The following is a 72,089-nucleotide window of genomic DNA, read 5'->3' on the forward strand; positions in this document are numbered from 1 at the left end:
TGATGCAACTAAAATTATCGAAATATTTTCTGTTCAAAATCATTAAAAGCAAAAAGAATTTTCATAAAGAACTTTTTTTGATAGAAACTTTAATAGGAAAAAGAATTATCATAAAGTAAAATAAATAAGTAATTAGAAACAAAACAAAATAAAATAAATAAGTTTTTGTTGTAAGTAGAAACAAAACAAAATAAATATAGCAAAAAAGAAAACAAAAAAACTAAATACAGCAAAAAGAATTTTCATAAAGAACTAATGGCACTAATAGAAAGTTTATATTTTTTCTAAAACTAATGGCACTAACAGACAGTTTATAATTTTGCTGACCTAAAAGCAAAAAGAATTAAAAAATAAAGCAAAAAACAAAATAAAATAAATAATGCAAAAAACAAAACAAAAAATTGAAAAAAACTATTTTTATAGTAAAGTTAATCACAAACTTGTGATTCACACAAATTTCATAGAATTCAAATTTTAACTATTTAAATTTGAAAACTAATGGCACTAACAGAAAGTTTATAAATTTTCTGACCTAAAAGCACAAATAATTAAAAAATAAAGCAATAAACAAAAGAAAATAAATAATGCAAAAAACAGAACCAAAAAACTGGAAAAAAATTAAAAAAACTGCCACCTATTGGGCCACCACGGCCTGAATACGACTAGAAACCCAACCTGGGCCAGGATTCAGGCCCGCGGAAGGCCCAATAGGCCCACAGACAGCACAGTGTGACATTAGGCCCGTAAGCCTGCATTTGAGAGGAGCTCGAGAGGGCAGCCGCAGTGGGGCTTATAAACCACTCCGAGCCCCTCTCAACTAGCGAGGTGGGACTAAACTTTTGGCCGCGGGCAGCGCAAGGCCTTTGGTCCCGGTTGGTGGCACCAACCGGGACTAAAGGGGGCATTGGTACCGGTTCGTGGCACCAACCGGGACCAATGCCCCCCCTTTAGTCCCGGTTGGTGCCACCAACCGGGACCAAAGGCCGCCGCTTCCCGCCCTTTGCGCTACTGAAAAGGGACCTTTGGTCCCGGTTGGTGGCACCAACCGGGACTAAAGGGTGGCATTGGTCCCGGTTGGTGCCACGAACCGGGACCAATGCCCTTGCTATCTAACCAGGACTTGTGAAAATTTCACATCATCCTCGCCTCCCTCGCCAGTTGCCCCCGTCGCCAGGCTGCCCAAATCGCTCGCGCGCTCCTCGTCGCCGTTGCCGCCGCCGGCCGCCATCCCCGTCTCCCCGTGCCCCTGTCCCGCGCCCGAGCCCACGCCGGCCGCCGCCCCGTGCCCCTGCCCCGTCCCCGAGCACGCACGGCCGCGCCCCGGCCCGTCCCCACCATTGTCGTCTTCGCCGGCGCCCGCCCCCACTGCCGCCCCTGCCTCGACGCCGCCCCTCCTCCCCGTTTGGTCCGGCTCCGGCGACCCCCTTTCCTCCCTGTCCCCTCGATCCTCTTCATATAATTTTTTCATATATATTTTTTTCATATAATTTTTTCATATATATTTTTTTCATATAATTTTTTTCATATGCATATGTTGATTATATGGATGGATGGATGATGTATATGTTCATTATATGGATGGATGGATGATGTATGCTTTTTTTTTCATATAATTTTTTTAGGCAGATTTTTAGAATTTTTTAGGCAGATTTTTAGAATTTTTTGTGTATGTATGTTATGTTTATATGTATGTATGTATGTTCATATGTATGTATGTTTATATGCAAAGCATATGCAAAGAAAATGTATGAATGGTCATATGCAAAGAAAAATGTATGTATGGTCATATGCAAAGAAAATGTATGTATGTATGTTCATATGAAAGAAAAATGTATGTATGTTCATATGCATATGCAAAGAAAATGTATGTTCATATGCATATGCAAAGAAAATGCATGTTCATATATATGATGATATGTTCATATAAAAAGGAAAATAAGAAGAGGAAGAAAGGAGAAGAAGAGGAGAGGAAGAAGAGGAGAAATAAATAAGAAGAGGAAAAAAGAAGAAAAAGAAGAGGAGAAGAAGAAAGGAATAGAAGAGAAGAAGAACAAAATAGAAAAAATTCTATTTTTTCTTCTTCTCTCCTCTATTCCTTTCTTCTTCTCCTCTTTTTTTTTTCTTCTTTTTTTCTTCGATCTTCTCCTCTATTCCTTTTCTTCTTCTCCTCTCTTTTATTTCTTCTTCGTTTTCTTATGTTTTATCGGGTCTGCCGTCGTCGATATACCCCTCTCCCGATAACTTCAACACGAGGGGGGGTCGATATACCCCCTCCCCGCCGATAATATTATTTTCCCATGTACCTATGTCGTCGTTGTCGATATAACCCCCTCCCGATAACTTCAACACATGGGGGGGGGTCGATATACCCCCTCCCCGATAACATTATTTTCCCATGTATGTATGTCGTCGTTGTCGATATATATAACTCCCTCCCAGATAACTTCGACATGATGGACGGTCGATATTTATACCCCCTCTTGACCGTGATAACTTATACCACGGGAGCACCCCCCGGCCCTCTCGCTCGACCAAAACTCTCGAGGACACCCAAACCCTAGAAAAAAACGATGTCGGTCTCCTACCCCCTCCCGCCGCACCCCTACCCTTGAAGCGTTGCCTAGGCCACCCCAAACCCGGAATAAGCTAGGTCTACGTTTGCACTAATATATCCACCTGCTGTCATGTTTGTGTAATAATTGCCATGTTGTAATATTTGCAGAAACAATGGAGCACGGACGAGATGAGCAAGCAGAAGAAGTGTTGGGGGACATAATCTTAGCCGGAGGTGATATCTTGTCGTATCTTAACGACAATGATGGTCTGGAAGAACAGGGTGAAGAAGCAGGCTACGGTGATCAAAGAGTGGAGGAGGAAAGACATGATTATGATGGCTCCGGTGACCCAATGCTGGTGCAAGAAGGAGCCCGTGGTGACGGCTCCGGTGACCGAACGGAGTCCGGCCAGGTAAATATATTAGTTAAGCCTGTGCTGACTAGCTAATTGATGCATTCATTGTTTTGGTATGTACACATATTAATTAACACTCGTCTTTCTTCTTTTTTCTAGCCCTCCGGATCGAGCACAACTTCGGTAAAGAGACGAGGCCCGAAGAGAAAGTTGCGCTCGGATGAAAGGTTTGAGATCACAGCAATCGCGCGCGACGGCCAACCGATTGAACCCCTCCGGACAAAGGATGCATTTGCTGCTCAGTGCGGGGTTCTAGTTAGGGACAAGATCCCGATCAGCATCCACCAATGGTATAAGCCTAAGAAGGAAGACCCTGAGGTGTCTTATGTCAATGATATGCAGAAAGATGATCTTTGGACTGAGCTGAAGGCAAATTTCACCCTACCGCCAGAGGAGGATCCGGAGAAGCCAGTTATAGAGCAATTAATCAAGTCTCATGCTCTTAAGAAGATGGCAGACCTATTCAGGAGGTGGAAGAATGAGCTGAAAACGTTTGTCGACAAAGAAGAGACACCAGAATTCATCGGCCGGTATGAGAAGATCAGAGATCACTGGCCCACATTTGTGGCCCACAAGACATCGGAAAAGAGTAAGAGGATGTCAGCGACAAACAAGAAGAATGCTGCGAAGAAGAAGCTTCACCATCGCACGGGGTCAGGTGGCTACCTCAAAGCCCGACCTAAGTCGGCCAAGGCTGAGAATGATCTGCTTGAAAAAGGGATCGAACCACAGACAATGAACTGGACAGACCGTTGCCGGACTTGGTTCTTCGGGGCTGGCGGAACCTTGGACCCTGTATCAGGGAGGTGCATTTGGATGAACGAGCTTTTGAGAATACCAGTCAAGAAGATTCAGCAATATATCGATAGAGCGCAGGAAGGGACGTTCGTTCCAGACAGAGAGAACGATGAGCTCACAATGGCCCTCGGGAATCCTGAGCACCCTGGACGGACACGAGGCACGCCAGGCTCCGTTCCATGGAAGGCTGGTTTTCCGAACGCGGGCGGTTACAAAAGCCAGGAGAGGAGGAAAAAAGTGGAGCAGATCCAAATTCAGAAGCTGCACGAAAGGGTTCAAGCGCTAGAGGAACGAGACGGCAATCGACATGCCGAAACTGCCCCCGAAGCTACACCGCCATCTCAGCGGAGAAGCAGCATGGCTTCCACCGAGCTGCTTCAGCTGGAGCATGCGGCTCCTGCTAGCTACCCCGTGGATGCTATCACGGAGTCTCAACATTGCCACCTTATGGCGGAATGGCAGAACTTCAAAGTCAAGGCGACTGTTGGCTCTGTTTTACCTCCTGAACCCGGCGCAACCTACCACTGCCGGCCGATTCCAAAAGGATATGCTAGGGTGATGGTGGATGAAATAACGGAGGGATTTGAGGAGCTCCAGCTTGACCACCCTACCGGTGAAGGGGAGACTTGGCTGGGTTCTGCTCTGAAGACTCCATGCCTATGGCGGAAGGAGCTCATCAAGCTTCCGAACTGGACGGCTCCGGCGAGTAAAGGCACTCCGCCTCCTCCTCCGGCGAGTGATCAGGGCACTCAGCCTCCTTCTCCGGCACGTGGCGGCACTCCGCCTCCTTCTCTGCCAGCGCCGGCGCGCCAGAGCAGCCAGCCTCCTCCTTCTCTGCCTCGTCAGCAAGGGCGGAAGAGACCCGCTGCCGCTGCGGCTGCTTCGGCGCGTTGTAGTCCTTCTCCTCCGCCTCGTAAGCAAGGAAAGAAGACAGCCGCAGCCGCTCCGTCTGCTCTGCCGGCGTCTAGCAGTACAGCTGCCAGAGGCGGGAGGCAATACAGATCCGGTCCTTCTCTGAAGACTCCAGAGAAGTTACCATACGAGAGGACCGAGGAGGAAACCAGGAAGATCGTGCGAGCCGAAGTGACAAACTTCTTTGAAGGGGTGAAAGCAAAGAAACATCCACCTCCAGAGGAGAAGGTAGATCCGGTGAAAGCAAAGCGCACTCTGGCTGCCCTGACAAAACCACCAAAGTCTCCGCCGAGAGGCAACTATGAGCGCATTCTTGCAAAGACATATGCCGAAGCGGAGCGGTCGGGAAGTACTGTCAGTGATAAAAGGTTAAAAGAACAACGAGCTGGGAAAAAAATTGCCCAGCTCGGCGAACAAGCGAACCAATCGTGCCCCCCGCTCAAGGTGTCAAAAGACATCGTCGCTAATGATCCGAGTATGGTGCCCGGTTATAGCAATCTTGGAGATTACCTGCCCGACGATGTACATTATGAAATCATGGAGGTGGACGAACAAAAATACCATTACGAGAAGCCTCTCGTCAAAGATGAAAGATCTCTAAGCACGATGATGCGAAGACTACATGATTGGTACATGAAAACCTGCAGAGAGTCTGATGGGATGGATACTTTGACGCTGAGAGTTAAACCAGAGCATGACCTCGTTGGAATTGATCTGCTGAATGTTCCATTTGAGGATTTCTTCCAGTTTTACAATCAAAAGGCCCTCGATAAAACAATGATCACTTGCTACTGTCTGTAAGTAGTACTACTTCTGTCATTAAGTCTCTCTATATAGGTCAGCTCTTTCATTGCATGTATTTATACTTATCCTCACTATATTATGCAGATTGAAGATCGCCGAATTGAAGAAAAGACAAATCGGTGATATTGGGTTCATTAACACAAATCTCATAGATGCATATACGGTTGAAAAACATCCCAAAGAAGCCGAGGCCAACTTACTACAATCGTTGGTATTAAATCAAAACAAAGATATAATACTCTTTCCTTACAACTTCAAGTGAGTGTTACTGTCTTGTGCATATTCGGTTTCCCTTATTAGTCCAGGTTATGGTAATGTAATTGATGACTTATGCATGCATGCGCAGCTTCCACTATATTCTCCTAGAGATTAAGCTTGAGGAGGGAGTAGTAACCGTCTTAGACTCGAGACGAAAAGATCCCCAGGACTATGCGAACATGACTCAAATGCTCGAGAAGTAAGTTAAATCGATCATTATCCACCATATCAGCAACTTTGTTCATTTCCTGATATCAAGTAATTGTTTTCTTTTTCTGGCAGGGTTTGGAGAAAATTCACCTCAAAAGCTCTAGGACTGCCGAAGAAGCTGCAATTTAATCACCCGAAAGTAAGTACTATAGTAGCATGTTCCGCGCATCTCCTAGTGATTCAAGCGCTAGTTTCATCAATACCATTTAGCATGCTTGCTTATCAGTTTGACTGACCTCTATTTCTTGTAAAGTGGTTGTGGCAGGAACCCGGGAATAATTACTGTGGATACTACGTTTGCGAGTCCATCCGCTACACGACCTGTGAGCGGGGCTACACTGAAGAACAATATGAAGTGCGTAAGCAATAATATTCACAATTTTATTTTATTACCATCATTTGTGTTGAGTTTCATTTATTCATATATATATGTATTGACCCCCTTCTTCAAATTAGATGTTTCGGAAGCGGGATGAACTCCTAGCACCAGATCGTATGCGAGGAATTCAAGAGGAATTGGCGGCATTCTTCCTTGACCACGTGATCGCTGAAAACGGAGAATACTATGTGGACCCTGTGTTCCTACAATTTAATTAGGAGATTGTATTGTAAGAGATAATTATTGTATATATGTAGCCGGTAGTGTCGGATAGATATACGAGAACTTGTTGTTCGACCAATATCTCGGAGAAGGAGAGGTGGTCGATATCACTTCTCTCTGTATGCATATGTTCATGACGATCTTCTGTTTCCTTCATTTGATTACTAGCTAGCGTGTCTACTCCTCTCCATACGTATATAGTACGTAGCGTCGACCAAGCACGGAGATAAGAGAGGACACTTCTCTCTATTAATTAGCTAGCTAACAGAATATATGAAACACCTAAATTAACCCCCCAAAACCCCTAAACCACCCCCTTTAAAAAAACAAAAACCTCAGCTCCTGCCAGCTGCTGACACGTGGATGCCTATTGGTCCCGGTTGGTGACACCAACCGGGACAAAAGGCCCTGCCTATTGGTCCCGGTTGGTGGCACCAACCGGGACCAAAGGCCCTCCTGCCTGGGCTCCCCGCACCGGCCACGTGGACGCCTTTAGTCCCGGTTCGTGTAAGGGCATTAGTAACGACCCTTTAGTCCCGGTTCCAGAACCGGGACTAAAGGCCCTTATGAACCGGGGTAAAAGCCCCTTTTCCTACTAGTGAAAGTGACTAGATGAAATTCCCATGTACCCTCAAGAACGCTTTGCTTATCATAAGAGACCGTTTTGGCCTGTCCTTTGCCTCAAAAGGATTGGGCTACCTTGCTGCATATTTGTTACTACTATCGTTACTTACTCGTTACAAATTATCTTGCTATCAAACTACTCCGCTACTTACAATTTCAGCACTTGCAGACATTACCTTACTGAAAACTACTTGTCATTTTCTTCTGCTCCTCGTTGGGTTCGACACTCTTACTTATTGAAAATAGCTACAATTGATCCCCTATACTTGTGGGTCATCAAGGATATTTTCTGGCGCCATTGCTGGGGAGTGAAGCGCCTTTGGTAAGTGAAATTTGGTAAGGAAACCTTTATATAGTGTGCTGAAATTTATTGTCACTTGTTACTATGGAAAACAATCCTTTGAGGGGTTTGTTCGGGGTATCTTCACCAAGTCTGGGACCACAATTAGCTACCCCTCAATCTACTGCACCTACTGAAAATATTGAATATGAAATTCCTTGGGGTATGATAGAACAACTCCTAGCTAATCCTTATGCAGGAGATGGAAACGAACATCCTGATGTGCATTTGATATATGTAGAACAAATTTGTGGATTGTTCAAGCTTGCAGTTTTACCTGGAAATGAAGTTATGAAAAAGGTTTTCCCTTTATCTCTGAAGGGAAAATCATTGGCATGGTATAGGCTATGTGATGATATTGGATCATGGAATTGGAATCGTTTTAAATTGGAATTCCACCAAAAAATTTATCCTATGCATCTAGTTCATCATGATCGGAATTATATATATAATTTTTGGCCTCGTGAAGGAGAAAGTATCGCTCTAGCTAGGGGGAGGCTTAAGTCAATGTTATATTCATGCCCCAATCATGGGCTCTCAAGAGAAATTATTATCCAGAACTTTTATGCTTGGCTTTCTCGTAATGATCAAACCATGCTCGATACTTCTTGTGCTGGTTCTTTTATGAAGAAGACTATTGAATTCCGGTGGCATCTTTTGGAAAGAATTAAACACAACTCTCTGAAGATTGGGAACTCGAGAAGGTAAAGAGTCAGGTATTAAACTTAAGTATGATTGTGTTAAATCTTTTATGAATACCGATGCTTTTCAAAAGTTTAGCACTAAATATGGACTTGACTCTAAGATAGTAGCCTCCTTTTGTGAACCATTTGCTACTCATGTTGAACTCCCTAAGGAGAAGTGGTTTAAATATCACCCACCTATTAAAGAAGAAATTAAAGAACCGGTACCAGTTAAAGAAGAAACTATACTTTATAATGTTGATCCAGTTGTTCCTTCTGCTTATATTGAGAAACCACCTTTCCCTGTTAGGATAAAGGAGCATGCTAAAGTTTCAACTGTGGTTAACAAAAACTATATTAGAACACCTAAACCTGATGAACAAATTAAAGTAGAACCTTGCATTTCTATGGTTAAAGATCTCTTGGAAAAAGATATTGCTGGGCATGTTATTTACTTCGGTGAAGAAGCTGCTAGAATTGCCAAACCTGATAAAAAGGATAAACATAGACCTGTTGTTGGCATGCCTGTCATCTCAGTTAAAATAGGAGATCATTGTTATCATGGTTTATGTGACATGGGTGCTAGTGTGAGTGCTATTCCTTACACCTTATATCAAGAAATTATGAAAGGCATAGCACCTGCTGAGTTAGAAGAAATAGATGTTACTATTAAACTTGCTAATAGAGACACCATATCACCATTTGGGATTGTTAGAGATGTTGAAGTCTTGTGTGGGAAAATAAAATACCCTACTGATTTTCTTGTTCTTGGTTCCCCACAAGATGACTTCTGTCCCATTATCTTTGGTAGACCTTTCTGGAACACAGTTAATGCTAAGATAGATTGTAAGAAACAAACTGTGGGTGTTAGTTTTGGTGATGAGTCTCGTGAATTTAATTTTTCCAAGTTTAGTAGAATTCTTCATGAAAAAGAATTGCCTAGTAAAGATGAATTAATTGGTCTTGCTTCTATTGCTGTGCCTCCTACTGATCCTTTAGAACAATATTTGCTAGACCATGAAAATGATTTACATATGCATGAAAGAAATGAAATAGATAAGATTTTCTTTTAACAACGTCCTCTACTTAAACACAATCTGCTTATTGAAACTCTGGGAGGTCCTCCTCCACCTAAAGGTGATCTTGTGTTTGAATTAAAACAATTGCCAGACACTCTGAATTATGCTTATCTTGATGAAAATAAGATATATCATGTTATTACTAGTGCTAATCTTTCAGAACATGAAGAAGAAAGATTATTGAAAGTTCTAAGGAAGCACCGAGCTGCTATTGGATATACTCTTGATGATTTAAAAGGCATTAGTCCCACTCTATGTCAGCACAAAATTAATATGGAACCTGATGCTAAACCCGTTGTTGATCACCAACGTCGGTTAAATCAGAGATGAAAGAGGTGGTAAGAACGGAAATATTAAAACTTCTGGAAGCAGGTATAATTTACCCCATAGCTGATAGTAGATGGGTAAGCCCTGTTCATTGTGTCCCTAAGAAAGGAGGTATAACTATTGTTCCTAATGATAAGAATGAGCTTATTCCACAAAGAATTGTTACAGGCTATAGAATGGTAATTGATTTTAGAAAATTAAATAAAGCAACTAGAAAAGATCATTACCCTTTGTCTTTTATTGATCAAATGCTTGAAAGATTATCTAAGCACACACACTTTTGCTTCCTTGATGGATATTCTGGCTTTTCACAAATACCTGTTTCTCAACCTGATCAAGAAAAGACCACTTTTACTTGTCCTTTTGGAACCTATGCTTATAGACGTATGCCTTTTGGTTTATGTAATGCACCTGCTACCTTTCAAAGATGTATGACTGCTATATTCTCTGACTTTTGTGAAAATATTGTTGAGGTTTTCATGGATGACTTTTCTGTTTATGGGAAGTCTTTTGATGATTGTTTAAGCAATCTTGATCGAGTTTTGTAGAGATGTGAACAAAAAAAATCTTGTCTTGAATTGGGAGAAGTGCCACTTTATGGTGAATGAAGGCATTGTCTTGGGTCATAAAATTTCTGAAAGAGGCATTGAAGTGGACCAAGATAAGGTTGATGCCATTGAGAAAATGCCATGTCCTAAGGATATCAAAGGTATTCGTTGTTTCCTAGGTCATGCTGGTTTCTATAGGAGATTTATCAAAGACTTTTCTAAAATTTCTAGGCCTCTTACTAATCTTTTGCAAAAGGATATTCCTTTTGTTTTTTATGATGATTGTTTAGAAGCCTTTGAAACACTCAAGAAAGCCTTAGTTTCTGCACCTATTGTTCAACCACCTGATTGGAACTTCCCTTTTGAAATTATGTGTGATGCTACTGATTATGCTGTTGGTGCTGTTCTAGGACAAAGAATTGATAAGAAATTGAATGTTATTCATTATGCTAGTAAAACTCTAGACAATGCTCAAAAAAATTACGCTACTACTAAAAAAGAATTCTTAGCAGTGGTGTTTGCTTGTGATAAATTTAGATTTTATATTGTTGATTCCAAAGTAACTGTTCACACAGACCATGCTGCTATTTAATATCTTATGGAAAATAAAGATGCTAAACCTAGACTTATTCGTTGGGTTCTCTTGTTGCAAGAATTTGATTTACATATCATTGATAGAAAAGGAGCTGAGAACCTAGTAGCTGATAACTTGTCTAGGCTTGAAAATGTGCTTGATGACCCACTGCCTATTGATGATAGTTTTCCTGATGAGCAGTTAGCTGCAATAAATGTTGCTAATAGTACTCCTTGGTATGATGACTATGCTAATTACATTGTTGCTAAATATTTGCCACCTAGCTTTACATACCAACAAAGAAAAAAAATCTTCTATGATTTAAGACATTACTTTTGGGATGACCCACATCTTTATAAAGAAGGAGTAGATGGTATTATTAGACGTTGTGTACCTATGCATGAATGGGGACAAATCCTACAGAAATGTCACGCTGAAGCTTATGGATGGCATCATGCTGGAGATAGAAATGCTCATAAAGTATTGCAGTCTGGAATTGGCCTACTCTCTTCAAGGATGCCTGAAAGTACGTCTCATCTTGCGATGAATGTCAAAGAATAGGTAATATCGGTAAGCGTCAAGGAATGCCTATGAATTATTCACTTGCTGTTGAACCATTTGATGTTTGGGGATTTGATTACATGGGACCTTTTCCTTCCTCTAATGGGTATACACATATTTTGGTTGCTGTTGACTATGTTACTAAATGGCTAGAAGCTATTCCAACCAGTAGTGCTGATCACAACACCTCTATTAAAATGCTTAAGGAAGTTATTTTCCCAAGGTTTGGAGTCCCTATATATTTAATGATGATGGTGGTTCACACTTTATTCATGGTGCTTTTCGTAAAATGCTTGCCAAGTATGATGTTAACCATAGAATTGCATCGCCTTATCATCCTCAGTCTAGTGGTCAAGTTGAACTTAGCAATAGAGAAATAAAATTAATTTTCCAAAAGACTATCAATAGGTACAGGAAGAATTGGTCTAAGAAATTAGATGACGCACTATGGGCTTATAGAACAGGAAATAAAAATCCTATGGGTATGTCTCCTTATAAAATGGTTTATGGAAAAGCTTGTCATTTGCCTCTTGAGTTAGAACATAAAGCATTTTGGGCAATCAAAGAACTCAACTATGATTTCAAACTTGCTGGGGAAAAGAGGTTATTTGATATCAGCTCTTTAGATGAATGGAGAACCCAAGCTTATGAAAATGCAAAATTATTCAAAGAGAAAGTTAAAAGATGGCATGACAAAAGAATACAAAAGCGTGAGTTTAAAGTCGGAGAATATGTTCTTTTGTACAACTCTCGTTTTAGATTCTTTGCAAGAAAGCTACTCTCAAAATGGGAAGGCCCCTATGTCATCGAGGAAGTTTACCGGTCTGGAGCCATCAAAATAAATAATTCCGAAGGTACTAACCCGAAGGTTGTCAATGGGCAACGAATAAAGCATTATATCTCATGTACGCCTATTAATGTTGAAAGTAATATTATCCAAACTTTGACACCGGAAGAACACATAAAAGAGTCCTTTCGGAACACTCCAGAATCATGAAAATAAGGAGGTACGTGATACGGTAAGTAAACGGACTCCGAAAAATCCGCAAAAATATTTTTTTGTTATTTTTGGAATATTTTAGAATTTTGGAAATAAAGAAACTCCCAGGAAGCGTCCCCTGGTGGGCACAAGACACTAGGGCGCGCCAGGCATGCCTGGCGCACCCAGGTGGGTTGTGCCCACCTGGGACACCTTCCACTCCGTTTTTCTTCCGTATGCTTGTCCCCCAAGATAAAAAATCTATATATACTTCCCGAACCTGTTAACCACTGTATCGCAAAGTAATCCTCTGTCCTCTTTTCTTGCTGTTTCCGATCAGATTTATCAAGCCCGGCATCATGTCTTCCTGCTCCTCCAACAACATGGAAGAAGATGCTTGGCTGATGAAGATAGAGACGAAGAGGGAGAAGCCTACGGATGCCATCAAGGGAGACAAGGGCAAGGAAGCTACCATAGATCCATCCCCGGCACAAGCACTGCTGGCCGAGGAGGAGGAAGAAGATATCCTTAAGCCCTACCTTACTCATCTTACTCCCGCTGAGATTGAAGCTTTTTGCGTCATTGAAATAGTTTGCATACAAAATAAGTATCTCACTTGCGAAAATATTCTGCATCAAGAACATATCATCAATCTCCGGAGCGTCATCCGTCGGTTGGAGAATCTCTTGATCCTTAAGGATAGGATCGCTTCTTCACCACCACCATCTTCTTCACCACCAAAGGAGAATTGAGTATCGGGTATGGGCACTCCCCTTGGCGTCCTCCAAGCTTGGGGGAGGTGCCCCGGTATTGTATCATCCCACTATCTTTTTTCTTTTACTTATCTTAGTTCGATCTTTTTGCTTTAGATGAAACAAAACTTAGTTCGATCCTTTCTTCTTTGATAGTTTGCTTAGTGATCTATCATTGTAATCGTGTGCCAGTTATATAATAAAGTTTATTTTGAGTTTTTGCTTTCTTTACTTTCATGTTGAAAATAAAGAAAATAAATAAGAAAGAAAGAAAAAGAGAAAGGAAATAAATAAAAGAAAGGAAATGAATCAATAAGATCATATACTAATCCTATGGTAGGTGATGGCACCACATAAGGAATAGTATAAGTAGAAAATTTTATTAGAGATTGACAAACATAGTATTAGTCAATGATGCAACTCATGAAAGAATTAATAAGGGAAGAGAAGATTCACATATAAATATACTATCCTAGAAATCTTTTGTGATTGTGAGCCCTCCTCAAAATATTATATGCCAGAGTTGTTGAATTTGGACAAGGAAGACAACTTAATGGTTTATGTTTGTTTATATTCACATAGAAGTCATATTGTCATAGATCCTTTAACATGTGGTGCTTGCCCCTATCTTTGCTAGCCAAAAATTCTGCACTAAGTAGAGATACTACTTGTGCATCCAAAAACCCTTAAACCCAAATATTTTTCAAGTGTCCACCATACCTACTTAGGGATTGAGCAAGATCCTTCAAGTAAGTTGTCATCGGTGCAAAAAGGCAATAAAAATTGCTTCTAAATGTGTGAGATCATTTAGTGTAAGAGAAAATTGAGCGTTGTACGAACTTGGATGACAAAGAATAAAAGCGTCAGACTACATAATAAAGGTTGTCATCTTAAGGGGCAATGCAACGTGACATTCTTTTGCACCAAGGGATTGAGCATACAAAAAAAATAAGCGCATGGCAACCTCTGCTTCCCTCTGCGAAGGGCCTATCTTTTATGTTTATGTATTTACTTTTATGCAAAGAGTCAAAGTTTTCCTTCTATTCCTTTTTATTTTTCTCCTTTGGCAAGCATCATGTGGTGAGGAAAGATCTAGGAACATATGTCCTGTTGAATATAGATAGCATGAGTTATTATTGTTGACATCACCCTTGAGGTGAGTATGTTGGGAGGCGAAACTATAAGCCCCTATCTTTCTATGTGTCCGGTTGAAACGTTTTGCTCATGTGTACGCGGTGAGTGTTAGCAATCATAGAAGACTATATGATGGTTGAGTATGTGGACTTGCCTAAAGGCTCCGACACGTGACCCTTCCTGAAAAGATGATGGATCGTAGTTGCAAAGTTGACTGAGAACATAGTTTGTTGGTTTCTATTAGAGTTTTTGCCTTATACTTCGATTGTGTGATGAACTGTTACTTATTCATGGGAAGTGTATGATAAAAGTTCTATGATAAAAGTCTTATGTTTAAATTTGTTTCTATTATAATAATCAACATGATGCTTCTATGTCCGTATTTTATTTATAGACACCTCTCTCTCAAAGCATGTGGACATGTTTTTCGATTTCGGTTTTCGCTTGAGGACAAGCGAGGTCTAAGCTTGGGGGGGTTGATACGTCCATTTTGCATCATGTTTTCTTATTGTTATTTATAATGTTTTTATCCATAATAATGCTTTTTGGAGAATTCCGGTAGCTGGAAATCTGGACCTGGAAAAGCTACGCCAGGCCACCTATTCTGCACAACTCCAAACAAGCTGAAACTTCACGGAGATTTTTTTTATGGAATATATAAGAATTATTGGAGCAAATAACTACCAGAGAGGGCCAACCAGGTGGGCACAACCCACCTGGGCGCGCCAGGGAGCCCAGGCATGCCCTGGTGGGTTGTGCCCTTTGAGGGAGTCCTGGACTAAGGGGTCCTCGGGCGTCCGGCCTGTTATCCATGGGCCGGACTGGTGGGCTGTGAAGACACGAAGGCCGAAGACAATACCCATGTCCGGATTGGAGTCAACTTGGCGTGGTAGCCAAGCTAGGCGATCTATTATGAAGATTTCCTCCTATGTAACCGACCTCATGTAACCCTAGATCTCTCCGGTGTCTATATAAACCGGAGAGCATAGTCCGGATAGGACAAACTCATTACCATATACTCATAGGCTAGACTTTTAGGGTTTAGCCATTACGATCTTGTGGTAGATCAACTCTTGTAACACTCATATTCATCAAGATCAATCAAGCAGGAAGTAGGGTATTACCTCCATAGAGAGGGCCCGAACCTGGGTAAACATTGTGTCCCCTGTCTCCTGTTACCATCGATCCTAGACGCACAGTTCGGGACCCCCTACCCGAGATCCGCCGATTTTGACACCGATATTGGTGCTTTCATTGAGAGTTCCACTGTGCCATCGACGAAAGGTTCAATGGCCCCTTCAATCGTCAGTAATGACGTGGTCCAGGGAGAGACCTTCCTCCCCGGATAGATCTTTGTATTTGGCAGCTCTGTACTACGAGCCAACTCACTCGGCCATTTGGAGCAGGTCGATAGCTACGCCCCTGGCCATCAGGTCGGATTTGGAAGCTTGAACTACGTCGCGGATATCCATGGAGACTTGATCTTCGATGGATTTGAGACCGTGGCGATCACTCCCCCTCTCTCGGATGAACTTGACTTAAATCTGTCATCGGATCACATCCAGAAGATGGATCCTATTGCTACAACGGCCTTAGAGCCAAAGCAGATCGCGCCCTCCGAGGCCATAAAGTCCGCGGCGTTGGAGCCGCACACGGACTCGACATCCTGCAATGCTTGCGTCAACGGAACCCCAGACTCATCTCCGGCCGCACGTTCCGGACCGGATACACCTGCGGACACCGAGCTGGATCGGTTGTCGATTTTCGAATTTAGCGCCGCAGACATCTTCCAGCATCGCCTTTGGGTGACGTACTAAATTCTTTGAAGAACTTGACCCTAGAGGAAGACTCACAGCCGAATTATATTCGGTTTGAGCTAGAGGTGGACGACGAGGAATTTTGCTTCCCACCCGCCACCCACTTCATAGCCACCGTCGATGACTTAACCGACGTGCTCGACTACAGCTCCGAAGACATCACAGGTATGGACGACGATGCCGAAAATGAGAAGGCCAAGACCCACCATTCACTGGACGTTGGACGGCCACCTCCTCGTACGACGTGTACATGGTTGATACACCCAAAGGATTTGGCGACGACAAAGAAGAGCTGGATATGAACAAACCCTCTGAAATGCAGTCCAAGCGTCGGCGTCCCAAATGCCGTTCTAAGCCTTGTCGCTCAAAGGATGGCAACACTGACACCGGAGAAAATAGTACTCCGGGCGACGCCGAAAACAATGAAGACCCTGTCAGCGCTGCATCCGAACAGAAGGAACATGACAACACGCAAGACAACCCTGATGAATAGGTCATAGAAGATAACTCGGAGGACGATAGTTATCATCCACCCTCCGAGGTGGAGACAAGCCTCGGCAACGAAGACTTCATCGTGCCGGAGGACCCTCGGGAGCAGGAGCGCTTTAAGCTTCAGCTCATAGCCACCGCAAGGAGCCCGAAAAAGAAACAGCAACAGCTTCAAGCTGAACAAGACCTGCTCGTCGACAGATGGACCGACGTCCTGACAGCCGAAGAATACGGCCTCAAGCGCCCAGCCAAGAGCTACCCGAAACACAGACTGCTACCTCAATTCGACGAGGAGGCACCGGAACACATATCTCCCTCGCGTAATGCGGAACGACCACCGCATGGTCGAGACAGGGCGGCCGACCGGGCACCCCGCGGTCGGGATAAAGCGGCAACTCAAGCCGAACAGCAGCCTGCCCCACCACCCCGCAAAAATAAAGACGAAAGAGTTCGGGGTCACATGTATGGCCTTCGGCAGACCCTGGACAGTAGAGCAGGACAAACAAGATCAATCTACGGATCGCGCGGACGTACCTCAAGGAACGACGATGGCTACCTATTCGGACGTGACAAACCTAACCACGCCCGGACCGAATGTCGCAGACGAACTCCATCAGAGCTACGCCACGATGCGGCTCGATACAGAGGTGCCGCACACCCTCTCTGCTTCATGGACGAGGTACTGGATCATGAATTCCCCGAGGGATTCAAGCCCGTCAATATCGAATCATACGACGGCACAACCGATCCCGCAGTGTGGATCGAGGATTTCATCCTCCACATCCACATGGCTCGAGGAGATGACCTCCACGCCATTAAATACCTCCCACTCAAGCTCAAAGGGCCAGCTCGGCACTGGCTTAACAACCTGCCTAAAAATTCCATCGGCAGCTGGGAGGACTTGGAAGAAGCTTTCCTAGGCAACTTCCAGGGAACATATGTCCGGCCACCAGATGCCGACGATCTAAGCCACATAGTTCAACAACCTGGAGAATCAGCAAGAAAATTCTGGACTAGGTTCCGAACCAAAAAGAACCAGATCGTTGACTGTCCGGATGCCCAGGCCTTGGCAGCCTTCAAACACAGCATCCGTGACGAATGGCTAGCACGCCACCTCGGCCAAGAAAAGCCGAAGTCCATGGCAGCCCTCACGGCACTCATGACCCGCTTTTGCGTGGGAGAGGACAGTTGGCTGGCCTGTAGTAACAACACAGCCAGCGAGACAGGCCCCTCGGAGGCCAATAATAGCACTGGCAAGCCCCGGCGCAACAGACACAAACGCCGAAGCAATGACAACAACACCGATGACATCACAGTCAACGCAGGATTCACTGGCTCCAAGTCCGGCCAGCGGAAGAAGCCCTATAAAATAAACAATGAAGGACCTTCCAGCCTGGACCGCATACTCGACCGTCCGTTGCCAGATACACGGCACCCCGGACAAGCAAGCCAATCATACCAACAGGGATTGTTGGGTTTTCAAGCAGGCTGGCAAGTTAAATGCCGAAAACAAAGAAAAGGGATCACAAAGTGAGGACGAGGACAAAGAGCCCCGGCAGCCGAACACTGGGGGGGCAGAAGAAATTCCCCCCTCAAGTCAAAACGGTGAACATGATATACGTTACACACATCCCCAAAAGGGAGCGTAAGCGTGCACTCAGGGACGTCTACGCGGTAGAGCCAGTCGCCCCCAAATTCAATCCATGGTCGTTGTCACGACCGGTTTTTCAATAAAATAATTATTGAGAGACCAATCCCTTTTACGGACCAGCGAGGAAGAATTCCTTCTCACTGGTAGACAATATCTTGGTCACAGAAGAAAAATACCAGGAGTACTAAATATAATACAGGGTTGAGCAGAGACTGCCCAACAATTTATTACATGCACGCCGCTAAAACAATACGGCGGATAGGGTGGCAACTACTAACTCACGATAATAACGGTGGTGGAAATATCACCGCGAAGCGAGTGATATGATTCCAGAAGACTACAGCTCTTCGAGCGTCGGAGTGAGGCTCGAGGAGACTTATTGCGGGTGGCGGAAGCGTATACAATACAAGTGACCAATATCCGGGATCGCGCAGGACTGACTGGGACTCCTCTAGGCATCGGACGCGCTATCAAACTCTTCATCCAAGAGATCGCCTTCGTCAACATCTGGCCAAATCAACAAGCCAGGTGAGTACTATGAAAGTACTCGCAAGACAGTTCGGACATAAGGTATAACAAATGTAAACATGAAGCACATGAACAAGTTAACCGGTGCGATCAGACATAGAGGTAATAAATACTGGGTGCCAAGCGAGGGTCTGAATGACGCCTCGAGCGGAAACTGCAGAATAGTAATACTGGTGCCAAACGAGTGTCTGAAAGACTCCTCGAGCGGAAAATGCAAAATAGTAATACTGTTGCCAAACGAGTGTCTGAAAGACTCCTCGAGCGGAAAATGCGGAATAATAATGCCACAGTCGGGCGTGGGGGCGACTCCACATAAAGGGCTTATAACAGAAAATAAATACAGTGCATGCCACAGTCGGACGTCTGAGCGACATCACAAAAAGGGCTTATATTTAAAGTAAGGAACAAGAACACGCCACAGTCGGACGTCTGCGCGACGTCACATAAAGGGCTTATATCACAACTCAATAATACAATAGTTCGGGAACATAAATTATCACAAGCATGAGACAAAAATAAAGTTAGTCCATCCACAGGAATAACAATAAATCTGGATTTACCACCTGAGATTGTTCACCGGGGACAAGTTTTTTCGCACGGATAGATATGGATATAATGTTTACACTACTTGATCATGGATACGATGATTTGGAAAGAATTGACTCTGCAGAGTTTGTACTTAACCACAGCCAACGGATTTCAGTAGTCACGGGGACTAGTTCCGTCTACGGTGTTTTGGGAGAAACACGTCTAACCAGTACACACCCAATTCAACCATCCGAAGCCAGGGATCACCCTCGGCAATGTTCAAGAAAAACCTTGAGACGGGGAGGCTACAACCTCGCGTAGCATGGGATCAAATTTCTATACGCGCGCTCTAAGGGGGTGCCCCCCTCTCGGTCCCAACCGGAAACACCCATGCCCCCTGACCGGATGACTGGCTTTAATCCTGGGCCAAGGTACCATCATCCCGGCCTCTCTGTTTGGTGTGTACACGGAAAGAGGTTACCAACTTACTAAACCACATCCTGGCAATGAGACATGTGGTAGCACGGAAGGGGGAAAGAACGATAACGTGGCTCTAACCACGTTAACGTCGGAGAAAGTCGGATGACGCAAGGCTGGTATGCTACAACAGTACCTCCTTGCTGCCCTTCATGTCACCACATGATTAGGCCATCTCTCATCAGAGATCATCGCAACTTTGGAACATGCGGGAAAAGAACGATAACGTGGCTCCAACCACGTTAACGTCGAAGAAAGTCGGATGACGCAAGGCTGGTATGCTACAACAGTACCACCCTGCTGCCCTTCATGTCACCACATGATTAGGCCATCTCTCATCAGAGATCATCGCGACTTTGGAACAACCGGGTCGTTGCCTTACAAGCAACGAGGTATTTACCGACACTCATATGCCACGCACAAACTTTCACGCAAACATGCAAAGCACCTGTCATATCAAATGTTCAAAACATGCTTGCCTGGTTCGGAGAAGTCGAAGTCTAGCTCGGCGAAGTTCGCGGCTCCGTCACCTCTTCCGGAACCTACGACAATCACGAAACGGGTACTAACGTGAAAACCAATGGGTGCACAGAAACTTTTCCAAATATTTTTCAAATAAATCCCATAAAAACTAGACAAAATTTGAAGATTGACAGAAAAAGAATCACTCAAAAATTCCTTTTTATTAAAAAGTTATAAAGGTTTCTGTCCAGGGACTTATCTGTAACGAAACAGAAAAGTTCCAGGGTTTTAACTGAGAAAACAGAAAACGGTTCGATTGGGAATGCGCAAGCGCAAAGGAGAAAGCGTATTTGCCCGAAGGCGTCAACAGAAAACGGTTCGAGGTGGAATAAAACAGAGGCTGACACGCGGGGTCCACATGTCAGGTTTGAAAAGCTCGCCGGCGCCCGAAGACTGCGGTGGACGCCGGCGTCGAACCACGGCGAGTTAGGAGAAACGGAGGGTACCAAGAGCTTCAGCGTCTTCTTCCGCGTCGATGGGTGGTGGACTCGTCCAACGGGGAGCACCACATCGACGGCGACACTTTCTCTGGCGGACGGCGGCTCGGGTGAGGATGGGGAACTCCGGTGGAGGGCTGCAAGCTTCAAATTGAAGTGCGGGTCAGAAAGAGGGATGCATGGTGAAGCTACTGGTAAGAGAATGGAGGCGGAGGAGCACACACGGGGGCGAATCGGGCTGGATCCGGTGGCGGGTCGCGGCGGCCGGAGTCGAGGAAGGAGACCTCCTCGGGGCTCTTCTAGTGGCTAGGCGTGCTCTAGGGGGAGTGCAGGGCTGGTGGGTGCTCGAGTTGAAGCTCGGGGCCTCTATTTATAGGCAGATCGACGGGGTGGCCGTGAACGGAGAATCTCCGGCGAGCGATTACGGCGGAGCAGTGGATTGGCAGGGGGTTTGAGCGGCCAGGCAGCATCAGTGGAGGTTACTGGTGTCGTTTTACAGCTAAACGGAGATGGTCTTGGCGTAATGGCGTCGGTCCACGGTGTGGTGACCGCACGAGCTCGACGGCGGCAGAGAGCGCGCTCCGCGCCCTGCGGTTCACGACGAGGGTGGTCAGCACGTTCGGGGGAGTGGAAGGCCACGCGGCGAGCTCCGGTGGTTTGGGCGGCGCTGGGTGGCGTCGTCGGCGCCGTGTCTCCCGCTGGCGTCCGCAAAGCCGCCGCCGGCGTCGGTCACGGGGCGGCGCACCTTCTGCTGCTAGTCGCCGACGCCCGCAAGGCGCCAGGCGTTCGTGCGGTGCAGGAACAAGGGGGAGGGGACGAGGAGCAAGGCGACGCAGAGGCACTGGCGAGATCGACGTCCTTCTCTGAAGAAAACGACAGCAGGCCACTGACTGAATCTCTGAACTTTCTGAACTTGACATGACCATGCACTGCAGGTGTTCGACAGAGAGATTTTGCAATGAGATGAATTTTTCTGGAGCTGTAACTTGGTGAGATGACCACTCAATGCACCCAGAGGCTGCCTGATTTTACTTGGAATTTTTGGAGAAGGTTTTGAATGAATTTCACCAAATTTGACAAATCTGGTCCAAACTTGCAGCAAGTGTAGTTTGAAGATTTTGAACTGAAGACCAGTGGATCTTCATGGATCTTGGTTGAGGGTTCAAAGGACTAGGGAGGAGAGTTGGTTTGGGGGCAAAAATCAAAACAGAAAATGGAGTTCCTTTGTAAATCTCCAAGTAGTAGGATAGAAGACAGAAATTTGTTTGAATAAGATTCAAATGGAAATGATCACATGGGGAGGTCCAACTTGCTGGATTCGATGCAGATCAGGATCCAAAGGTGAGGGAAGGGTTAGGAGAGAGGATTTGCACTAAGGCCATGGCAAGAAGGAATTGTTGAAAGTGGCAAAGGAGTTTTCCAAAAGCCATAGTGCATTTCCAAAAAGATTTTTAAAAGTTGTTTTCCCCAAAAGAAAAACATTTGGTCTTGAGTCTAAATGAAAAGCAAGAATCTCCAAGACCAAAGATAGATCTTGGGTGAATCCAAATAAAAATTTTGCCATAAAAAAATATATGAGAGGGAGAGTTCTCTTAAAGGAAAAATTTAAATCACTCCCCTCAAGTCAAATAAAAATCTCTTGAAAAATCCAAATAAAAACTTGGTGTCACAGTCGTCATTTCCGATCACCTTTGATCATCGAGACCACCCAACCAGTATCTGTCATGGCGGTTTGGCCGCATTGGTCCTCGACCCAATCATCGACGGATTTCACCTAACACGAGTCCTAATGGACGATGGTAGCAGCCTCAACCTGCTCTATCAAGACACAGTTCGGAAGATGGGCATTCACCCCTCACGAATCAAACCAACAAAGACTACCTTCAAAGGAGTCATACCAGGCGTCGAGGCCCGCTGCACGGGCTCAATCACGCTGGAAGTGGTCTTCGGCTCTCCGGACAATTTCCGAAGCGAGGAGTTAATCTTTGACATCGTCCCCTTCCGCAGCGGCTACCACACATTACTCGGACGAGCAGCATTTTCTAGATTCAACACAGTGCCACACTACGCTTACCTCAAACTCAAGATGCCCGGTCCATGCAGCGTCATAATAGTCAATGGCAATACGGAACGCTCTCTCCGAACAGAGGAGCACACCGCCGCCCTAGCAGCAGAGGTACAGAGCGGCCTTCTCAAGCAGCACCATAATGTGGCTGCCGAGCCCCTAGACACCATCACAAGGTCCCGAACTACACTGCAGCAGGACAGCAAGGCTCGTCAAGAGCTCGACTAGAAATTCGGCTTCCGTCCCAGTACGGATGAAGTAGTGGCATTCGTACCACGCGTGTATAATTACGCACTCGAGATTCCATGGACATCGACGGAGGCACAAATTTAACCGGGATCTGCAGTTCGGCTAGACCGACCCCGGATACACCTTTTTCTTTCTGTTTCAGGTTCCTTTCCCCGCGAGCCTGATCACAAGCCCCTTCGAAGGATTGGCATACAAAGGGGACATGCAGCATAGGTGTGTAGGGTAACCTCTATACGTTCTTGTTGACGGTATTTTTACTTCTCTCTCAGAACCCGTACGCTGCCCCCTCTTGATTCCAGCATATTACATAGCCCGGGTGCTTATCGCGCTCCTTGTACAAGATATGCCTTAATGTATCCATTCAGTTATAATGATAATGATTTGTGGCCCAGTTTTTGTGGTTTTTGCCCCTTACTTCATTTCATTTAGATATGCTTATTAGCTACATCGGTACTCCTTTGTACGTTTCATATTCGCCAGGGGCTGTTTATCGCCCCACAATACGGCAACAAAGCCCGAACACTTTTTGTACGAAAGTTCGGCACCCCGAATTTAGCATTATATGCATTGGCTCTGAATCATGTCTTTGGTCAATAGTTGGGTTGCCCGGCTCCTATGCTTGCTACCCTACGTTCCGCTCTATCGGCTAGGGTAGTAAAGGGAGAACTACTGCGATTGTGCCCTGGCCTTGACCAGATGAGCACCTCAGTAGAGAAAGCCGAAAACTGACTGTCATGATACGGCAAGAGCCGGTCAGCTGTTCATGGGTTACAAAATCGTTGGAGATTTTTTCCGCCTCACGCGAAGGATCGGCACTTCCCGATCAGATGCTGACAGCACCCTGGCTTGGACCAGGGGCTGCGCACTTGCTTAATTATAAAACTCCTATGGCTAAGTGAGGGAGTTTACGCCGTATAGTCTGATCGCCTTGTTTGTTGCACTAAACAACTCCTTCAAGGACCATACAATTGGATCAAGATTGTTTAGATCCCATCCTGAACACCTCCGTACTAATTACGTGAGGGCAGAAGCCGACGACTAGCCAACCCTCAGATTGCATATAACACGGCCGCACAGGAGGAAACAATTTAAAGCATAATGAAATTACAAAACAAGCTCTGTCTTTATAATACAAGTCAAAGGCCCAATACGAATGCATTCATTCGAAAATAATGTCCTGCGAACATTGAGCTGCCACAAGTCGAGACCCTTTCATGACATCCGCATAATATTTCTCGGGTGTGCGGTGCTCCTTACCCTCCGGCGGCCCGTTGGCCACCTCAACAGCGTTCATCTTCGCCCACCACATCTTGCAGCGAGCGAAGGCCATACGGGCGCCTTCAATACATGCAGAGCGCTTGACGACGTCGAGCCACGGACAAGCTTCCACTAGCCGCCTCACGAGTCCGAAGTAGCTGCCGGGTATAGCTCCGGCTGGCCATAGCCGGATTGTCAAATCCTTCATGGCTAGTTCGGCCACCCTATGCAGGTCCACCAGCTGCTTCAGCTGATCGGTGAAGGACAAGGGATGCTCTGGCGTCGCATATTGCGACCAGAATAGCTTCTCCGTAGAACCCCCTCCTTCGGCTCGGTAGAACGCCGCAGCGGGTAGATCCGCAAAAGCTACTGGGGAACTCCGAACCCGGGTTAGTAAAAGGTACTCCTCTCCGCATACTTGCTTTGCATCTTAAAAGCCTTACCCGCCGTGATCTTCCTGGCCTCCTGGATCTCCTGGATGACGGCCTGTGCCTCATTCCGCGTGGTCTCCGCGCCCTGACGAGCCTTGGTGAGTTCGGCCTCCTGAGCCGACGCATCATTCTCCAAGGTCTCACATTTTTTCACTTCATCTTGGAGCTCCTGCTGGATTTCCTTGACACGGGCCTCGAGCTTCTTATGGGCGGCTTGCTGCTGGACAGCCTTCTCCTCGGCCTTGCCCAGGGCCTTCCTCAGGGCCTCGACCTCGGTCGCGGCTCCTACATACATTTCGACATTACAGTCAATACAAAGCGTCTCCGCTTTCCGAACACACAGCAAGACATTGCTCACCTTGCTTCTCCTGCAGCCGCACTCTAACCTCGCCGAGATCGTTCTCGGTCCGCTCCAGCCTTTGCTTCAGTTTAGAGACGTCGGCAGCATGTGAGGTCGCGGCCAACAGCAACGCCTGCTCATGCACGCGTATCACGTTAGTCTCCTACACTAGAGGATTGATCCTCTGTCCGGTTCCTCTTACCGAGCACCGGACAGTGTCTTAGGGGCTACTGACTATATGGGGTTTTTCTCTGTCACTTACCTCGAAACCTGTCAACAGGTTGCTGCAGGCTTCGTTCAGTCCACTCTTGGCGGACTGAACCTTCTCGATCACCGCGCTCATAAGGACACGGTGCTCGTCCATAACGGAGGCACCTCGTAGCGCCTCCATCAGGTTATCAGGCGCCCCTGGATAGACAGGGACCACCGGCGGAAACGGTGCACCCCCTCCTTCAAAGGGGGCTGCCCGCCCAACTCCGGAGCCATATGGGTCTCTGGAATCGTATCCGGCTGAGGGCCAAGCTGGATGCGACCCTCTTCGCCAGTCTCCATGGGGATTGTATCCTCCATGTGTCCGGCAGTGGAGGTTTCACCTCGTGGCGCCTCCCGGACAGCGTCCTGGGTTCCTCCCCGGCTCGGATCGGCCCTCCAGGACAGCGCCTCGGTGTCGTCCCCGGCCCCGGGGGGAATGAGCAGGCGGTGGCGACTGGCTCGCCATCCCCGATGGAGCCAATGAACTTCCAAACGAGGATCGCTGGATTAGGTCGCGGGCCGGACTGCAATAGTACAGCTAACTACATCAAGATAAGGGAGAAAAAGGGTTGGATGTGCGCATAAATAAGCCATGTCACTTACGATGCGGCCTGGGGCTTTGTGCGGGGGCGTCGTTCCGGACTACTATCAACGTCCCACGCGGTGTTGGCCGCCGGAACGCCCTTCCCCTTTTTGGGCGCCTCCGCCTCCAGATGCGCCGGAGCCGCCCTCTTCTTCTTCCTCTCCTCGGGGGGAAGATTGTTTCCTTCCTCCTCCTCCTCTTTCCCATCATTGTCCTCAGGGACAGAGGAATGAGTTTCGTCGTCTTCAGACGCTGCGTCCGAAGTACCCTTATGGCGGAGGCCACTCTTGGCCCCATTTGCCTTCTTCTTGGCCTTCTTCTCCGGCGCCGGTACTAGCATCTCCGCCAAGCGCGGGATGACTGGTTCTTCGGGCAGCGGAGCCGGACACTGGATCCGCTTCGCCCTCTCCGTCCAGTCGTAAAAGAGCAGTAATAAAGGCTCAGACATCACCCTCAAAACAATCAGGTTGAGGACTCATCCGAAATAACATACCTTGCCGGCGGGGTGTGTACAATCGTGACCACGGTCTGAATCCGTGGCCGGTGGTTTTTCATTGCCCTTGAAGAGCAATTTCCATGCGCCTTCATGCGTAGTCTCGAAGAGACTCGCCAGGGTCCGGTGCTTCTTTGGATTGAACTCCCACAACGGGCGGCTTCGGCGCTGGCATGGAAGGATCCGACGAACTAACATCACCTGGATCACATCAAAAAGCTTGACGCTCTTGGTTACCATGCTCTGAACGTGCGTCTGCAGCGCTATCAGCTCGTCAGGAGAACACCAGTCCGGACTCTTCTCGACCCAGGAGGTGAGTCGCGTAGGAGCGCCGGAGTGGAATTCGGCAGCTGTGGCCCAGGTGGTGCCGCGTGGTTGTGTGATGTAGAACCACTGCTTCTGCCACTCCTTTACCGTGTCCACGAAGGTGCCTTTGGGCCAGGAGACGTTGGACAATTTGCTCACCATTGCCCCTCCGCACTCCGCGTGCTGGCCATCCACCACCTTCGGCTTCATGTTGAAGACTTTGAGCCACAGGCCAAAGTGGGGGTGGATGCAGAGGAAGGCCTCGCACACGACGATAAACGCCGAGATATTGAGGAAGGAATTCAGGGACTGATCATGGAAATCTACCCCGTAATAATACATTAACCCGCGGACAAAGGGGTGGAGTGGAAACCCTAGCCTGCGGAAGAAATGGGGGAGGAATACCACCCTCTCTGTGGGCTCCGGCGTGGGGACGATCTGTCCCTCGGCCAGTAGACGGTGGGCGATCTCCTTCGCCAAATATCCGACCGCCCGGAGCTCAGTAATGTCCTCCTCTGTGACGGAGGAGACCATCCATTTGCCCTGACCACCGGATCCAGACATGGTTGCTGGAGTGGAAAGGAGATTGAAACTGGGGCGCTGGAGCTCGAGATTGGGAAGGCAGAGACAGAGAGAAAGCGCGAGAAGAAGAAGGGGGAATCCATATCTCCTTATAAAGGCTGCAAATATAAAACGCCTCCTCACACACCTTGAGATTCGCCTATTCCCAAGGGCTGTGTAAACGACACGGTTGGGTTACCCATGCCCGCATTGATGAGAATCCCGCGATAAGGGGACACAATCTCTGCTTCGACAAGACGCACCCACAACAACTGCGTCTTGAAACGTGGGATAAACGGTTCGAAATTGTGACCGAACGGACGTCCTGTCACATCGCAGAAAGTTGTCAGCAGATAAAACTCGTGTAAGATATATATATTCTCTCTACGGTTGTGCATGGTATGTAACAGGTCCGGATACAATCATCACGCCCGAAGACTAATCTTGGAGTTCGGAAGGAGGGAACCCGCCTTGCAATGCCGAAGTCAATCTGCGCGCCGGACTCCTCGTCATTGAAGCCAGGTTCAGGGGCTACTGATGGAGTCCTGGACTAAGGGGTCCTCGGGCGTCCGGCCTGTTATCCATGGGCCGGACTGGTGGGTTGTGAAGACACGAAGGCCGAAGACAATACCCATGTCCGGATTGGACTCAACTTGGCATGGAAGGCAAGCTAGGCGATCTATTATGAAGATTTCCTCCTATGTAACTGACCTCATGTAACCCTAGATCTCTCCGGTGTCTATATAAACCGGAGAGCATAGTCCAGATAGGACACACTCATTACCATATACTCATAGGCTAGACTTCTAGGGTTTAGCCATTACGATCTCGTGGTAGATCAACTCTTGTAACACTCATATTCATCAAGATCAATCAAGTAGGAAGTAGGGTATTACCTCCATAGAGAGGGCCCGAACCTGGGTAAACATTGTGTCCCCCGTCTCTTGTTACCATCGATCCTAGATGCACAGTTCGGGACCCCCTACCCGAGATCCGCTGGTTTTGACACCGACACCCTCCTCGGCCCACCTCCGGTGCCCATCTTGTGGTACATAAGTCATTTTTACCTAGAAAAAATAAGGAGGAGACTTTTGGGATGGAGCACCACCGTCTCAAGGTGGAACTTGGGCAGGAGGACTTTTGCCCTAAGGCAGAGCGATTCCGCCGGGGAAACTTCCCTCCCGGAGGGGGAAATCATCGTCATCATCATCATCTACAACTCTTCCATCTTGGGGAGGGCAATCTCCATCAAAATCTTCAACAGCACCATCTCATCTCAAACCCTAGTTCATCTCTTGTGTTCAATCTTGTTACCGGAACTATAGATGGGTGACTAGTAGTGTTGATTACATCTTGTAGTTGATTACTATATGGTTTATTTGGTGGAAGATTATATGTTCAGATCCATTATGCTATTTAATACTCCTCTGATAATTAGCATGTTTATCATTTGTGAGTAGTTACTTTTGTTCTTGAGGTCACGGGAGAAATCATGTTGCAAGTAATCATGTGAATTTAATATGTGTTCGATATTTTGTTAGTATGTATGTTGTTATTCCCTTAGTGGTGTCATGTGAACGTCGACTACATGATACTTCACCATATTTGGGCTAAGGGAATGCATTGTCGAGTAGCAATTAGATGATGGGTTGCGAGAGTGACAAAACCTTAAACCCAGTTTATGTGCTATTCCGTAAGGGACCGATTGGATCCAAAAGTTTAATACTATGGTTAGAATTTATTCTTAATACTTTTCTCGTAGTTGCGGATGCTTGCGGGAGGGTTAATCATAAGTAGGAGGTTTGTTCAAGTAAGAACAGCACCTAAGCACCGGTCCACCCACATATCCAATTATCAAAGTAGCGAACACGAATTAAACAAACATGATGAAAGTGACTAGATGAAATTCCCGTGTACCCTCAAGAACGCTTTGCTTATCATAAAAGACCGTTTTGGCCTATCCATTGCCTCAAAAGGATTGGGCTACCTTGCTGCATATTTTTTACTACTATCATTACTTGCTCGTTACAAATTATCTTGCTATCAAACTACTCCGCTACTTACAATTTCAGCACTTGCAGACATTACCTTACTGAAAACTACTTGTCATTTCCTTCTGCTCCTCGTTGGGTTCGACACTCTTACTTATCGAAAAGAGCTACAATTGATCCCCTATACTTGTGGGTCATCAATGAGCTCCTCCCGCTAGGAAGCAATAGCCATTTCGATGAGGTCCAAAACCCTTTGTGGCGGGGCTTGGAGCAGTGAGGTGATTGGTCTCTTATAACTGTCCCTTGGGATCCAATTGTGGTCCGATATAATTGTAGTAGCTCCATCACCAATCCTTCTAATTATGCCTTGTGCCAATACATCTCTCCCATCTATTATCGCTCTCCAGTTTTGAGACGGTTGAGATCCCAATTCTGCTTCAAGTAGAGATACCCCTGGATAGTAAATAGCCTTAAGGAATCTGGCACTCAATGATTCTATTTCGTCCATCAGTTTCCAAGCTTGTCTCGACATCAATGCTAAATTGAAAAGCTCCAAATCACGGAAGCCCATGCCCCCATGTGTTTTGGTGTGGTCATGATATCACATGCGACCCATGATGGTTTGCGTCTCCCACGTTTGCTACCCCACCAAAATTGACGGATGATTGATGTGACATTGTGATACGTCCATTTTGCATCATATTTTCGAAATGTTATTTATAATGTTTTTATGCTTAATAATGCTTTTTTGGAGTATTTCTAATGCCTTTTCTATCATAATATGCAAGGTTTACACAAAGAGGGAGAATACCGGTAGCTGGAATTCTGGACCTGAAATGGCTACGTCAGAGTTACCTATTCTGCACATCTCCAAATGAGCTGAAAATTTACGGACAATTGTTTTGCAATATATGAAGAATATTGGAGCAAATAACTACCATAGGGGGCCCACGAGGTGGGCACAACCCACCTGGGTGTGCCAGGGAGCTCAGGCGCGCCTTGGTGGGTTGTGTCATCCTCGGCCCACCTCTGGTGCCCATCTTCTGGTATATAGGTAATTTTAATCTAAAAAATCAGGAGGGGACTTTCGGGACAAAGTGCCGCCTTCTAGAGGCGGAACTTGGGAAGGAGCACTTTTGCCCTCCTGCGGAGCGATTCCGCCGGGGGAACTTCCCTCCCGGAGGGGTAAATCATCGTCATCGTCATCACCAACAACTCTCCCATCTTTGGGAGGCCATCTCCATCAACATCTTCAACAACACCATCTCCTCTCAAACCCTAGTTCATCTCTTGTGTTCAATCTTTGTACCAGAACCTTAGATTGGTGCTTGTGGGTGACTAGTAGTGTTGATTACATCTTGTAGTTGATTACTATATGGTTTATTTGGTGGAAGATTATATGTTCATATCCATTATGCTATTTAACCCCTCTGATCTTGAGCATGATTATTAGTTGTGAGTAGTTACTTTTGTTCCTGAGGTCACGGGAGAAGTCATGTTGCAAGTAAATCATGTGAACTTGATATGTGTTCGATATTTTGATGATATGTATGTTGTGATTCCCTTAGTGGTGTCATGCGAATGTCGACTACATGGCACTTCACCATATTTGGGCCTAAGGGAATGCATTGTGGAGTAGTTATTAGATGATGGGTTGCTAGAGTGACAGAAGCTTAAACCATAGTTTATGCGCTATTTTGTAAGGGACTGATTTGGATCCAAAAGTTTAATGCTGTGGTTAGATTTTATCTTAATATTTTTCTCGTAGTTGCGGAGCTTGCAAGGGGGTTAATCATAAGTAGGATGTTTGTTCAAGTAAGAATAGCACCTAAGCACCAACCCACCCACATATCAAATCATCAAAGTGGCGAACACGAATCAAACCAACATGATGAAAGTGATATGGTGAAATTCCCGTGTACCCTCAATAACGCTTTGCTGATCATAAGAGACCATTTTGGCCTGTCCTTTGCCACAAATGGATTGGGCTACCTTGCTGCACTTTATTTACCATTACCGTTACTTGCTCGTTACAAATTATCTTGCTATCAAACTAGCTGTTACCGACTATTTCAGTGCTTGCTGAAAAAAATACCTTGCTGAGAACCACTTGTCATTTCCTTCTGCTCCTCGTTGGGTTTGACACTCTTACTTATCGAAAGGACTACGATTGATAGCCTATACTTGTGGGTCATCAAGGCTCTTTTCTGGCACCGTTGCCGGGGAGTGAAGCGCTCTTGTTAAATGGAAATTGGTAAGGAAAAATTATTACTACGTGCTGAAATTTATTGTCACTTGCTACTATGGAGAATCATCCTTTGAGGGGTTTGTTCGGGGTAACTTCAGCTCGACCGGAACTGTCATGGACTTAACATGGTAGATGCCCTAGCAAAAGGACTTAGGTGTGGAGCCATCACAACTAGGTTAGCTTAAAGGGGTTGAACGGGACAAGAGACACAAAGAATTTACCCAGGTTCGGCCCCTCTCAATGAGGTAAAAGCCTACTCCTGCTTTCAGTTGTATTGCTTGGGTTTCGATTACCAGGGAGCGAATATGCTTGACCTAGTTCTCAATGAGTTGTTTCTTGAGTTAACCCGTCACCGGGTCACCCCTTTATATACAGGTTAATGCCCGGTGGCTTACAGAGTCCCGTCCGGCTCACACAAACGTGACCGGCTCGGTTTCTAACTAAGCTTGCCTTACAGAACAAGTCATCAGCTGGCGGTTCACACCTCCCCGCCTTGAGTCACCTAAGCTTGCTCCATGAACCACCATCTTCATATCTTCTTGGACCTTATCGGGCCTCTTCGTCCTTAAGTCGCCAATGGCATGACACGGGCCCTCCTGGGTGGGTCATACCTAGTAGTTATATCCCCAACATGAGGCCCCAGGTTGATTTGAACTTGTTCACATCAATTCATCACTTAACTTAGCAGAATCTTCCATTATCAATTCCTCACCAATTCGCTGTAACCCGCCATGATGTCACATCATAGAACCATGGTAACCCGCCATGACATCATGCGCATTAATTCCGCACCAAGCCCAAGATATCTTAACAGATCTTTATCTTAATAGACCTCCTGAAAATCGAGGCATTCATATAGCCACATAATCATTTTCGGCCTCCTTGATTCCCGCGCATGCCGTCTAATCATCTCCTTATAAATAGGGACAGGGGGCCTTTCCTTTCACTTTTTACCCCCGTCCTCACATCTTCTTCTTCCTCCTCGCGACGCTGCTGCAGCCGAGCTCTGCCACCACCGTCCTTCGTTAACAACACCCACCCCGGCCGCTGCATCGACCTGAATAGACCAAAGAACTGCAGTGCACCTTTGCCGTTCATCAGCGTCAGTAAGTATTCATCTTCCCGTGTAGCAGATCTGCATTAGGGTTTCCGCCATTCATCGGTGTTCTTCACCGTTCTTCATCTTTCTCCTTAGAACGCATAGTTTGATCTGAACACAACACTGAAGTTGCGCGGTAGTAGTTTTAGCATCCCTTTCTGATTGCAAAAGGTACATTTCTATACAAGATCCCATCTGAGCTCACGAGTTCTTCCACTGTCATAACCTTAGGTTAAGATTTATTTTATTTTTTGAACTGCTGCAGATCCAAAATCGTAGAACTGATCTGTGGAACCTGTTTGTCCAGCACTTAGCAAAATTTCACTTATAGATCCGTGGCACTACAGCCATGCGGGTGACTTATACGATAGGCCGTAACCTGCCAAACACCATTAGTCCCCTTTTAAGCCACCAGTATATGTTCAGAATCTGTATAACCCGGCATTGCCTTCCGGTTTAATCATGCCAATCTTATAACACGTATTCTGCATATGAATTGACCTTGCATAATGCACTCACTTTTTGATCACTAGACGGCTTAACAGCATAACCTTAATCTGGCAATATTTTCCTTTCTAGGCTTTCCATCAACAAAATTGACCAAGAATGTTACTTCATGCAACTGGGTCGCTTCCTGGGTCACAGAACAAACACTGAATGAGTTTGTCCAAGTGGGCACCTTAGCTGCAAAAAACGTTATCCATTGGAGAGTCCCAGGAACAGAAACCACTTCTGACCCACAAGAAGGCGAAGACATAGTTTTCATTGATCATATGCTCCGAGGGTTTACCCCGCCTGGCTCAAAATTCTTTCATGATGTGCTGCATTTCTTCCAACTCCATCCTCAAGATATCGGGCCCAATTCTGTTTCAAACATCTACAACTTTCAAGTTTTTTGTGAAGTGTACCTTCAACAAGAGCCCACTGTAGAATTGTTCAGGGAATTTTACTACTTGAACCTCCAGACTGAATTCACAGACGGGCCCAACCTTGAATTAGGCGGCATTTCGATTTAGAGGCGGAAAGAAGCCACTTTTCCTGCCGCCGCACTTCCCAGTCATCCTAAGGACTGGAACCAGACTTGGTTTTACTACAAAGACACATCTCCACAAGGTGAAAATCCTCTGTCGGGTTGCCACGAAAGCCGGCTTAGCAACAGACACCCTCTCCCAGAGCGGATCAACACAGAAGAACAGACCAAATATATGCCCATTTTTGCAAAGATTAGAGTTAATGGCCAATGGATTGACTGGAGTTGATCTGGTTCATTGCTGGGTCGCATGGAGAATCTTACCTTTAAGCCATCGATCCGGCTTAATGTGTGAGTATACCGGTGATGTCAAAGATCCGCTGCATTACTCTCCAATCTGTCTGGAAGATAAACAGATCAATGATATGACTAAGACTTTGCTCAACGAGAGTTCAGAGACTTGCAGCAAAGTGGGACTGAACCCCTTCTGCTCTCTTAACAAGCCTCCCGCTGTAAGTATTTTCAAGCAATTTTTACTAACTCATTATCTCTCACTTTGTCTTCTCATTATTACTTGATTTCCGCAGGCTGACTCCCCTTTTTGGAACAAGAAACTTCAGGATAAGACAGCCAAGAAGGTCAGAACAAAGACCAAAGTTTCCAAGAAGCCTGCTAAAAAGAAGGCAGATGCAACTGATCCGTTTACTCTAGATGATGAGTCGGAGGTAGAACTTGACTCCCTTGGCTCCTTCTTTGTTCATCTTATTGACATTGATTAGTATCAGGATGACGCGGAGGCCAGCCACGCAGATGGTGAAGAGGTAACTATCCTTTCCTCCGACTCAGAATCTCTGCCAAGACAGAAAGTTCACCAAGCGAGACAGAAAGTAAGGTCTTCTCACCCTTTAGCTTACTTGGATCCCAACTTTATTTTGAAGAAGCAGCAGCATGAAGTTCGCCGCATGACCCGGAATAGCGCCAGCGGGAATCTCTCCTCCGGTTTACCCAATACACCAGTCCCTCGCAAACACCGAGCAGAGGTTTCATAGATTTCTAACTCAGCTTTTCCAAAGGTGGGTCTTGTTCGACAATCCCTTAACCCTTCTGATTCGAACTATTAGGGAACTTCTCACTCCTCATCTGGCGACTCCACTGGGACTTAGATCCCCCTCTTCAAAGTCGCCCCTGGGTAAGAATATTGAATTTCTTTGCTTTTAAACCCTTTGTAAATTGTCATGCTAATATCTTTGTCTCATTGCCAGTGGTAAAGCTAAGCCAAGCAAGAAGGTGAAGACAAGTAAGTCGGGCGAAGAATCCAACACCACTGAGCCGGAAAAGCAAATGATGTCAGAAGCTTCTCATCAGACTCTTGAAGTTGCTGCTGATGATCCGCTGCCAGAAGAACATACTGTCACAACGGATTCCATGGACGTTAACCCGGACAATGCTAAGCCGCCAAGTCCCATCAAGCCTGCTGAAAAAGAGGCTGAAGATGTCATTGTTACCAGGGTTGGCTACACAGCACCGGGTAACCCCACTGTCTTATCAAAGCATAGTGCCAAGGAAGAGTTTTCAGCTGCTGGATTTGGAAAGTTATGCCCAGTTTAACGCTCATGAGATTCACGCGGGTTATCTAAACCGCCTTCATACCATCCGTGACTTTGAAGCCGGCTTAGTCAATCTCATGAAAGAGCACTTTGAGGTAAACACTCAAAATTCTTCTCATATAGATATCTGCCAGTCGCCAAGTCTACCGAATATGAAAGAATTGAATATGCTGTAGACTTAAATAACATCTTTGACCTTGTAGCTCTTCCATAGCAATATATCTCTACTGAATCAAAACGAGTAGCCCCCAAGGGCCGGCTTAAGCTGAATAGCTAAGCCAGGACTTAACATCCTCCTTGTGAAGAAATCTAAATGTGTAGCCCCCAAGGGCCGACTTAAGCTGAATAGCTAAGCCGGGACTTATCATCATCCTTGTGAAGAAATCCAAATATGTAGTCTCCAAGGGCCGGCTTAAGCTGAATAGCTAAGCCGGGTCATTAAAGAGTTGTCTTAAAAAAGAGCAATATACATTAGCCCCAAGTGCCAAGTAAAATACTTGTATTATGCTTGGTACTTTAATAAAATGAATGTCATAAACACACACTGCTGCTTAATCTTCATGTCTTGCAGGCTGAGTTAAATATGAAAGAATCCCAAGTAGTGGATCTGTGGCAGAACATCCAAGCACAACAATCTGAAACTTCCAAGGCCAAGTCAGAATTGAAAGCCGCCCTGGAAGAGACGGAGAAGCTGAAAAAGAATTTAAATGCTGAAAGGACCATCTGGGACACTGAGAAGCTAGCTCTATTGAAAAGAGCCGAAGAGGCTGAGGCTGCTCTTAAGCCGGTGACTGGAGAGTTATCCGGCTTGAAGCATCAGATTAATAGCATGACAGCCACCATCTTTGGTAAGTAACATTATACTTCAATCTTTCACTACCAACATATAATACCCATCAGCCGACTTATCAATATGTTTGCCAATGCAGGTTCCAGAAGCTCCAACCTTGGTGAAGACATGCGTGTGAAGCTTAAAGCTGCATATACCCTTGTGGAGCAATTATACACCGGCACTCAATACTATCTCGCATAAAAAGCAACCACCTTCACTCATCAAGGAAGTGCCGGAAAAATTATCTGTGCTGCCTCAAACGGTTGGAGAGCTAAAGAGATCAGCCGCCAGAGCCGGTGCCATCATCGTGCTAAGACGGGCAAAAGCATGGCAAGCAGAACTGGACCCAGAAGAGTTGGCCACCGGCTGCCCAAGTTTGAAAGAGGACGGGTCTCCCTTTGAAGCAGCAGATTTCACCAAGTGTGTAAGGGAAATGCACCCTTTGGCAAGCAAGCTAGCTGAAGAGACTGACTTGTCAAAATATCAGGCGGCTTACACAAAAGAAAACTCAAGAGTAGCAGCGCCGGTTCATGATGCTGTGGATCTTATCCCGCCAACACGTAGGCACACCTTTGCTCCTGATATTGATCTGTTAACCCTTATAGATGAGGAAGTTTGTATTTATAGCTTTGACTGGGATCAACTGGGCCACATCTAACTTCCAGCCAATGGGTGAGGTAGAAGAAGATGAACCGGTGCAAGATGACCCGGAGTCTTCAACACGCCAAGCCCAGAACAATTGACTCAAGGGGCGGCTCTCAAACTACAACATAGTGCTTTGTTATGAAAAACAATTTAACCAACTTGGGCCTTGAATAGCCTTGTAATAGGCTAGTTTGAAAACCATGATCTGCCATGCCATTGTGCATGTTTTTGCCTTCAAACTGCTGATGTATTTTCTATGTGCCCTTGATAAATTTGCAAGGAAGACTATACTATTTTGCAATGTTCCTGCACGCATAATAAATAGCATATGCCCTGGCGGTCTACACCAGGGCGGGTTGCAACGTCCAACAAAATGTTATCTGGTGACTTTAAAGTCTATAACCAGGGCGGGTCATCAAACCTCGCATATTCATTTAACAAGTAAAAACATACCTGTGAAATTGGTTCATACTGCCGGCTTACATCACCATATCTAGTAAGGATGACAGCCCAAAGACTTAGAGCGCATAACTCTAAGTGCGCAATCAAAGTATATTGGCGACTTAACGTCCAAAGCCAGAACGGGTTATCAAAACCCCAGATATGCTCAAATATGAGTCATAAGGATTAAGGCTACATGGACTGAATTGTTTTAAACCATATGTTAGTATGGAACAAGGATATGAATCCAAAAATGTTCAGAAGAAATAACAAATCAAAAAAATAAGGCTTTCATAGGCCGCCAAGCCTCAATCTCAAGTGCTGTTCATGGGCTGCACAACCACTAAGTTAATCCTTCATTCAAACCTGTAAGCCGGGCCTCACATGACCAACCACCATTTTAACCTTGACAAATTCAGAGTCTTTATGACAAGATTGACTATCAAGAGTATGGCGGGTCATTCCAAGATTACCTAGGCGGAGTGGCAGACATACAGGCAGGATAACCCGGAATTTGGTGTTTACACCTAGTGTACAAGCCGATCAAGAGGGTAAGTGTCGTGGAATTGTCACGACAGATGTCCTCAAGCTAGGACTTAGTCATGGAGCCATCGCCGTTAGGAAGCTTGAAGGGGTTAACGGGACAAGGAACACGAGGGTTATACTGGTTCGGCCCCTTACGGTGAAGGTAAAAGCCTACGTCCAGTTGAGGTGGTATTGATTAGGGTTTCGAGGGCCAGGGAGCTTAATTGCTATGCCTGGCTCTCGACGAGATCTTACTTGTCCCTAAACCGCTGCCGGGTCGTCCCTTTATATAGGGAGGCTGACGCCCAGCAACTCTCAGAGTCCCGGCCGGCTCATAAGAGTGTCCGGCTCGGACTCTCAACTATTCTTGCCTTACACTACAAGTTCTATTATAATGATGATTGTAACTACGGGCCTTAAGCCATATCCGGGTCTTAAGCCCACCTTTGGCCCACCGTACTCAAGATTGTCACCGGGCTTCTGGCAATGACCATTATGAGTAACCCGGCCCCTTCTGGCGGGTGACTCTAAGGTCTATATCCTCAACATTAGGCCCCAGATTGATTTGAGCCGGCTCATGTCAATCTTCAATCCGTTTGACAGAAAAATCTCCGGCTTACAATTATGTGAAGGCCATAACCCGGCGTGACGTCATCCTCTGGACTCCGGATAATCCGCCGTGACGTCATCTTCCATTAAGTCCGTTTTTTACTCCACCAGATCCGCAACGGATCTTATCTTTACTGCCATCCCGAAAATCGAGGCGTTTCATGGGGAGATAACCATGCCGTGGTCTCCTCGTTTCTCGCGCCCACTTATGAGCTCACCCTTATAAATAGCCCGACCCTCAGGTCTTTCCATTCTCCCCCTTCAGTCGTCCTCTTCCTCTCACTGCTTCCGTACTGCTCGAGCTCCGTCGCCGCAACAGAGCTCCGCGTCTTCGTCGACTTTGGCCGCTGCATCACCCTGATCCGTCCAGAAAACCGCGGCGAACCCTCGCAGCTCACCTGCCTCTGTAAGTTCCTTCTTCCTGGTAGAACAGATCTACATTCAACTCCTGCTGTTCTTCCGTGTTCGTCGCCGTCGCCCACGAGCTCCGGTAGTTTTCATTTTTACTGCCCTTTTTGGATCTTAGCCTTGTATAAAACCACCGCGGTAGCTGTTTAGCACCCATTTCACATGCAAGTAGCCCTCTTTTTACTGCATAAGAGCCTTGTTCGAGCCCAAGAACTTCCCTCGCGCATGTTTTTAGGTCTAGAAATTTTCTTTTTCAGCCGACCACTTGATCGAAATTATTTACCGCAATGTGTGAAACTTGTTTTCACCACACTTAGTAAAACACTGCACTCGTTGAACGATGGCGACTTACATTTCCGGTTTAAAGAAACCACATGCCACAGGATCTTCCGGCTCAAAAGAAGCCACACGCCGTAAAAATTTCCGGCTTACTTACAACAAGGCTGTAGACGAATTGAATTACTCTTGACATCTTTTCAGCAGCTTAGATAACCCAATGTACTCAGATATATATCATTAGGCCCCTCCATGAGCCGCCACCTTAAACCTTGACTTGTAAGTCTCCTCCGTCTCATTATTAAACCGGACATTTTTCCCTGTATCATAGGCTTCCAACGTTCACCATGCCTCCCAAAGCTCCCAAAGCACCCATCACTTGCAACTGGATGAGGTCCACCGTTACCGACGAGACCTTAACGGACTTTATGAAGTCGGGTTACCTACCCAAGAAGGATGTCATGTCCTACCGTGCCCCTGACCCGTCAGAGGAGAGACCACAACCACTGAGTCGGGGAGGTAGTGATTTTTGTGGATCACATGAGTCGGGGCTTCGCACCGCCTGGCTCAAAGTTCTTCAGAGACGTGCTGAATTTCTTCGACCTGCGGCCTCAAGACATAGGACCCAACTCAGTTTCCAATATCTGCAACTTCCAAGTGTTCTGCGAGGTCTACCTTGGAGAGGAGCCCAGCCCGCTGCTCTTCAGAGAGCTCTTCTACCTGAACCGTCAGAATGAGTGCGCCAATGGGCCAAGTTTGGAGCTCGGTGGCATCTCCATTCAGCGGCGGAGGGACTGCCTTTTCCCTTACGCAGAGCCGCCAAGCCACCCCAAAGACTGGAACCAGACGTGGTTCTATTGCCAAGACACGTCGCCGGCTGAGGAGAGTCCGCTGCCCGGCTTTCGCCCCTCACGTCTGGAGCCAACTCACCCGCTGTCTGACAAGTTAACTCAGGCGGAACGCCAACCTCTACTCCCCACCATCAACAAGATCAAGGCTCTCCTGGGCAATGGTCTCAACGGAATCGATCTGGTCCGGGTCTGGATCTCATGGCGGGTGATCCCATTGAGCCGCCGCCCCGGCTTAATGTGCGAGTACACGGGCCGAAAGGATGACCCCCAGAGACACAGCCGCAACGATCTCCCTGAAGATGTTGCTGAGGATATGACCAAGGCTCTTTTGAACGAGAGCCTGGCAGACTGCGGGAGGACCGGGTTAGCCCCCTTCTGCAAGACCAACCCAGCCCCAGCGGTAAGCAGCTGATCTGAACATTTTATCTTCTTCTGTAGATAACCATCATCTGAATCTTTAAGAAATCATCCTTGCACTTTTCAGGCTAATGACAAGTTCTGGAAGGTCAAATATGACCATGAGGCGGCCAAGAAGGCCATGAAGGCGAAGAAAGCCGCCAAGAGAGCCGCCCCTCGCAAGAAAGGAAATAGGCCTACTGCTTCTGAGCTGATGCAACTAAGCGACAGCTCCGAGTCAGAGGTAACCCCTGAGCCTGTAAGTTCTTGTTGTATTTGTTGTTTATTTCTGTCCGCCTTATCAATACTTGTTCATCAATAGGACGACACCGGAGCAAGTAACCCGGTGGTTGAAGAGGTAACGATACTTTCCTCCGACTCGGAGCCCTTGCCAAGGCTGAAAATCCGAAGGGTAACCCGGAAAGTAAGCTTTTCACATCCTTTAGCTTATCAAGACCCTCAATTTATTTTGAAGCGACAGGTTCATGAGAGCCGGCAGCACACCCGGACCAACAAAGACACTGACCTCTCCTCCGGGTTACCTGACGCATTGAGGAAACGCCGGACCGAGGTGATCTCAAAATTGTACCCTTTTCATCCTTTGGCAGGTGTTATACGTCAACCACTCAACTCTTCTGACTCAAATTATCAGGAAACTTCCCCCTCTTCCGGCGACTCTATGCAGTCAAGCCTGCCGGCTTTCAAGACCGTGCCCGGGTAATGATGATCATCTCATGTTGTACTTGTCTTTACTTACATTTTTGTGCTTAACCTTTCTGTCTTTTCAGTGCCCAGGCCAAGCTCACCAAGAGGGCGAAGAAGACCAAGCCGGTCGAAGAGCCGGATTTGCCTGAGCCGGAGGTAGCAGGTCAAGAACCGCCAGCTGCCTCTGCTCCCGAAGCCACCGCTCCAACCGACAAGGCAACTGCAGAAGCTTCTGCTAACCCGGAGGCCTCCAGCTCGGCTCAACCAGCAGATGATCCGGAAGTGGTAATCACCCGGACGGAATTTGTTGAGCCGGGGAGACCTACTGCGCTGGCCAAGTGCTCCGCCAAGGGGGAATTGCTACAGCCCCGCCGGGTTAATCTGGACCTTACTGACTACACCAACCTGAACATCGGAGAGATCGTCTCCGGCTTCGTCAGTCAAGTGCACAAGAGCCGGGATGCAGAGATTAGCATGGTGAACCAGATTCAGCAGAAGTCTGAGGTACCACTCTTCTTTCTTCCTGCTTAGTGTATAGTTATCTTGTTATTCTTACCATGCTCTAGCCCCCAAGTCTACGGCTTATGATAGAATATGTTGTAGACTTAAGTTCCGGCTTACTCACTTGAACCGGCAATTTGTAGATAGAAACATTCGATATGCATTAGCCCCCAACTGCCAAGTGTTTTTGCTTGGAAAGTGCTTGGGACTTTAAAAGTGCACAATATCTGTTCATCCTATAACCCGGAAATTATGCAGGCTGCTTGTAAAAAGTTTGAAGCTGACATCTCCGATCTGAAGAACCAGCTGAAGACGCAAGAAATGGAGACCCAGAAAGCAAACGCCAAATTTGTGTCCAGTATTGCTGCACAAGAACAGCTGAAGACAAACTTTGATGCTGAACGGAGAGCCTGGGCTGAAGAGAAGGCCACTCTGGTGAACCGGGCCGAACAGGCAGAGAAGGCTCTCTCAGAGAAGACCGCCGAACTCTCCGGCTTAAAGCGCCAAGTGTCCCAGATGGTTGCCGCAATCTTCGGTAAGTCATCTCACCGGCTTTCATCAAGTTTAGAATCTGTACATCTCATAACTCATCCTTGTCGGCGGCTTATCTTATTTTGTTAAACAGGTCCCAGAAGCGCCAACCTCAACCAGAGTGTGGTAACCAAGCTGAAGGCCGTGTACACCCTGGTGGAGCAACTCTACACCGGGTCACAGCGTGCTCTGGCTGTGGTGGCCCTATCCAACGAGGTGCCGACTCACCTGGCGGAAGTTCTTCGCCGGCTCGCCGTTCTTCCTCAACGCATCCAAGAGCTGCGACGGGCCTCTGCAAGAGCCGGAGCCATAGCGGCTCTAAGCCGGGCTAAGGCATTCCTTCCAGAGCTAGACCCGGCGGACATCGCTCTGGGCTACCCTAGTTTCAAGGAAGACGGCTCCGCCTTTGACCAGAAGGACTTCGCGGCTTGCGTGAAGATCGTACGCCCGGTGGCCACTCTGATTGGCAATGATACAGATCTGACTAAGTATCAACCGGGTTACGATGCAGAGAATCAGAGGATCCCCACTCCGCGCTATGAAGCCCTTAGCCTGATCCCGCCGGCTCGCAAGCACACCTTCGCCCCGGAGATTGACCCGGCGGGGCTAATTGACGAGGAAGCTCAATTCGAAGCTCTGAGTGGCATCGACTGGAAGTCGTCGACTTTCCAGACCTTGGGAACAGCCGGAGGCGTGGAGAGGGATGAACCGGAGACTTCAACCCAGCAGGCATCTTAATTCTGTAGGCGGCTTACCAAACAATGCTCCACCCTTTTGGACTCAATGAGTCTTGTAATAGAATAGGGTCAATACTTTAACTGTGCCGTGCCATCGCGCACGTATTGAATGCTGAATCCTTATGAAAGTTGCTTCCTTATATGTCTCCGGGTTACAGTTGATCAGTCATGTTCCTTTAGTTTAAATAATTGTCTTCAACTATCCTGCAAGAAAAGACAAATCACAAGTCTCGAGGTGGCTTACCGCATGGAGAATCATAGTCTTATGCCTATAACCCGGAATATGATTCACCAAAGACTGGCCCTCGATGATGTGCTTGATATAATCGTAACAACACACTTACCAGCCTGCAAGCACACTGCCGGCTTAGAGAACCCGGGCTATGAGTTTGACACCTCAATTCTGGTTTACCAGTCTTAATAACGCCAGTTGTGTTCGACTAGCACTGTAAATTAAAGTTAAGCTGGCAAAGTGAGACCCGGCCGTACACACCTTGAAATAATCAGAAGAAACTTGCTATAAAGTAGAAGGACTTAGGGGCTTCTGGTTTGAATACGACCAGAGACCCGGCCCAAAGGGGTTATGCTAGGATTCGAATACGATCATATAGCCCCCAGTGGGTGTGGTGATGCCAATCAAGTGGGTACCGACAGCTATGTTCTCTTTGGTTCGAATACTACCCATGTTTGAACAGGAAGCCCCCAAATGACTTTAAGAATTGTTTAACGACGCTGATTCGAATACGATCCACGTCGGTTCCCAAAGGGGTTAAACTAAGATTCAAATATGATCAAAGAAAACTCCCCAATGAGCTCGGCAATTTGCCAATCAAATGGGTATCGACAGCTATGTTCTCTTTGGTTCGAATACGACCTATGTTTGAACAGGAAGCCCCCAAGTGACCTTATTGCCTACGGCTAGATTCGAATGCGATCATAAGCCGGATTCTCCTTCAGGTTATCATGTAATCTTGTAATGAAAACAACACGTGCACATTTGGAGGAGAAAAAAGGACAGAGGTCCTGCTTTGTTGCTTATCATAATATATACATGGCTTAGAGAAATATGTACATTATGAGAGCCGGTGGCTCAAGTGTAGTAAGGCCGAAGCTGAGCTATGTTCCACGGCCGACGGGTTTCTTCCTCCGACTTACGTGAATCTTTGTGCTCCCGAATGTCAATGAGGTAATATGACCCGTTGTGCAAATTCTTGCTGACCACAAAGGGCCCTTCCCAAGGCGGGGATAGCTTGTGTGCATCTGTTTGATCTTGGATGAGCCGGAGCACGAGATCGCCTTCCTGGAAGACCCGGGATTTAACCCGGCGACTATGATAACGGCGCAGGTCTTGTTGGTAAATCGCCGAGCGAGCTGCTGCCACATCACGCTGTTCGTCCAACAAGTCAAGAGCACCTTGGTGCGCCTATTCATTATCCGCCTCAACGTAAGCCGCCACTCGAGGCGAGTCATGTCGGATGTCACTGGGGAGGACTGCCTCTGCCCCATAAACCATGAAAAAAGGCGTGAAACCTATAGACCTGTTAGGAGTAGTGTTGATGCTCCATAACACGGAGGGCAACTCCTCCACCCAACAACCCGGCGTCCGTTGAAAAGGGACCAAAAGCCGGGGTTTGATGCCTTTCAGAATCTCCTGATTAGCTCTCTCAGCTTGACCATTGGATTGAGGGTGAGCCACTGATGAAACATCAAGTCTAATATGCTCTCGTTGACAAAACTCCTCCATGGCGCCTTTGGATAAATTGGTGCCATTGTCAGTTATAATGCTGTGTGGAAAACCAAAGCGAAAGATCACCTTTTTCATAAACTGAACCGCCGTGGCTGCATCACACTTGCTAACTGGCTCCGCTTCAACTCACTTGGTGAATTTGTCAACTGCCACCAAGAGGTGGGTCTTCTTATCCTTGGACCTTTTAAAAGGCCCAACCATATCAAGCCCCCAGACCGCAAAGGGCCAAGTAATTGGGATCATCCGCAGCTCTTGAGCCGGCACATGAGCCCGTCGCGAGAACCTTTGGCAACCATCACACTTACTGACCAAGTCCTCTGCATCAGCATGAGCCGTCAGCCAATAAAAACCATGACGAAAAGCCTTGGCCACAAGAGACTTTGAGCCGGCGTGATGGCCACAATCCCCTTCATGGATCTCACGCAAGATCTCTTGACCTTCCTCAGGGGAAACACAACGCTGAAACGCTCCCGTAACACTGCGGTGATGCAACTCGCCATTGATAACAATCATTGACTTAGCCCGCCGGGTTATTTGTCTGGCCAAAGTTTCATCCTCAGGCAACTCTCCCGGGGTCATGTAAGCCAGATAAGGTACTGTCCAGTCCGGTATGATGTGGAGAGCCGCCACCAGTCGCGCCTCCGGGTCAGGGACAGCCAAGTCTTCCTCTGTAGGCAACTTAACAGAGGGTTATACAGGACATCCAGGAAAGTATTAGGCGGCACCGGCTTTCGCTGGGAGCCCAGCCGGCTTAGGGCATCAGCCGCCTCGTTCTTCCTGCGATCAATGTGCTCTACTTGGTAGCCCTGAAAGTGCCCAGCAATGGCATCAACTTCGCGGCGATAAGCCGCCATGAGAGGGTCCTTAGAGTCCCACTTGCCTGATACTTGTTGAGCCACCAAGTCTAAGTCACCGAAACACCTTACCCGGCTCAAGCTCATCTCCTTAGCCATCCGAAGACCGTGAAGCAAGGCCTCGTACTCAGCCGCATTGTTAGTACAAGGAAACATCAACTGTAGCACATAATGGAACTTGTCACCTTTAGGGGAAGCCAACACGACTCCAGCCCCCGAGCCCTCCAACTGCCTGGACCCATCAAAGTGAATAGTCCAATATGTGTTATCCGACTTTTGCTCGGGCACATGTAACTCTGTCCAGTCATTGATGAAATCCACCAAGGCCTGAGATTTAACAGCAGTGCGTGGCACGTATTTGAGACCATGAGGTCCAAGCTCTATAGCCCATTTAGCCACTCTCCCTGTGGCCTCTCTGTTTTGAATGATATCACCAAGAGGGGCAGAACTGACCACAGTGATGGGATGACCCTGGAAATAATGCTTAAGTTTCTGGCTCGCCATAAACACACCATAAACAAGCTTCTGCCAATGCGGATACCGCTGCTTGGACTCAATGAGCACTTCGCTGACATAATAAACCGGCCGCTGAACCAGATGCTCCTTACCCTCTTCCTTGCGCTCCACCACCACGGCCACACTGACGGCTCGTGTATTAGCAGCCACATACAGCAATAAAGGTTCCTTGTCAACTGGAGCAGCAAGGACTGGGGGCTCTGCCAGCTGCTTCTTCAAATCCTCAAAAGCGGTATTAGCTACATCATTCCAGACAAAGTTATCAGTTTTCTTCATCAACTGATATAATGGCATGGCCTTCTCACCCAAACGGCTTATAAACCGGCTTAAAGCAGCGATGCGACCCGCCAAGCGCTGAACATCATTTATACATGCCGGCTTAGCCAGGGATGTGATGGCCTTGATCTTCTCCGGGTTAGCTTCAATGCCTCTGTCAGAAACCAAAAAACCTAAGAGCTTGCCTGCAGGAACACCAAAAACACACTTGGCCGGGTTAAGCATCATCTTGTAAACCCGGAGATTATGAAAGGTTTCTCTCAAATCATCTATCAGGGTTTCCTCCTTTATGGACTTAACCACAATATCGTCCACATAAGCATGAACATTGCGCCCAATCTGGTTATGAAGACAGTTCTGTACACAACGCTGATAAGTCGCCTGTGCACACTTTAGTCCAAAGGGCATAGACACATAGCAGAAGGCTCGAAAGGGAGTGATGAATGCCGTCTTCTCCTGGTCCTTAACTGCCATTTTAATCTGATGATACCCGGAATAAGCATCCAAGAAACTTAAGCGCGCACAACCTGCCGTAGCATCAATAATTTCATCAATACGGGGAAGGGCAAAAGGATCAGCCGGACACGCTTTGTTTAAGTCCGTGTAGTCCACACACATCCGCCAAGTGCCGTTCTTCTTGAGTACGAGCACCGGGTTAGCTAACCACTCTGGGTGAAAGACTTCAACAATAAACCCGGCCGCCAAGAGCCGGGCCACCTCTTCTCCAATGGCTTTTCGCCTCTCTTCATTAAACCGCCGAAGGAATTGCCTGACCGGCTTAAATTTCGGATCAACATTGAGAGTGTGCTCAGCGAGTTCTCTAGGTACACCTGGCATGTCGGACGGCTTCCATGCAAAAATGTCCCTATTCTCACGGATGAACTCGATGAGCGCGCTTTCCTACTTTGGATCCAGATTGGCACTGATGCTAAACTGCTGAGATGAATCTCCTGGAACGAAATCAACAAGTTTAGTCTCATCAGCCGACTTAAATTCATCGCCGGCTCATGCTCCGTAGTCGGCTTTTTCAGAGAAGTCATGTCTGTTGGGTCAACGTTGTCTTTGTACAACTTTAACTCCTCTGTTGTGCAAACAGACTCTGCATAAGCTGCATCGCCTTCCTCACACTCCAAGGCCACCTTCCGGCTGCCGTCAACCGTAATGGTCCCATTATGACCCGGCATCTTGAGCTGTAAGTATACGTAACACGGTCGTGCCATGAACTTGGCGAAAGCCGGCCGCCCAAATATGGCATGGTACGGACTTCTTATCTTGACCACCTCAAAGGTCAATATTTCCACCCTGTAGTTGTGCACATCTCCAAAGTCCACTTCCAACTCGATCTTGCCGACTGGGTAAGCCGACTTACCAGGTACCACACCATGGAAAATAGTGTTTGATTGGCTGAGGTTCTTATCAGTCAACCCCATACGACGGAAAGTCTCATAATAGAGGATGTTGATGCTGCTGCCTCCATCCATGAGCACCTTAGTGAACTTATATCCTCCCACCTAAGGAGCCACCACCAAGGCCAAGTGACCCGGATTATCCACCCGGGGAGGGTGATCCTCCCTACTCCACACTATAGGCTGCTCAGACCACCGCAAGTAACGTGGAACCGCCGGCTCAACAGCGTTCACAGCCCTCTTATGAAGCTTCTGATCTTGCTTACACAGACTGGTGGTAAACACATGATACTGCCCACCGCTAAGCTGCTTTGGATTGGTCTGATAACCCCCCTGCTGCTGTTGATGACCCTGGCCAGACTGCTGATTGAAGCCCCCTTGCCCGTTCTGAGGATTAGAATTTGAGCCGCCGCCCGGGCCACGAAAGCCGCCGGCGCCTGAGCCGCCGCCCGGGCCATTATTGCCGTTAAAGGCGTTGGAATTCTTGAAGGCCTTCATGATTGCACTCCATAAATGAGTTGCTGGCTTCTCTCTAGAGCCATGCCGTGGACAAGGCTCGTTCAACAGTTGCTCCAGCGTCGGTCCTGACCCGCCGCCTCAGGGAGGGGGCCTCCCCTTGCGTCTCTGGCTATTACACTGTGAACTGGCATTAGCCACAAACTCTAGGCTGCCATCGGCCTTGCGCTTGCCGCCTCCTTGGTTCCCCGGGTTATGCTAATGACCCTTGCCATTACCGTTCTTCTTTCCCTTCCCTGTCCTTTCATCATCTGAAGCGGGGTCCTTGGTACCATCAAAATCGGCGTACTTGACAAGAGCCGCCATCAGTGTGCCCATATCATTGCAGTCGCGCTTAAGCCGCCCGAGTTTCATCTTCAGGGGCACAAAATGACAATTCTGCTCCAACATTAAGACTGCAGAGCCGGCATCCATCTTATCCGAGGAATGTATTATCTCCTTAACCCGGCGAACCCAATGTGTCATAGACTCACCCTCCTACTGCTTGCAGTTAGTCAAATCCACAATTGACATAGACTGCCTACAGGTATCCTTGAAGTTTTGGATGAACCGGGCCTTCAGCTCAGCCCAAGACCCAATGGAATTCGGTGGTAGCCCTTTCAACCAAGTGCGGGCAGTCCCATCTAACATCATGGTGAAGTACTTAGCCATGGCCGCTTCACTGACCTCCAGCAGTTCCATGGCCATCTCATAACTCTCGATCCAGGCTGTGGGTTGTAAGTCTGCCGTGTAATTAGGCACCTTCCTAGGGCCTTTGAAGTCCTTGGGTAGACGTTCATTGCGGATGGCTGGCACTAAACAAGGTACACCCCCAGTCCTGGTAGGGATACCCACGTCGACGGAAGTCGTCGGATAAGCCGGGGGAGTCTGGTAAGCCGTCAACTGAGGCACCTGCTCCGCCTCTTGCCGCGCTCTGTCTTGGTCTGCTGCGTGAAAGGCTCCGTTATGAGCCGGGCCATGGCCAGGGGGCGGGTCATGGCGTCGGACGTTACTTGAGCCGGTCGCTGAGACCATGTGTCTGCTGTAACTCGGGCTCTGGCCTGGACGAGGGGTCGAGTGGATCCTGTCCCGGCTGTAGGAGTACGCCTCTTGCTGCGCCAGTGCTGTCTGAAGGAGTTCCCTGACCCGGCGGGTTTCAATAGCCGTCGGAGAGTCGGCGTCAATTGGGAGAGCCGCCAGCCGTGCTGCCGTGGCGACCATGTTCTCCAGCGGGTTAGCATAATGACCTGGTGGTATTGGCATGTACTGAGGCGGGGCAGGGTGCACCTGGGGAGGCCCCATCACTTGTGGCTGAATAGGGGTCCCGGACCCGGGCACTATGACCCCTGGCGGGTTACTAGACCCTGCACCTGGCGTGTTGAAGAGGTTTCGTGGATCGTAAACCGGAGGGAGTCGAGATTGGGCCTTTTGATGCCTCCTTCTCAGGACCTCATTGGACGCGTTTTGATCCATCGTGAGCCGGAAGGACTGCGCTTGAATCAACTGGGTTTGGGCGTCGAGAGCCGCCCTCTCCGCAGCCATCCTGATCCCTTCTGCTGCCAGATCCTCCTTAGCTTTCACTAGATCTAACTTTAACTGTGCCACCTCCGCATCATGCTGAGCTTGATCCACCGGGTCAACCGTGGGGGTTAGCAGGGCCGTCATCTTGTCCGTGAGATCCATTAGCACCTGAGCCGGCGAGGGCACCGGGTTTCCCGCTCCAGCCGCAGGGTTCTGAACAGGCTGCGCACCGGCGATGAAGATTCCAACCCGGTTGGCGGCTCAAACGGGTCCGGAATACTGTCACCATCGGAACAACCCATGAGCCTGCCATCTTGAAGTTGATACAACGAGTTTGACTCATCGGTGGACGACTCGCCGTCAGAGCCGGCGGCCGTCTCATCACCATGGATACATCCCACAAAAGCATGCCTTAAGGCAGGCCGGGCCCGGGCGGGTTGTGCACGCTGAGCCGTCTCGATGAGATCGGCGCAGAGATCCGGCTCAGGGCCCGGCTCACCAATCTTGCCAATGAAAACATGAATTCCGCCGAAGGGGACCCGGTACCCGTACTCAATCGAGCCGGCGTCGGGGCCCCAGTTTGCATCGTCGATGTAGAGCTTGCCGCGACGACTCTTGGTCATCCGGCCCACAGCGTATCCCTTGAGCCCTTCGAAGCTGCCCTTCAAGAACTCAAATCCACCGTGCGCTGGCCCCACGGTGGGCGCCAACTGTCGTGGAATTGTCACGGCAGATGTCCTCAAGCTAGGACTTAGTCATGGAGCCATCACAGTTAGGAAGCTTGAAGGGGTTAACGGGACAAGGAACACGAGGGTTATACTGGTTCGGCCCCTTACGGTGAAGGTAAAAGCCTACGTCCAGTTGAGGTGGTATTGATTAGGGTTTCGAGGGCCAGGGAGCTTAATTGCTATGCCTGGCTCTCGACGAGATCTTACTTGTCCCTAAACCGCTGCCGGGTCGTCCCTTTATATAGGGAGGCTGACGCCCAGCAACTCTCAGAGTCTCGGCCGGCTCATAAGAGTGTCCGGCTCGGACTCTCAACTATTCTTGCCTTACACTACAAGTTCTATTATAATGATGATTGTAACTACGGGCCTTAAGCCATATCCGGGTCTTAAGCCCACCTTTGGCCCACCGTCTTCAAGCTTGTCGCCGGGCTTCTGGCAATGACCATTATGAGTAACCCGGCCCCTTCTGGCGGGTGACTCTAAGGTCTATATCCTCAACAGTAAGTAAAGCTATGTTCATTGAACAGGAAGCCCCCAAGTAACATATAATAAGCCCTCAAGGCAGGATACCTAAGTTTGAACTGCGCACTGCAGCAAGTTCTCTTTGGTAACCTTTAACTTGGGTAGAAAGCCCCCAAGTAATTTGCAACAAGGCATGCAAGCTGGATCAATAGGGTAGTCATAGCTATGCTTAGTGAGCAGGAAGTCCCCAAGTGATCTAAAGAACTGATAATAAAGACTCAGATACTCAGAAATGAAATGACAGAGGCCCTGAATTATTAGGATGTTGGCTTTATTATATTAGTCATAATATATACATTGATAAAGGTATGTACAACACAAGAGCCGGTGGCTCAAGTGTAATAAGGCCGAAGATGAGCAATGTTCCAAGGCCAGCGGGTCTCCTCCTCCGACGTGCGTGAGTCCTTGTGGTTGATACGTCTCCAATGTATCTATAATTTTTGATTGTTCCATGCTGTTATATTATCAATCTTGGATGTTTTATAATCATTTTATATCATTTTTGGTACTAACCTATTGACATAGTGCCAACTGTGAGTTGCTGTTTTCTGCATGTTTTTTACATCGCAGGAAATCAATATCAGACGGAGTCCAAATGCAAAGGAACTTCACTGAGATTTTTTATGGACCAGAAGGAACATAATGGGCCCTGGTTGCGCCTTGGGGGTGCCCTGAGGAGGGCACAACCCACCAGGGCGCGCCAGGAGGCCCATGCGCGCCCTGGTGGGTTGTGCCCACCTCGGGTGCCCCCCTGGACCGCCTCTTTGCTCTATACCCCAATATTCCCAAAACCCTTGGGGAGTCGACCAAATATTCATCTAGCCGCCGCAGAGTCCAGAACCACCAGATCCAATCTAGACACCATCTCGGATGGGGTTCACGACCTCCATTGGTGCCTCTCCGATGATGCGTGAGTAGTTCTTTGTAGACCTTCGGGTCCATAGTTAGTAGCTAGATGGCTTCCTCTCTCCCGCTGAATTCTCAATACAATCATCTCTTGGAGATCCATATGATGTAACTCTTTTGCGGTGTGTTTGTTGGGATCTGATGAACTTTGAGTTTATGATCAGTTATATCTTTTTATATCCATGAAAGTTATTTGAGTTTCTTTGATCTCTTATATGCATGATTTCTTATAGCCTCGCATTTCTTCTCCGATATTTGGGTTTTGTTTGGCCAACTTGATCTATTTATCTTGCAATGGGAAGAGGTGCTTTGTAGTGGGTTCGATCTTACGGTGCTTGATCCCAGTGACAGAAGGGGAACCGACACGTATGTATCGTTGCTACTAAGGATAAAACGATGGGGTCTATCTCTACATAGATAGATCTTGTCTACATCATGTCATCGTTCTTATTGCATTACTCCGTTTTTCCATGAACTTAATACACTAGATGCTTGCTGGATAGCGGTCGATTTGTGGAGTAATAGTAGTAGATGCAGGCAGGAGTCGGTCTACTAATCTTGGACATGATGCCTATATAATGATCATTGCCTGGATATTGTCATGATTATTTGAAGTTCTATCAATTTCCCAACAGTAATTTGTTCACCCACCGTTTGCTATGTTTCTCGAGAGAAGCCACTAGTGAAACCTACGGCCCCCGGGTCTCTTTCTCATATATTTGCCTTTGCGATCTACTTTTCCTTTGCATTTATTTTCAGATCTATTAAACCAAAAATACAAAAACACCTTGTTGTGTTTAATTATATTTGTGATATAATTATTTAATCTATTACAACTTATTCCCATCTGCACGCCTTTTCGGGCGCCATTACCCGAAAGGGATTGATAACCCCTTTAACAGGCCGGGTTGCGAGTGGTTGTTATTTGTGTGCAGGGGATGTTTACGTTGTGTTGATTGGTTCTCCTACTGGTTCAATAACCTTGGTTTCATACCTGAGGGAAATACCTACCGCCGCTGTGCTGCATCATCCCTTCCTCTTTGGGGAAATACTGACGTAGCTTCAAGCGACATCAAAAGGAATTTCTGGCGTCGTTGCCGGGGAGGATCTTCAACATATACCAGGTTCCTAATCACAAATCTCATCTCCTCGTAATTTACATTATTTTCCATTTGCCTCTCATTTTCCTCTCCCCCACTTCACAAAAATTCTCCGTTTTATTCGCCCTCTTTTTCGTTCGCCTTTTTCTTGTCAGATCTCTTGTTTTCTTGCGTGACCATGTGTCTTCTATTTGCTTGCATCTTTGCTTGCTTGAAATCTATTAATATGGATCCTCATCCACTAGCTAATCTTTTTAAGAGATCTAATTATGTTGAACCAGTTGCTAGTGATTTGTGTGCACTTGATTATCTTTATGAAGTTTTGCTTGAGATTCGTGAATCTGAAAATTGTGATGAAGAAATTTATGAAGTGATTCATGATAGCTCCTTGAATGAAAAGCATGATTGCAATGATTTTACTATAAATTCTATTAACGTCAATTTTTCTAATAATATGCAAAACCCCAAGCTTGGGGATGCTAATTTTGCTATGTTCACTACTTGTTGCAATGATCATGATTAGGGTGATTCTTCTTATGATCTTGAAAATTTATTTAAGCCTCATGACGAATATGATTTTTGCAATAATATTGAAAGTGGGTTCGGAAGAGCGTCAACTTTAGGTAATAGTGATCCCACTACTTTGGAGAACGATCAATCTTATGAAATTTTTGATAAAAGTGGGTTTGGAGAGGTCATGACTTTAGTTGATGGTAATACCACTATTTTGGAAGAGTGTCAACTTTGCATGCATGTGGATCATGTTGAAAATATTTTATGTGATAGCTATATTGTTGAATTGGATTATAATCCTACATGTAATTACTATGAGAGAGGAAAATATGGTTGTAGGAATTTTCATGTTACTAAATTAGCTCTCTTCAGGTTGAGATTGCTATTGTTTCTTGATTCTTCCTTGCATATGCTAGATTTTGCTTGCCTTCATAATTTGTTTCCCTATAAAATACTTATGCATAGTAAGTATGTTAGACTTAAATGTGTTCATCACGTGATTTATGATGCTCTCTTTGTGTTCAAATTATTATCTTTCTTGTGAGCATCAATAAAATCTTATGCCAAGCTATGGGCGCAAAACCATAGCGCTTGTTGGGAGGCAACCCAATGAATAAAATTTATTTTTGCTTTTTGCTTTCTGTTTTTGTGTGTTCGCACAATTATGCTACTGTTATGATTGTGTTTTTTGTGTGTTTAATTAGTGGTTGTGCCAAGTAAAGCCTTTAGGATCTTCTTGGGTGATAGTTGTTTGATCTTGCTGAAAAACAGAAAGTTATGCGCTCACAAAAACAATTGTTAAAAATCACCAGAACGTGATAAAACGCCAATTATTTTTGCAGAAGATTAATATACAAATTACCCAGGACACCCTAATTTTTCAGAATTTTTGGAGTTACAGAAGTATTCGAAATAGCCGGATTGCTACAGACTGTTCTGTTTTGACAGATTCTGTTTTCTTTGCGTTGTGTGCTTATTTTGATGGCTCTAGGGTTTTCTTTGATGAGTTTTTTCCATAGAAAAGTTGGAATACAGTAGATAAAATGCAAAAACAAAATATGAATTGGTTTGATACATTACTTATAGTAGTGGTTTGCTTTCTTATACTAACGGATCTCGCGAAGGTTTTATTGAGTTTTGTGTGATTGAAGTTTTCAAGTTTTGGGTTGTCTTATGATGGATGAAGGAAGGATAGAAGAGCCAAAGCTTGGGGATGCCCCGGCATCCCAAGCTATTATCCAAAAATGAGCAACCAACTAAGCTTCGGGATGCCCCCGAGTGGCATCCCCTCTTTCTTCTAACGACCATCGGTATTTTACTCGAAGTTATATTTTTATTCGTCACATACTATGTGTTTTTCTTGGAGCGTCTTGTGTGATATGAGTCTTTGCTTGTTTTATTTTGTGTTTTAAGTCATCAATCCTTGCTGGACACACCTATTTGAGAGAGCCAAAATTATGTCATGACTTATTAGAATTGCTCTCTATGCTTCACTTAAATTTTTATGAGCTATGGACTTGCTCTAGTGCTTCACTTATATCTTTTTGAGCATGGTGTGCTTTAGTATTTTTGAAGAAATGGTCTCTTGCTTCACTTAGATTTATTTGAGAGTTAGTAAAATTTTCAATAAATTCTCTCTTGCTTCACTTAAATTATTTTGAGAGAAAGAAACATTATGCTCATGATCTTCACTTATATTTGTTTGAGCTTATGAAAATCAACACATGAAAATTAGTCCCAAAGTGATAGATATCCAAGAAGGATATAATAAAAACTTTCATGAAGATCATTGGACAAAATAAACTTGATTCTTAGTAATAATTTTGAGATATGATGATGTGATATGTGAGTTGTGTTGATGAGTAATTATGCTTTAGTAAGAATATTGGTGTTAAGGTTTGTGATTCCCTATGCAAGCACAAAAGTCAATAGTCATGCAATGAAATTATATCCTACTTGTGGTGTATTATTCGGTGTTAATTATGCTTAATGCTTGCTTATGAGATTATTCGTTTCTTGGTTGGTCGCTTCTCAATCTTTTGCTAGCCTTCATTTTGCACTAAGTATGATCTCTACTTGTGCATCCAAAATCCTTTAAACCCGTTTTTGCCACATGAGTCCACTATATCTACCTATATGCGGTATTCTTTTGCCATTCTAAGAAAATATGCATGTGACATCTCTAATTTTCAAAATAAACTTCGCTTTTGTGTGTTCGTTTCGCTCGCGGAGCGGTGAGGGGTGGCTAATATTTTCCATGCTGGATGTGTTATTCTCACGATGAGTGTTTATTCACTTGTCACTACACGAGAGTAAGGCAAAGGTTTTAGGGATGCCCAATCCCGAAATGAAAAAAATGAATTTACTTTATGTTGTCAAATAATAAATTCCTTGGAAAGTGTTGGTATGGAAGGCAACCGTGGATACGACTAGCCATGGAAAGTGAAAGTATGGTGGAAAAAGGAATAAACTTTATTTTCTTTTTGGGAACCGCCTATGATATATCTAGCATGGAAAGTGTTGGGAACTCTAAGTCGTTTTCGTTGGTGGGATGGATACACCTCCCAAAATGTTTTTATCTCTAATTTTTCGCTTTGAGCTATGGCACCTCTACAAATCCCTACTTCCCTCTGCGAAGGGCCTTTCTTTTACTTCATGCAATTTTTATTTTTAAATTTGAGTCTCCATCTTCTCTTATAAAAGCACCAACTAGGAGGCAATATGATCATACTTGAGTATTGGGTGTAGCTAATATGCGAGTGTGTTTCATGAATGGATCAATGGTTGAGCATGATGGGCTAGGGATAACTTATTTTTGCGTTGATATTTTGAAAGACATGCTTGCTTGTTGATATGCTTGAGTATCTAAATTATCATGTAAAAACTAGACTATTGCTTTGAATCACATAAAAGTCCAAATGTCCATGCTATAAAGAAAAGAATATGATATGACATGTTAGGCAGCATTCCACATCAAAAATTCTATTTTTATCACTTACCTACTCGAGGACAAGTAGGAGTTAATCTTGGGGATGCTGATACGTCTCCAATGTATCTATAATTTTTGATTGTTCCATGTTGTTATATTATCAATCTTGGATGTTTTATAATCATTTTATAGTCTCATTTTTTGGTACTAACCTATTGACATAGTGCCAAGTGCCAGTTGCTGTTTTCTGCATGTTTTTTACATCGCAGGAAATCAATATCAGACGGAGTCCAAATGCAACGAAACTTCATGGAGATTTTTTATGGACCAGAAGGAACATAATGGGCCCTGGCTGCACCTGGGGGGGGGGGTGCCCTGAGGAGGGCACAACCCACCAGGGCGCGCCATGAGGCCCAGGCGCGCCCTGGTGGGTTGTGCCCACCTCGGGTGCCCCCGGACCGCCTCTTTGCTCTATAAATACCCCAACATTACCAAAACCCTAGGGGAGTCGACGAAATATTCATCCAGCCGCCGCAGAGTCCAGAAGCACCTGATCCAATCTAGACACCATCTTGGATGGGGTTCACCACCTCCATTGGTGCCTCTCTGATGATGCGTGAGTAGTTCTTTGTAGACCTTCGGGTCCGTAGTTAGTAGCTAGATGGCTTCCTCTCTCTCGCTGAATTCTCAATACAATGGTCTCTTGGAGATCCATATGATGTAACTCTTTTGCGATGTGTTTGTTGGGATCTATTGAACTTTGAGTCTATGATCAGCTATATCTTTTTATATCCAGGAAAGATATTTGAGTTTCTTTGATCTCTTATATGCATGATTGCTTATAGCCTCGTATTTCTTCTCCAATATTTGGGGTTTGTTTGGCCAACTTGATCTATTTATCTTGCAATGGGAAGAGGTGCTTTATAGTGGGTTCGATCTTATGGTGCTTGATCCCAGTGACAGAAGGGGAACCGACACGTATGTATCGTTGCTACAAAGGATAAAACGATGGGGTCTATCTCTACATAGATAGATCTTATCTACATCATGTCATCGTTCTTATTGCATTACTCCGTTTTTCCATGAACTTAATACACTAGATGCATGCTGGATAGCGGTCGATGTGTGGAGTAATAGTAGTAGATGCACGCAGGAGTCGGTCTACTAATCTTGGGCGTGATGCCTATATAATGATCATTGCCTGGATATCGTCATGATTATTTGAAGTTCTATATTGCCCAATAGTAATTTGTTCACCCACCGTTTGCTATTTTTCTCGAGAGAAGCCACTAGTGAAACCTATGGCCCCCGGGTCTCTTTCTCATATATTTGCCTTTGCGATCTACTATTGCTTTGCATTTATTTTCAGATCTATTAAACCAAAATACAAAAATACCTTGCTGCGTTTTATTTTATTTGCGATCTATTTATTTAATCTATTACAACTTATTCCCGTCCGCACGCCGTTTCTAGCGCCGTTACCCATAAGGGATTGACAACCCCTTTAACACGTCGGGTTGCGAGTGGTTGTTATTTGTGTGCAGGGGTTGTTTACATTGTGTTGCTTGGTTCTCCTACTGGTTCGATAACATTCATTTCATATCTGAGGGAAATACCTACCGCCGCTGTGCTGCATAATCCCTTCCTCTTTGGGGAAATACCAACGTAGCTTTAAGTGACATCAGTGGTCTCGAATATCAATGAGGTAGTATGACCCGTTGTTCAAGTTTTTGCTGACCACAAAAGGCATATCTATTTGATCCTGGATGAGCCGGAGCACCAAGTCACCTTCTTGAAAGGTCTGGGTTTTAACCCGACGACTATGATAACGACGCATATCTTGCTGGTAAATCGCCGAAGGAGCCGCCGCAAGGTCACGCTCCTCATCCAGGAGGTCAAGATCATACCGACGTGCTTTTTCATTATCAGCTTCAACATAAGCCACCACATGGGGCGAGTCGCGACGGATGTCACTGGGAAGAACCGCATGTGCTCCGTAAACCATGAAGAAAGGCGTATAACCCGTGGATCTGTTGGGGGTAGTATTGATACTCCAAAGCACTAAGTGCAACTCCTCAACCCAAGAACCCGGCGTCCTCTGCAAAGGGACCATAAGCCGGGGCTTTATGCCTCTCAAGATTTCTTGATTGGTCCTTTCGGCTTGAGCATTGGACTGGGGTGAGCCACTGATGAGACGTCAAGACGAATATGCTCTCGTTGACAGAATTCTTTCATAGCACCCTTGGACAGATTAGTACCATTATCAGTTATGATGCTATGAGGGTAGCCAAAACGGAAAATCACATTTTTAATTAACTGAATCGCCGTTGCCGCATCACACTTGCTGACCGGCTCTGCCTCAACCCATTTTGTAAATTTGTCAACTGCCACCAAAAGGTGGGTCTTTTTGTCCTTGGATCTCTTGAAAGGTCCAACCATATCTAGCCCCCAAACCACAAATGACCATGTGATTGGTATCATCCTCAATTCTTGAGCCAGCACATGAGCTCGTCTGGAAATTTTTTGACAGCAATCACACTTTCTAACCAGATCCTCTGCATCAGCATGAGCCATCAGCCAATAAAACCCATGACGAAAAGCCTTAGCCACAAGAGACTCAGAGCCGGCATGATGGCCACAATCTCCTTCATGAATCTCCCTTAGAATTTCACGGCTCTCTTCAGGAGAGATACATCGCTAAAACACCCCTGTGACATTGCATCGGTGTAACTCGCCATTGACAATGGTCATTGACTTAGACCGCTGGGTTATTTTCTTGGCCAAAGTTTCATCCTCGGGTAACTCACCCCGGGTCATATAAGCCAAATACGGAACTGTCCAATCATGAATAGCATGAAGAGCCGCCACCAACTGTGCCTCCGGGCCAGGGATAGCAAGATCCTCTTTCGTAGGCAACTTAACTGAAGGTTTATTCAGAATATCAAGAAAGACATTAGGTGGTACCAGCTTACGCTGAGATCCCAGCCGGCTTAAACCATCAGCCGCCTCATTTTTCCTGCGATCAACATGTTCCACTTGATAACCTTTGAAATGACCAGCAATAGCATCAACCGCCCGGTGATAAGCCGCCATGAGCGGGTCTTTGGAATCCCAAGTTCCTGAGACTTGCTGAGCCACCAGATCTGAGTCACCAAAACACCTGACCCATCTTAGGTTCATCTCTTTGGACATCCAAAGACCATGGAGCAAGGCCTGATATTCAGCTGCGTTGTTTGTACAAGGAAACATCAACCTTAAAACATAGCAAAATTTATCACCTCGTGGGGAAGTCAAAATAACTCTAGATCCCGAGCCTTCCAACTGCCTGGATCCATCAAAATGAATAGTACAATACATATTATTAGGTTTCTCCTCAGGCATCTGCAACTTTGTCCAGTCATTGATGAAATCCACAAGTGCTTGAGACTTGGTGGCTGTCCGAGGCATATATTTCAAACCATGGGGTCCAAGATCAATGGCCCACTTGGCCACCCGACCTGTAGCTTCTCTGTTTTGAATAATATCCCCTAGAGGAGCAGAACTGACCACAGTGACGGGATGACCAAGGAAATACTGCTTCAACTTACGACTAGCCATGAACAGTCCATAAACGAGCTTCTGCCAATGTGGGTATCTTTGCTTAGATTCAATTAGTACCTCACTGACATAGTAAACCGGCCTTTGAACCAGATATTCCTTGCTTGATTCCTTCCTTTCCACAACAACTGCTACACTAACGGCTCTGCTGTTTGCAACGACATATAAAAGCAAGGGCTCCTTATCAATAGGAGCTGCAAGAACCGGCGGCTCAGCCAACTGTTTTTAAGCGCCTCGAACGCCTGATTGGCCGCATCACTCCAGACAAAGTGATCTGTTTTCTTCATCATTTGGTATAAAGGAATAGCCTTTTCTCCTAGGCGGCTTATAAACCGGCTTAAGGCCGCAATACGGCCCGCCAAACGCTGGACGTCGTTAATACACACCAGCTTAGCCAAAGAAGTGATAGCCTTGATTTTCTCCGGGTTAGCTTCAATACCTCTCTCAGAGACCAAAAAACCCAAAAGCTTGCCTGCTGGCACACCAAAGGCACATTTGTCCGGGTTAAGCATCATCTTGTAGACCCGGAGATTGTCAAAGGTCTCCTTCAAATCATCTAGCAAGGTCTCCTTCTTCCTGGAGTTCACAACTATATCATCCACATAAGCATGAACATTGCGTCCAATCTGGTTGTGGAGGCAATTCTGAACACAGCGCTGACAAGTCACCTGGGCACTGTTGAGCCCAAAAGGCATAGACACATAGCATAAGGCTCCAAAGGGAGTGATGAAAGATGTCTTTGTCGGCGTTCTGGGAACGGGGGTCCCCAGACTTGCCTGCCTGTGGCCCATAGCGTGGCTCTGCAAGCGGGCCCGTACGGCCCATCTTCACCAGCAAGCACTCAAGACCCTCGCGAGGGGCCAGGCCTCGCGAGGCGGATGACACAAGACCTCCTCAGGAGCGGCTTCACCAGGCTGGCTCGCGAGGGGCGGAGAGATCAAGGCAAGGGGTATCTCGCGAGGTTCCCGTGACGCAAGCCATGACGACCAAGGCCAGGCGGGCGCAGTGATCGCAGCGTCCTTGTTTCCTCTTTGGTGCTAAGGAGGCAAGCGCAGGCGAGGCGTACCGAGGCATCAGGCAAAGGTTTCAATATCGGTGCAACGTGACCAAGACCAGCAGGACGGCAGGACGGAGGTCGCCGTGGAGCCCAAGACGTCGTCATCACCAGAGCCTTTGGCAGGCGAAGACCACCCAGGATAGCTTGTACTAGCTGTCCCCTTTCAAATTGGCCATTGTGGCATCCCATCCCGTTCAATATTTGGGAAGAGGACCAGGGCCTCTATAAATAGGACTAGCCACCATAGTAGGAAGGGGGATCGAGAACCAATCCACACACACTCACCAAGTACAAGAACACCTCTCCTCAGGAGGCTGTTCTTCCCTTGTACTGTTCATCCTCAGCCCGAGAGGCAATCCACCACCACCACATTGGAGTAGGGTATTACACCACATCGGTGGCCCGAACTAGTATAAATCTTGTGTCCCTTGTGCTGTGAGTTTGTCGAGCTAGCCTTTGAGATCCCGGAGAGGGTGAGGGCGTGATTAGTTAGGGAGAGATCTTCGTGCGCACCGCAGTGTTCGAACCTCAAGGGTTTTGCCGGAACCCGAAATCCGACATTTGGCACGCCAGGTAGGATGCGCCAGAGTTTTCCTTTCGCTGATCCGCGTCCCATCGCTTCGTCGCATCCATGTCGGATGCTCGCCGAGCTCGCGCTGAGCACAGGGCTGCCCTTGCCGACCGCGTCGCTCAGACGGCTCCTGTCGGCGGGCCTCCCCGTCATTCTCCGTCGCCTGCCGTCAACGCCGCCACTGGCACGGCGGGGAACGAGTAGCAAGCATCCTCACTGCACCCCTCGGTGCGGCGGGGCGGTCGCACCGCTACTCCATCGCCGACCCCGGCTAGTTCGTCGTCCCATGCTCGTCACGCTCCCACAGACGCGCATGCCGCGCTGCTCATGGCACGCGAGCTCCCGCGCTACCGCTCCGTCGATGACCTCTTTGAGGACTGGCTCGACCGCATCGCCGAGCTCATCAGCGCCGCAGGGGGCTCCCCTGGGCCGTCCCTCTCGCTGCCTCGCCCTCCGCCAGCTGCGGGTGACGTAGCTCATGGAGCGCCTCCACCACCTCTGCCCCAAGACGGCATCTTGGCGCCAAGGCGCGCGGCCCCCCTGCGCGACCCACCGCGTCCGGCGCCCGCGCGAGAAGAAATAAGCTGCCAAGAAGTCCCTCGGCCGCGAGAGAACGCTCCCGTGCTCCCCGCACCACCACGACAAGGCGCGACACCATCAAGGGCAAGTTCTACACCAGCGAAGGGCCCCGGTGACCACAACAGGTTGCCGCGCCTTCACCCCCGAGCTGCGTAGCGTCGCCTTCCCGGGCAAGTTCAAGACGGACCTGCCACCTTGCTACAACGGCACCCCCGACCCCACGGAGTTCTTGCAGCTCTACAAGCTGAGCATCGAGGTGGCCAACGGCGATGAGAAAGTCATGGCGAACTGGTTCCCCATGGCTCTCAAGGATGGTGCCGGCTCCTGGCTCCTAAACTTGCCTCCAGGCTCGATCTCCTCCTGGGACGACATGCACGACCGCTTCATCGCCAACTTCCAAGTCACTCGCGACCGCCCCCCGGCCGCGGGTGACCTGCACCGCATCAAGCAGCAGCCAGGAGAGACTCTGCAGAAGTACATCCAGCGCTTCAACAACGTTCGCCTCAAGATCCCCAAGGTGACGGACGAGGCCATCATCTCGGCGTTTTCAGATGGCATCCGCGATGTCAAGATGAAGGAGGAGCTCGCCATACACGAGGAGATGTGCACGTCTCTCGAGATGTTCAACCTGGCGACCAAGTGCGCAAGAGCTGAGGAAGGGCGCCTCTCCCTCCTCGAGCTCCCAGCTGCCGACCCGGAGGAGAAGAAAGCCAAGGCCAAGGACGTGAAGCGCAAGGGAGTGGCCGTGCTCGCGGCGGAGCCAGACACGAAGCTCGGCAGGGACCAGCCCGAGTCATCCAAGAGCAGCCGACCATTCTGCGCCTTCCACAACATGCACAACCACAACACCAACGATTGTCAAGAGCTCAGGGCCATCCGCGATGGACGCTTCGGTCGATGCCCCGAGCGCAACGACCGGGGCTATGGCCGAGGAGGAGGACGTGGCAGAGGACACTGGGACGACCGTGGCCCACGCCAGGAGTGGCGTGACCGGCCTCGTGAGGACCGCTGGCAAGATCAGCCTCGCGAGGGCGCCTGGAGGGATCAGCCTCGTGAGGATCGCCCTCAGGGCAACACTGGTCTTCCTTCGCTGCCTCCACCACCAAGAAGGAACGACGACCACCATCAAGACGAGGGGGCTGGGGGCTGTAGGGTAACGTAGTAATTTCAAAAAATTTCCTACGCACACACAAGATCATGGTGATGCATAGCAACAAGAGGGGAGAGTGTTGTCCACGTACCCTCGTAGACCGACAGCGGAAGCGTAATCACAACGCGGTTGATGTAGTCGTACGTCTTCACGATCCGACCGATCAAGTACCGAACGCACGACACTTCCGAGTTCTACACACGTTCAGCTCGATGACGTCCCTCGAACTCCGATCCAGCCGAGTGTTGAGGGAGAGTTTCGTCAGCACGACCGCGTGGTGACGATGATGATGTTCCACCGACGCAGGGCTTCGCCTAAGCTCCGCAACGGTATTATCGAGGTGTAATCTGGTGGAGGGGGGCACCGCACACGGCTAAAATATCGTATATCAAGTGTGTCTCGAGGTGCCCCCTGCCCCCGTATATAAAGGAGCAAGGGGGAGGCCGGCTGCCCTAGGCGCGCCAAGGAGAGAGGGGGGAGTCCTTCTCCTAGTAGGAGTAGGACTCCCCTTTCCTAGTCCAACTAGGAAAAGAAGGGGGGAAGGAAAGAGAGGGAGAGGGAGAGGGAAAGGGGGCTGCGCCCCCCTCTCCTAGTCCAACTAGGATTCCTCCTGGGAGGGGGCGCACCACCTCCTGGCTGCTGCCCTCTCTCTCCCCTCAAGGCCCACTAAGGCCCAATACTTCCCCGGGGGGTTCCGGTAACCCTCCGGCACTCCGGTTTAATCCGAAACTTCTCCGGAACACTTCCGGTGTCTGAATATAGTCGTCCAATATATCAATCTTTATGTCTCGACCATTTCGAGACTCCTCGTCATGTCCGTGATCATATCCGGGACTCCGAACAACCTTCGGTACATCAAAACATATAAACTCATAATATAACTGTCATCGTAACGTTAAGCGTGCGGACCCTTCGGGTTCGAGAACTATGTACACATGACCGAGACACCTCTCCGATCAATAACCAATAGCGGAACCTGGATACTCATATTGGTTCCCACATATTCTACGAAGATCTTTATCGGTCAAACCGCATAACAACATACGTTGTTCCCTTTGTCATCGGTATGTTACTGGCCCGAGATTCGATCGTCGATATCTCGATACCTAGTTCAATCTCGTTACCGGCAAGTCTCTTTACTCGTTCCGTAATACATCATCCCGCAACTAACTCATTAGTCACAATGCTTGCAAGGCTTATAGTGATGTGCATTACCGAGTGGGCCCAGAGATACCTCTCCGACAATCGGAGTGACAAATCCTAATCTCGAAATACGCCAACCCAACAAGTACCTTTGGAGACACCTGTAGAGCACCTTTATAATCACCCATTTACGTTGTGATGTTTGGTAGCACACAAAGTGTTCCTCCGGTAAACGGGAGTTGCATAATCTCATAGTCATAGGAACATGTATAAGTCATGAAGAAAGCAATAACAACATACTAAACAATCGACTGCTAAGCTAACGGAATGGGTCAAGTCAATCACGTCATTCTCCTAATGAGGTGATCCCGTTAATCAAATGACAACTCATGGCTATGGCTAGGAAACATAACCATCTTTAATTAACGAGCTAGTCAAGTAGAGGCATACTAGTGACACTCTGTTTGTCTATGTATTCACACATGTATTATGTTTGCGGTTAATACAATTCTAGCATGAATAATAAACATTTATCATGATATAAGGAAATATATAATACTTTATTATTGCCTCTAGGGCATATTTCCTTCAGTCTCCCACTTGCAGTAGAGTCAATAATCTAGTTCACATCGCCATGTGATTTAACATCAAAAATTCACATCACCATGTGATTAACACCCATAGTTCACATCTCTATGTGACCAACACTCAAAGGGTTTACTAGAGTCAATAATCTAGTTCACATCGCTATGTGATTAACACCAAAAGAGTACTAAGGTGTGATCATGTTTTGATTGTGAGATAATTTTAGTCAACGGGTCTGTCACATTCAGATCCATAAGTATTTTGCAAATTTCTATGTCTACAATGCTCTGCACGGAGCTACTCTAGCTAATTGCTCCCACTTTCAATATGTATCCAGACCGAGACTTAGAGTCATCTAGATTTAGTGTCAAAACTTGCATCGACGTAACCCTTTACGACGAACCTTTTGTCACTTCCATAATCGAGAAACATATCCTTTATTCCACTAAGGATAATTTTGACCGCTGTCCAGTGATCTACTCCTAGATCACTATTGTACTCCCTTGCCAAGATCAGTGTAGGGTATACAATAGATCTGGTACACAGCATGGCATACTTTATAGAACCTATGGCCAAGGCATAGGGAATGACTTTCATTCTCTTTCTATCTTCTGCCGTGGTCGGGCTTTGAGTCTTACTCAATTTCATACCTTGTAACACAGGCAAGAAACTCTTTCTTTGACTGTTCCATTTTGAACTACTACAAAATCTTGTTAAGGTATGTACTCATTGAAAAAACTTATCAAGCGTCTTGATCTATCTCTATAGATCTTGATGCTCAATATGTAAGCAGCTTCACCGAGGTCTTTCTTTGAAAAACTCCTTTCAAACACTCCTTTATGCTTTGCAGAATAATTCTACATTATTTCCGATCAACAATATGTCATTCACATATACTTATCAGAAATGCTGTAGTGCTCCCACTCACTTTCTTGTAAATACAGGCTTCACCGCAAGTCTGTATAAAACTATATCCTTTGATCAACTTATCAAAGCGTATATTCCAACTCCGAGATGCTTGCACCAGTCCATAGATGGATCGCTGGAGCTTGCATATTTTGTTAGCACTTTTAGGATTGACAAAACCTCCTTGTTGCATCATATACAACTCTTCTTTAATAAATCCATTAAGGAATGCAGTTTTGTTTATCCATTTGCCATATTTCATAAAATGCGGCAATTGCTAACATGATTCGGACAGACTTAAGCATCGCTGCGAGTGAGAAGAAATCTCATCGTAGTCAACACCTTGAACTTTGTCAAAAACCTTTTTCTGACAAGTCTAGCTTTGTAGATAGTAACACTACTATCAGCCATTCTTCCTCTTGAAGATCCATTTAATCTCAATGGCTCGCCTATCATTGGGCAAGTCAATCAAAGTCCATACTTTGTTCTCATACATGGATCTCATCTCAGATTTCATGGCCTCAAGCCATTTTGCGGAATCTGGGCTCACCATCGCTTCTTCATAGTTTGTAGGTTCGTCATGGTCTAGTAACATAACCTCCAGAACAGGATTACCATACCACTCTGGTGCGGATCTCACTCTGGTTTACCTACGAGGTTTGGTAGTAACTTGATCTGAAGTTACATGATCATCATCATTAACTTCCTCACTAATTGGTGTAGGAGTCACAGGAACAAATTTCTGTGATGAACTACTTTCCAATAAGGGAGCAGGTACAGTTACCTTATCAAGTTCTACTTTCCTCCCGCTCACTTCTTTCGAGAGAAAACCCTTCTCTAGAAAGGATCCATTCTTAGCAACGAATGTCTTGCCTTCGGATCTGTGATAGAAGGTGTACCCAACTGTCTCCTTTGGGTATCCTATGAAGACACATTTCTCCGATTTGGGTTTGAGCTTATCAGGATGAAACCTTTTCACATAAGCATCGCAACCCCAAACTTTAAGAAACGACAACTTTGGTTTCTTGCTAAACCACAGTTCATAAGATGTCGTCTCAACGGATTTAGATGGTACCCTATTTAACGTGAATGCAGCTGTCTCTAATGCATAACCCCAAAACGATAGTGGTAAATCGGTAAGAAACATCATAGATTGCACTATATCCAATAAAGTACGGTTATGACGTTCGGACACACCATTATGATGTGGTGTTCGAGGTGGCACGAATTTGTGAAACTATTCCACATTGTTTTAATTGAAGGCCAAACTCGTAACTCAAATATTTTACCTCTGCGATCATATCATAGAAACTTTTATTTTCTTGTTACGATGATTCTCCACTTCACCCTGAAATTCTTTGAACTTTTCAAATGTTTCAGACTTGTATTTCATCAAGTAGATATACCCATATCTGCTCAAATCATCTGTGAAGGTCAGAAAATAACGATATCCGGCACGAGCCTCAATATTCATCGGACCACATACATCTGTATGTATGATTTCCAACAAATCTGTTGCTCTCTCCATAGTTCCGGAGAACGGCGTTTTAGTCATCTTGCCCATGAGGCACGGTTCGCAAGCATCAAGTGATTCATAATCAAGTGATTCCAAAATCCCATCAGTATGGAGTTTCTTCATGCGCTTTACACCAATATGACCTAAACGGCAGTGCCACAAATAAGTTGCACTATCATTATTAACTTTGCATCTTTTGGCTTCAATATTATGAATATGTGTATCACTACGATCGAGATCCAACAAACCATTTTCGTTGGTGTGTATGACCATAGAAGGTTTTATTCATGTAAACAGAACAACAATTATTATCTAATTTAAATGAATAACCGTATTGCAACAAACATGATCAAATCAAATTCATGCTCAATGTAAACACCAAATAACACTTATTTAGTTTCAACACTAATCCCGAAAGTATAGGGAGTGTGCGATGATGATCATATCAATCTTGGAACTACTTCCAACACACATCGTCACCTCGCCTTTTACTAGTCTCTGTTTATTCTGCAACTCCCGTTTCGAGTTACTACTTTAGCAACTGAACCAGTATCAAATACCGAGGGGTTGCTATAAACACTAGTAAAGTATACATCAATAACATGTATATCCAATATACCTTTGTTCACTTTGCCATCCTTCTTATCCACCAAATACTTGGGGTAGTTCCGCTTCCAGTGACCAGTCCCTTTGCAGTAGAAGCACTTAGTCTCAGGCTTAGGTACAGACTTGGGCTTCTTCACTTGAGCAGCAACTTGCTTGCCGTTCTTCTTGAAGTTCCCCTTCTTCCCTTTGCCCTTTTCTTGAAACTAGTGGTCTCGTCAACCATCAACACTTGATGTTTTTCTTGATTTCTACCTTCGTCGATTTCAGCATCACGAAGAGCTTGGGAATTACTTTCGTCATCCCTTGCATACTATAGTTCATCACGAAGTTCTACTAACTTGGTGATGGTGACTAGAGAATTCTGTCAATCACTATTTTATCTGGAAGATTAACTCCCACTTGATTCAAGCGATTGTAGTACCCAGACAATCTGGGCACATGCTCACTAGTTGAGCGATTCTCCTCCATCTTTTAGCTATAGAACTTGTTGGAGACTTCACATCTCTCAACTTGGGTATTTGCTTGAAATATTAACTTCAACTCCTGGAACATCTCATATGGTCCATGACATTCAAAACGTCTTTGAAGTCCCGATTCTAAGCCGTTAAGCATGGTGCACTAAACTATCAAGTAGTCATCATATTGAGCTAGCCAAACGTTCATAACGTCTGCATCTGCTCCTGCAATAGGTCTGTCACCTAGCGGTGCATCAAGGACATAATTTTTTGTGCAGCAATGAGGATAATCCTCAGATCACGGATCCAATCCGCATCTTTGCTACTAACATCTTTCAACATAATTTTTCTCTAGGAACATATCAAAAATAAGCACAGGGAAGCAACAACGCGAGCTATTGATCTATAACATAATTTGCAAAATACTATCAGGACTAAGTTCATGATAAATTTAAGTACAATTAATCATATTACTTAAGAACTCCCACTTAGATAGACATCCCTCTAATCCTCTAAGTGATCACGTGATCCATATCAACTAAACCATGTCCGATCATCACGTGAGATGGAGTAGTTTCAATGGTGAACATCACTATGTTGATCATATCTACTATATGATTCACGCTCGACCTTTCGGTCTCCGTGTTCCGAGGCCATATTTGCATATGCTAGGCTTGTCAAGTTTAACCTGAGTATTCTGTGTGTGCAACTGTTTTGCACCCGTTGTATTTGAACGTAGAGCCTATCACACCCGATCATCACGTGGTGTCTCAGCACGAAGAACTTTCGCAACGGTGCATACTCAGGGAGAACACTTTTATCTTGAAATTTTAGTGAGAGATCATCTTATAATGCTACCGTCAATCAAAGCAAGATAAGATGCATAAAGGATTAACATCACATGCAATCAATTTAAGTGATATGATATGGCCATCATCATCTTGTGCTTGTGATCTCCATCTCCGAAGCACCGTGTTCGTGATCTCCATCTCTGAAGCACCGTCATGATCACCATCGTCACCGGCACGACACCTTGATCTCCATCGTAGTATCGTTGTCGTCTCGCCAACTAATTGCTTTTACGACTATCGCTACCGCTTAGTAATAAAGTAAAACTATTACATGGTGATTGCATCTCATACAATAAAGCGACAACCATATGGCTCCTGCCAGTTGCCGATAACTCGGTTACAAAACATGATCATCTCATACAACAAATTATATCACATCATGTCTTGACCATATCACATCACAACATGCCCTGCAAAAACAAGTTAGACGTCCTCTACTTTGTTGTTGCAAGTTTTACGTGGCTGCTACGGGCTTAGCAAGAACCGTTCTTACCTAAGCATCAAAACCACAACGATAGTTTGTCAAGTTGGTGCTGTTTTAACCTTCGCAAGGACCGGGCGTAGCCACACTCGGTTCAACTAAAGTGAGAGAGACAGACACCCGCCGGTCACCTTTAAGCAACGAGTGCTCGCAACGGTGAAACCAGTCTCGCGTAAGCGTACGCGTAATGTCGGTCCGGGCCGCTTCATCTCACAATACCGCTGAACCAAAGTATGACATGCTGGTAAGCAGTATGACTTATATCGCCCACAACTCACTTCTGTTCTACTCGTGCATAGCATCAACGCATAAAACCAGGCTCGGATGCCACTGTAGGGTAACGTAGTAATTTCAAAAAATTTCCTACGCACACGCAAGATCATGGTGATGCATAGCAACGAGAGGGGAGAGTGTTGTCCACGTACCCTCGTAGACCGACGCGGAAGCGTTATCACAACGCGGTTGATGTAGTCGTACGTCTTCACGATCCGACCGATCAAGTACCGAACGCACGGCACCTCCGAGTTCTACACACGTTCAGCTCGATGACGTCCATCGAACTCCGATCCAGCCGAGTGTTGAGGGAGAGTTTCGTCAGCACGACCGCGTGGTGACGATGATGATGTTCCACCGACGCAGGGCTTCGCCTAAGCTCCGCAACGGTATTATCGAGGTGTAATCTGGTGGAGGGGGGCACCGCACACGGCTAAAATATCGTATATCAAGTGTGTCTCGAGGTGCCCCCCTACCCTCGTATATAAAGGAGCAAGGGGGAGGCCGGCTGCCCTTGGCGCGCCAAGGAGAGAGGGGGGAGTCCTCCTCCTAGTAGGAGTAGGATTCCCCTTTCCTAGTCCAACTAGGAAAAGAAGGGGGGAAGTAAAGAGAGGGAGAGGGAGAGGGAAATGGGCTGTGCCCCCCTCTCCTAGTCCAACTAGGATTCCTCCTGGGAGGGGGCGCACCACCTCCTGGCTGCTGCCCTCTCTCTGCCCTCAAGGCCCACTAAGGCCCAATACTTCCCCGGGGGGTTCCGGTAAGCCTCCGGCACTCCGGTTTAATCTGAAACTTCTCCGGAACACTTCCGGTGCCCGAATATAGTCATACAATATATCAATCTTTATGTCTCGACCATTTCGAGACTCCTCGTCATGTCCGTGATCATATCCGGGACTCCGAACAACCTTCGGTACATCAAAACATATAAACTCATAATATAACTGTCATCATAACGTTAAGCGTGCGGACCCTTCGGGTTCGAGAACTATGTAGACATGACCGAGACACCTCTCCGGTCAATAACCAATAGCGGAACCTGGATGCTCATATTGGTTCCCACATATTCTACGAAGATCTTTATCGGTCAAACCGCATAACAACATACATTGTTCCCTTTGTCATCGGTATGTTACTTGCCCGAGATTCGATCGTCGGTATCTCGATACCTAGTTCAATCTCGTTACCGGCAAGTCTCTTTACTCGTTCCGTAATACATCATCTCGCAACTAACTCATTAGTCACAATGCTTGCAAGGCTTATAGTGATGTGCATTACCGAGTGGGCCCAGAGATCACGTCAAGTCAATCACGTCATTCTCCTAATGAGGTGATCCCGTTAATCAAATGAAAACTCATGTCCATGGCTAGGAAACATAGCCATCTTTGATTAACGAGCTAGTCAAGTAGAGGCATACTAGTGACACTCTGTTTGTCTATGTATTCACACATGTATTATGTTTTTGGTTAATACAATTCTAGCATGAATAATAAACATTTATCATGATATAAGGAAATATATAATACTTTATTATTGCCTCCAGGGCATATTTCCTTCAGGGGCTTCCAGGAGCCGCGTGCTATCGCCTGCATCTTGGGCGGGGCTCAAGCCCCAGCCTCACAGCGTATCTTCAAGCAGTTTTCCCTTGAGGTGAATGCAGTCCTCCCCAGGCTCGAGGCCACACGCCCGCTCAGGTGGTCCAAGTGCACCATCACCTTCAGCTCGGCAGATCAACTCAAGTGCGCGGCTATCGCTGGCGCCCTCCCGATGCTTTGTTCACCTGTTATCAGCAACGTACAAGTCACCAAGATCCTCATCGACGGCGGCGCATGGGTCAACGTCCTGTCTGTCAAGACGTTCGACAGCCTTCAAGTGCCATACGATCAGCTTCAGCCTACCAAGCCCTTCTCAGGAGTGACCGATGGCTCCACCACCCCGATAGGACAGGTCCGCCTCCCTGTCACCTTCGGACAGCGCGACAACGACCGCACCGAGCTCATCGACTTCGACGTCGCCCACATTCGCCTGCCGTACGATGCCATCCTCGGGTATCCAGCCCTGGCCAATTTCATGGCAGTGACCCACCATGTATACAACATCCTCAAGATGCCAGAAGCGGTGGAATCATCACGGTCCCCTGCGAAGAAAGAGATGCGGTGTGCTCCCTCGAGCGCGCCTTCCAAGCCGCAGCAATCGAAGACCCCGACAGCAAGAGCTAGTACCCTCCTGAGGCCATCCCCAAGAAGAAGAAGCAGCTACTCCGCACAGGGCTTCAGGGGAGCGGCGCCTCAAGCGGT

This window comes from Aegilops tauschii, chromosome 7 (assembly GCF_002575655.3).
Source record: "Aegilops tauschii subsp. strangulata cultivar AL8/78 chromosome 7, Aet v6.0, whole genome shotgun sequence".
Lineage (NCBI taxonomy): Eukaryota > Viridiplantae > Streptophyta > Magnoliopsida > Poales > Poaceae > Aegilops > Aegilops tauschii.